Raw genomic sequence first — 72089 nt, forward strand, 5'->3', positions numbered from 1 at the left:
GAAACTCTGCACCAGGCAGGCCACGTGCAAGCCCACGATGGGTAAATGGAGGGCAAGAAAAAGCAATATTCCCCGAGCCCCAATAGCAACCTGAACCAGCGCTGTTTCCAGAGTCACGGGTTAGCTAGACAACTGTGGCTCCTTCCTGTCTGTGACAAAGCTCAGGGGGGCTGGTGTTGCCCCAGGGCTGCTGGCATCAGGTGACTGCTCTGTAGCAGCCTAGGTGCATGCTTTAAACCCAAATATGAAAATATATATATATATCAGATGACCCTAGCGGTTACTTAACAAACTATGCCTTTTTCACAGAAAGCACTTTTTGATTCTCAACCTCTGAGTAGTAGAAGATGCTGATAAAAATCACAAAGGCACTTTATTCAACAAATGTGAGGTCTCTTCCTCAAACTTTCCGCTATTTTCCCTTCCTTGCAGGGACCGTCTGTCACACGGATGAAAAGGGATCAGGGAGCGCAGGGAGTGGACCAGACGTTACCAAAAGCCCAACCCAACCACCGTCCCAAGCTTCTCCTGCGTGTTTACTGCATATGCTCAGCCCTGGAGTCCAAGCGAGCCTGGGTGGGGGCAGAGGAGGGAAAGAAACACAGCCAGATCTTTCTGAGATAGCCAGGACTTTGTCTTTCTTGACATCTGGGTTGCAAGAAGGCAGGATATCCTGCCAAATATATTACAGCTGTGAGACCCACCTTGTGACTTAAGACACTGCCAAAGCTGAGGAACACAGAAGACACAGTGTGTTGTCTGGGAAAGAAAACTCACCCACCCTTTACCTCTTTTCTAAAAGCAAACACACACATGGGCTCACACACACACACTCAGGCATGCATGCACACACACCCCCGGTTTAGGTGAGAGCTCTCCAGTCACACAAGAGAAAGCATATGAAAGTAACAAATGCAATTTAGCACACACAGTTCTCTCTTTACAAAACCAGAAGAGCAGCAGATTAAGGCACCTGGCGGTCCTGGCACGCCAAAAGAAAATGTAAGCTGTGACAAAGCAAAACAGGTGCCCAGGTATAAAACTTTTGCTTTCCAATAATGCCCCTCTCTTCGCTGGAATGCTTTGACAGGTGCAGAAGTTCAAGTTACAGCGGGGAAGCGGCAAATAAATACACAGCATTAGCGTCTGACGTGCTTGCTGAGCACGGGGATGTTAATAACTGGCAAGGTACACTAATCTCTGATTGCAACATTTGGTTTACCTTAATCTGGAGGGACAGCTGTATTAAAGAGGGAATTATACTAATCAGTTCAAGGCCCTTGCATATAAAACTTCCCATTAGGCTTAAAGTACACCAGCTTATGTTCATTCTCTAGGAGCCTTACATCTGGTTCTGAATAAGGCTGCCTCTCATTTGCAAGGTACAAACTGAAAACAAGGGGGAGTGGGGCTGACAGTTGCTGGAGGATGGGTGATAGGAGAGCAAGCTACTAATTCTTTGAAATTTATAACAGCACAGAACTAGCTTCTAGGCATCTTAATACTAAAAGAAGAAAAAAAAAAAGGCATGTATTATCAACCCTAGGCCATTTTTTCCTGTTACCGGAGGTGACCAACATAAAATAAAATTGATGATGTCAGTCAAAAACAGCTAAGCACAAAGCTTGGCTTTGTTATCTTAAGTCAGAAGGTATGATAGGCCGTGCCACATGGCTCTAATCCGCCTCTATCTCCCATCACCTAACAGGAAACCTTCATGTAGCCTGACCTTATTTGGCTGGTTCCGGGTTAGGGCTGCCCAAAGGGGATTTTTCTGTTTCTGCTATATCCAAAGGTTTATGTTGATTTTTTTCTGAGCCCTGCAAACTATAAATCCAACTGATTACTCTGCACTCTTTTGCTTGACTGAGCCTTTACAATCAGACATCCCCGTTAACAATAAGCTCCTAATGAATCAAACATCTATGGCATTAGTTTCACCTAGCTGCCTCTTTCCCATGCGCTGTGCTGCTTTGTCAGACCTGGTTTGATGAGAAAAGCTAGTGACACTTGCTGCACCTATTGATAAACAATTCAGTAATGAGGGGCATAACAAAAATTACCTAAAACAACCTGATTAAAAATGACAGGCAGGTCTTACTCCACTGCTCTATAGCGAAGGTACCTCTGGTTCTGTGTGGGGAAAATAATGAAGTAAAATAAAATTTCCCTCTTCGCCAAGGAGTCCACTTATGAATGTGTTTACGAAGAGATGAGGTGTTTTTTTTTTCAGTGCTGTTTTGTTTTAGATTGTGTGGCTATTCATGGCATTAAGAACCCTTAGAATTTGGCATGTTTGCCTTTCAACTTTCTGAGATGAATCCCCGGCTTTTCCCACTTCAACTTTCTGAGTAACCAAACTAATATGAAGATTTTCACTGTATTTCTTAAATGCGACTTTAGTCGTGGAGCAGCTCAGGAGTACAAAACCCTAATAATTAGAGAAGTATAGCGTGGGCACAAAGAGAGAAATTCTAAGAAAAAAAAGAAAGAGAATTGGAGCAAAATAGAAAAAACTTCATGGACAAAATCAGCTCCCTGAAAGGAATAACTTAACCTTCCCGCGGACACTGAAGCTCCTGTCACTGGGGTCACCCGGAGGACCTTCGCAACTTTGAAACAAGCTTATGCCCAGGGGAGCGCAGGCTCTGGTGAAAGCTCGATTCAAAGGCAGAGATGTGTGGGTTTTGCAATTCTGCGGCAGCATGTTGGGAGGGTTTCCATCAGCGCACAGATGCACTTGAAAATCAAATATGGACACAGGGAATGTTTTTTGGAGATGGAAAATGAGTGCTGATGACATGTTTATACTTCGCAGATGGATCCAGTACAGAACCACTTTTTGTAAAGAAACAATATCCACCATTTGCTTTAAAAAAAAAAAAAATTTTTTTTTTTTTTTTTTTTTGAGCAGCTACAAAATGGTGGCACAAAAAGCGAATGTTCCAACCGCACAGGCTCCACCTGTTCCTTGGTCTTACAACTGCCTTCCATCCTGATGGAAACCGTTGACTGTTGTAGTCTTATTTTTTCTCAAATGTTATCCAAAAGAATATGAAAAGAGAAACATAATACACAAAGGCAGTTGGAAGAGTAAGATGATTTTAAATTAATTTGCTTCATATGAAAAATTGGAAATGACAAATGTTATTAAGTAACAAATGCTGAATTTCATTCTGAAAAAGTGCATTTTTCTTATTGGCATATTTTCTCCTTAAATTTGATATCAAATCAATTTTTGAATGTTTTCTGTCTCAAATCTAGAATGTGTCCTTTAATCCTTCTTTGGCCCACTTTAGATATATTAGGTATTTGAATCTCTGGAAATTACAAACAGTTAGCATGGTATTAATGCGATGTGTTGCCTTATTGTCAATACATTGTAATGATAAGTAGTTTATAATTTTAAAGGCACACCAGGTATAGGGTATGTGTTTCTAAGAGGATAATCTAAAGCATTTAACTGCCAAATAACATTATTGATAACATTGTAAACTTTTCTGAATAGAGAATATAAGAATAAATAAAATCTTAATTTATTGTCACCATCAGTAATATTAACTTGCCATTTCAGGAGTGCAATATTGATAAAAGTGGCTCACTTCAAAGATATAGACATTGCAAAACAAAAAAGAAGCTATGAATGTGAAATATAAAAGTTAACAGTTTAATCATTTAAAATAAATTCCAAACACATTTTTATACTTGATGAATGGGGTGTTTTTAAAGTGTTCCAAATAATATAGGACACATTAAAATTCACTTTTTCTTAGTTTGGGTCAGACAAATTAATTTTTCCTGATCTGTACTCTTAACCTACTAGTCAATCAGGTTTTTATTCTAAGAATTGGTCTGAGGCTAAGAACTAGAAATAGAATATGAATTCCCAAAACAGTCAAACAGCCTGAGACTGGAGAACGAACTCTCGAGAATCTACATAAATCGACATGTTCTCTCGACCCGGTCGCTTCTGGCAGCCTACCAGGCACAAATCTGCGGTTCCACATTCTACGATTCTAACACCTTCTTATCATCCTGAAACTCAGAAAAGCCTGCGCACGAGTCTCTAAATAAAGCAAGTGTTCATTTTTATGGCTCGATTTTTGACACCTGAGAATAAGGCCGAATCATTTTATAAATTCCTCATTGTTTTTTGTCTACCCATCAATAAACAAAAGTTTTAGTCAAAGGCTTTATGTATTCTCAGAGTTCTGCAGAAAATGTTAGTACTCTACCTGGATGAAGCTTATTAAAATTTGAAACAGTCAAGAAAAATGAAAGCATATCCTCCCAAGTATAGCACTTAGGTAGTTACGTTTTCAATCATCATTCAGCAAATACATAGAACATAGAGCTGAGAAAAAGAAATAGAGATCATTTGTTTCAATTCCTTTATTTAAAATATTAGGGAAAGGAAGTCCAAGAAGTAATAGGACTATTCAAGTTCATGTAACTACAGTGTGTGGGGAAATCATGTTTTCTGAGGCCGTCTTTGTTCCACCAGAGCACTGTTTGCGAATTGTGTAATACTGAGTTATAGGGGACCACTTTTGTTATTAATCACTTATTCTCTAAGTACTACACTAAGTATCATATTACATAATAATGGAGTGTTTACAGGATATCACACTTAGAGAATAAGTGAATAATAAAATAAAAATTAATAATATAGATTCTACCAGTCCCTAAATTGTTGCCTGGATATAAAGTCAGGACCTCTTTATGATCACTAGCCTATTAGTCAAAGAGTTAATTATGTAATAATACAATCAGGCCCCTGGCGACAAGCAGAAGCTACGTAAGAGTGTGTTAACCAAAGGACAAATCAAATGTAGGGACCCTGTGTGCTGGTCTGACCTCTGCCTAACTCTCTAGCAGAGAGATCTGAGGACAAGACCTTCACCCAGTGATACTGACCATGCCACTTATCATTCAAATAAGGAAGAACTGGAGACCTTTTCTACATCAGAGTCAATATTGACTTGCAAGGTAGTCAAAAGGTGAGGTTTCAAAGCTTGAACTTCATGATAGTCCACTATTATCATCTCAATATGCTTCCAAACGGGGAGAATGGCCAATGTTCCCAAGTCATTCTTACTTAACAGAATAGAAGCAATTTTCCTGAGCTCAATGTTTAAAGGTAAGAAAGCACGGCTGTCTCACAAGAATGTTGGGCTACATCCCGAGAGGCTCATTGGTATCTGAATGGTAGCTGGTGGGGATCCATGGCCTGTCACCTCTGTTCCTAACTTCTGGTAGTAGTCCCAACACTGCGAACAATTATAGGCCATATACATGTAAGAAAATATGTCTCCCTTCTATAACAGGAAGAGAGTTCATCAGACTCTATCTTTTGGGACCCCAAGAATCTAAGAGTTCTGATTCAAATAGTGTTTGGCATTAGTACAGATAAGGGAATGCTTCTATTAATGAAAGTTAAAAGTCACAAATGTCTGCCTAATGACAATACTGAATACCTGTTAGTTCACATATACACCTTTATAATTTAAGATATTTATCCAATACCTTTAAGTTATAGACAGACTGAATATCTGATATGGCTTTAGGCATTTGAGGAGAAGATATCCTGGATTCTCCTAAAATTGGTCTAAAAAATATTCTGGATTGAATGTGTTCCCACTGGTAGCATTAGTTATATAAACGTGTATGTGAGTCTAATATTTCTAATTGGATCAGTTGTGTAGTTTATGTTTATTTATATATTAGCCACAGTGATTGATATATCCTAAGTCTAATTAGGATTCAGACATAGTAACTGGTTTGTAACTATACACATAATAATTACATCATTTTCTGTCATTTATATTTAAGTTATCCATTGAAATTAAGCCAATCAAAATAACTTGATCTGTAGACAAGGAGAAGTTTGGTTCTCATATACAAAAATCTTAAAAAAGTTTCCTTTAGGCATTTATACATATGTTGAGGTTCCTTTGGTTTGTATTGGATTTGAAAGCATTCCCATCCAACATGTTGAATGACAAAACACTAGATTCCCTTTTACAGTTTTGCAATCCAATAGACAAAACTTACTTTTGCTGGTAACTTAGCTCCCATTGCTGACCATGGAAAAATCGAGTTACATCTAACGTTGTTATTTTTCATTGGTGTGGCTAATGCTGCCAGTGGTGGTGGCACTAGGACTGTGGTAGTTTCTAGTTTCACTCTTGAGGGGCCACCAGCTACTATAGTTGCCACAAGAAACCAACAGTAAGCAGCAAAGCACAAATAGAAATTGCATATGTTCATCTTTTTTGTTGTTTAAAACTAACAACCTCATGAAGGTTTTAGAAACTGCCACCTAGATGGACTCTTAACTGCATGGAAATTGGCAAGGTGGGGTTTCAATAAAAAGTGGCTTTTATTGTAAAGAAGGGTTGGGGTGAGATGAATGTGCCTGAAGTACTTAATAACCAATATGACTCAGTTTTAGTGGTAGGTACAGTCACAGAATTATCTTCTGATAATAAGAAAAGTAAACCTTGATGCAAACAGAGGAAGCAAAATTTCGAGACCTAGAGCAAGGAAAGAACTGTGGTGCTGGGAGCAGTGTCTCAGCTGGGTGCCCCCCGAAAGCAGAGCCTGAGACAAGGAATTGAGTGCACGTTGGTTATCCCCACAAATAGGTGTGAGAGAATGGAGAGAATGTGGAAAGACTGAGGCAAATCCAAAGATGGGACCTCTGAGAGGCATGCCAAGTGCCTCTTAAAAATGCCAGTCCCAAAGATACGTGGCTGGAACATTGGTCCAGAGGCTGCTGTCTCCCATCAGTTGAGGGCTGCCTCCAAGGGTGTTAACACCCCCTCCCACACACACACACACACACACACATGTGCACAGTCAGCTTGAGAAAGCAAACTGAGCAGGCATCTGCCATTCTGGAAAAGGCTCTGAGACAGAAATTAGGAAGGCTCAAAAAACGTTCCAGAGGCCTGGGCTTTCAAGGAACTGTCCACTCGCTGAAGCTATGGCTGAAATTAGAAAGGGGCTCGGGGCATGGGAAACAGGACTTCCAAATTTTTGTGCTACAAATATCCTCACCAACAGCATCTGACTGATACTGACAAAAAGCATCAAGACAGTGTCAAATCAGTAGGGACTGAGTGTTTGTGTCCCCCAAAAACTCATGTGTTGAAATCCCAACACCAAACGTGACAGTATTAGGAGGCGTGCCTTTGGGAGATGATTGGGTCGTGAGTGTGGAACCCTCATGAATGAGATTAGTGCCTTATAAGGATCTAAAGGGACCAGAGCTCCCTGCTCTCCACCATGTGAGAACACAGGAGGAAGACACCGTCTGCAAACCTCAAAGGGGCCACACCAGGATCTGACCTCACTGGCACTCTGATCTCAGGCTCCCAGCCCCCAGAACTATGAGAATTTTCTGTTGTTTATAAGGCACACTGTTAATGGTACTTTGTTATAGCACCCTGAACCGACACTAAATCTGATTTTCTGTAAGGTTTAGCTTAGCTTCTTTCACGGCAACTAGATTATTGTGAACAAAAGATGAAATAAAAGACAAATGTGAGGACATAGAATCTTTCCTTTCCCAGAAGAATCTACCAGGATCAGAATTATAAGGGTTTCAAACCTATGTAGTCACAATACTGGCATGAAAGCAAAGATGTAGCTTCACAAAGATAATATATCCTCATTGCATCATTCATTTCTCTACCCCTGTAACCACCAAACACTTCAGTCAGAGCCTGATCAATGTAGGTAAGCCAGGCCCCTCTGAAGTCTCCGTTATATTAGTCAGGCAGAAATTATTATACTTGAAATGACCAGTCACAGCTTGCCCTGGGAACATTATGGGGGAAATTAAGCTCAGCATTAATGAGTTAAAAAGCCTTTGGTTTCTATTTGAAAGCAGCAAGCTGGTTGGCCTATCTATTCTGACAGTGAAAGGTAAAATGATTTATAAATGACAATTTATAATTTATAAATAACTAAATGATCCATTCAAATGCATGGTTTGCAATATCTATCCAATCAGAGTGCCACCTAGGGTTGCCGGATAAAATGCAAACATTGCATGGGACACACTTATACTAAAAAAAATTATTCTTTATTTATCAGAAATTCAAATTTAACCAGGAATCCTTTATTTTTATTGGCTAAATCTGGCAACTCCAGTGCCACCTCCAAACACATACAAAGAAAGAGCAGCTTCTTACAAAACAGTAATAAATGCTCCGGAATGTTGTACTAAAAGTTCTAGGACTTTCAGTAGCAGTAGTATTTCAATAAATTAATATGTAAATTAACTAACAATTTATATATTGTTTTCTTAGGCACATTTCTAAAAACTTTTCAAAGCATTTCAATAATTTATTTTGTCACAACATGGTAATTTGTATATTGAAAAAACACTGTGATGGTAAACAGGAAAACTCACATCAAATAATTTCAAAATGAGTTTGCAAAAGACTCCCAAGTACTTGTTAAGAGTCAAATACACATACTTTTCAATGTTTTCATACGATTCACCTAAATAATCTCCTATAAATAAAATTTAAATCAACTTCTAACTCCCAGAACAGTTCTGCAGAATTCTCCGATGAAGAGAAATATCAGAAAACCACACCAGAGTCACTTCATTTTAGTTGCAAAAGTCTTGATCCAGCTCACTTCCAAAACAATTTCAGTCAAGTAGAAATCTTCTGACAATTCCCACTCAGAATGGCAAATAATCGCAGCCTTTTCATTCATTCACTCATTACCTCTCTAAAAAGCAAATGTGCAGTTACCAGAATTTTATACCATTAGTGCTCCAAGAGTGTTTCAAATGCAAACCTATAAGAGGAAAGTAAAAACAAATCAAAGTTAATTGTGACTGGCTGGAACAAAATGCTTAAATCGATAGGAGCTTGGCTCATCTGCTCATCATTTGCCCATTACCTGGGAGGCCAATACCTCCTGCTGGGCCTGGTTTTTGATACGGATACACCGTGGCCTGCATTCCCCCGGCGCACGGTAAGGAAGCCCAGCCCTCCCTCTCTGACTCCCTCTCTCCTTTTCCTCTTTGCACCTAATAACCTATTCACTTATTCCTTCTCATTTTTTTTCTGGGTTTTATGTCCTTCTTGGTGGGGGGGCGTGCGAGACATGCACACAAGGAACACTGGAGAGTCGTAAACTTTAGTAAGCAGCTCAGAGCCTTCCTGCAGAGCAGGCAGAGGGGGCACCCATATCTGTCTTAAAGTTACTGTCTTCTCTCCCCATTGACTACTGCAATTTTCAGAAACCCCCAAAAGTAGACTGCATCTCCTTTCACAAGGCATCCCTTGAAATAAAATGCTGTTATTGCTGTTGTAAGCTATTGGACCCAAATGAAGAGAAATAAAGCCCTCCAATTTGGAAGTAGTGAGTGTCAAGGACACACAGTGTCCAGGGGAACGGCAATGGGCTTTCGAAAGCCATGTGTGCTCTTAGCTCTCACCAATAACGGCCGATGTGTTAGGATAAAGACAAACTCATTTCTAACCCTCTGCTGCCTCTCACCGTAGCAAATGCCCTTCACCGTAGCCAGCATCCCCAAAAAGGAGTGTAAAATGTACCTGCCCTTGAAAGTTCGTATGCATCTCTGAATCAGAGACACACACATCAAAGTTAAGAATGTCCAGGCAGGATGGTGGTGTGGATACATTACCTCCTATTTTTTTTTACAATTATCCAAATGAAAATCTTGCAACTATATGTTGTTGTTATTATTAATAATTTTCATGGTGAGGGGCAAGGCTCAAAAAGTTTTGAAATAACTAAGTTTTCCTATTCTATTTTACAATCAAACGGATGCTGTGTAACTGTTATCACCATATATTTACTGGCAATTATCCTCTCTTACTTTCTAGCTATTTTTGTTTACTCATGTATGTAGATTTACCTGATAGAAAAGTATAGAGATGACCACATGAGCTGAACCTACATTATTTTTAATATTTGTAGCAGCTTTATTCATAATAACTGGAAAGAATGTAGTCAACTGCACCAAAATAGGCTAGATACGTAAAGGTTAGAAATTCAGTCCCCACTTTAAAATTGTAGTATAAATAAAAATGGAAAACCCTAGAAGCACACTGATACAGTACGGGAGAAAGAGCCCAGAGCACCGGATGACTAGAGGAAAATTGTGATGATGCACAAAGGGAAGAAGAACACAATACATCTGATAGCCAGCTTTAGCCCTTTCAATTGACTGCTGGCGTGTGTTCCACCTACCGCTTCCTCAATGCACCCTTTTATTATTTTTTTTTAGGAAAGGACATTCGTGTCCAATAACAATGTTAGTGTAGGATTTAAGATACATTTTTTAAAGCACCTTTAACATCAAAAAGCCACGAAGGGGCGAAGGGGCGTTGGGGGGGGGGGGGGTAGTTACCTAGCTCAAGGTTTTATTTAGTGACAGTTCCACTTTTTCACTCAGTGCCTGCAAATCAGCATTTTTAGTGGACAAAGGGCTCAGCGGCGGCCTTATGATTGCTTCTTTTCAAATGGTAATGGCTATCCTAACTCCTCTGCCAGGTTTTTCTTACCAGAGCACAAATTGCAGTTTACAAGGCTCTGAGGGGGAAAAAAAACCTTAGCTGAATATCTTTTTTTTTTTTTTTTTTTTATTCGACAAACTGACATGTAAATTACCCTTTAAGTGCTCCACTCTAGGGCTCTGATCATCTCCTAATTGTCACAGTCAATTGTAGCCAACAGTCTCTTCAATCCCAAGCGCTTTGACAACAAGCCCAAGGATCAAAGCAGAATCAGCTCCCTTCAATATCCTTCTGTTTAGGATGCTACAAAACGCCTGAAAAAGGAAGGTGTAAGGGCATTGCTGGAGAGGAAACTGAGAGGAGCAAGTATTACAATAGTCATTTTCTCCATCTCTGAAATCAGGCCGTAGAAGCCTCCGCGATCTCTAATCACATGTGCAGAGCAAATACATAAACCTCCCGGGCAATTAATATGCTCTTAAGATTATACTAATGTGAGAGCTTTACAAACAACACTGTCTCCACGGCTTAGGAAAACTATGACACAGTTATGGAGTAGCAATCATTTCATAGCAGCTTGAGCATCAAAAACTGTTATCAAACATATTAGAGCATAAATCCCAAGGCATAGTTTTTATTACTTAGTTTGGTGGCAGGATTCACTGCTCCCCCAAAGTAAATAGCCCATTGAAAATTCCAGAGGTTTTTTTTTTAATTAACCTGGGAAATGTCCAACTGAAAATGCACCCCCAAATAAATAAGAAGCATAACATGAAAACTAATTTCAGAAGAACGCCGTTTCCCTTACTAGAGGTAACTCTGTCTTATTGCTTTACTGGGAACAAACTAATTAAAAGTCATTACATGATCTACAAACATGATTCCTAAATAAGATGTACTTACTAGGATCATTACTTAACAAAATATGACAATTCTTTCCAACTAAAGTAGTTATCATACATCACTAACTTCTTCGAAAGATTATTTATGCTTTTCTCAATAGATAAAAAATTTATTCTATCAGACACAACAATATAAATAATTTAACTTGGTGGAAAGAGAAACTTTAATAATAAATCTGTATAAAATAGCCACTTTAAAAATAACCCAAAGGTTGTCAGAAAAGAAAAAAGAAGAAAAAAAAAGACAAATGGAAAGAAATCAAAGGTGCATGTGACACTCCGTCTACAGCTTGTCTCGTTGAACCCAGGTATTACACACATGCAGCGTGTAAGGTCACACACTGACTGACAGTCTTCCTGTGCTGGAGCAAAGAACTGAAAATAAGAGGCAGCAAATACCCTGGTTCCTTTCTCAGCTAGTTTGCTCCGATTCCCCTCTGGGGGTTTCCCATCCTTCCCTCAATTTCACCTTGAATTCTCAGGTTTGATTGAAGAGCTTCACAGAAGGGTCTATTACAGACTGAGGATGATCCATTTCACATCTGAAGCTCCAAAGAGCTACTTGTGAGGAGTCTTTGAGTGCATTTATCTCACATGTGAAGCTTTCTGCAAAATCAATATGGGTATTTTTCAGTTTGACAAGTCAACATGAAATATCACATAATAATAGAAAAACAGAGTTGTACATTTAAACACACCCAATACAGTTATCTATGACAAAGCTGATAGTTATTACTCATGGCTCTCCTTGAGTATGCCTAACTTAAACGTGTCCCCATAGCTGGGCTAACGTGCACAGAGAGAGAGACTGACCGGCCACCGTATTCCTGGCTCCTCTGTCCTCACTGGCCCAGGTTTTGTGGTGCAGGGAGGGAAGGGGCAGGAATTGTTTCCAATCTGAGTGATATGGGAAGTGGGAAGAAAATAACCAGAGGTGGAAAAGAGGAAGGAAACAGACCGAAGAACTATAAAGAACTTCAAGTTTAACTAATTGGCGATGACTGAACAAAATGGTCACCCCAAGAACCACGTCTCAAGTCCCCGCAAGCACCATAGCGGGCACAGCAGGATAACAGGCACTCGCTTCAGTGTCTGACGATCTTGGACTGGATTCCAGGTCCCTTTTACCATCTGCAGAAGCTTGAGGAAGATAATTTAACTTCCCTAAATCTCTGGGGGTTTTTTAATCTCAAAATGAGGTTATCTCAAAAATGATTTACCTTATAAGACTTTGTGAAGATTAAACAAAATGATGCATATAGCACCTGGCACATGGAAAACATTCAATTATTGGTAAATATTGGTGAAGTTATTATACTTTCCTTAAACCTACCCACAGCGTCCCCAGGGTTCTAATTCAGTGCCATCTCTACTGTCCCCTGGACCCTTTCCTCGTTGTTTAATGTCCCCAAGTTGTAGATGACAGTTCTCAAAGGGTGTGCCCACCCATATTCTCTAAACAACAGTCTTCCTCCAACCAGAAAGGCCATCCCCACCAACCAAGAGGGGGAGAGAGAATCAGACGGGGTTCTGAGAAAGGAAAAAGATCCAGGTCTAGAGACCAAATCAATTGATCGGCTCAAGCAATCAATGAGGTAAGAGATGAGGCGTATGGTTTTTCTTCATGGGCCAATACGTTATCGCTGAAACTGGGGTCATCGCTGTCTGCTCTACCATAGGAAGGGCCCTAAAGACAGGAGCCCCCAGGAGTATCCTGGCAGCCTAGATGTGGTTAAATAGCTCGCTGGAACTGCTTTTTCTCTTCCATTACATTTTCCTACAGCCCATCACTAACCAAGTAGTTTTAACACCATCTGTACTTGATTATTTGTGTTCGGATCAACTAATTTGTAGATGGCTTAAAACATATTTTAAATTTTAGATTAACTCTCACCACCACTCAAGAATAAGCCCAGAGTAGGCAAAACGTGAGTTTTTAGAGACATGAAAATTCATGTTAATATCAAAATAAGAAAAGCATCATTATAAAATGCAACTGAAGTTTAAAAACTCTTACCCTATATTTCAAAGTCAAATAACTAAATATAAATGACTTTGTATTTAATTACATGCAATATTGTTCATTTTTTAGCTACCCTACTGTTCTCCATTATTAAAATTAAGCTATAGCTTTCATTCCAGAACCAAATTAAAATATTTTATTAAATGCTCATGTAGAATTACAAGAACAAATTGAAACAATTTCCTACTTAAAAAGGGTATTTCCTTGAAATTTTTAATTTATTTATTTTGGACTCAAAATACATTTTTAGCAAGGAAACAAGTTTATAAATGATAATTAAGTTCCCAGATCGACACATAAAAACCCGTTTCATGTAAAATATACCTGAAAAGCACTAGAACTAAGTCTTAAGTGACTCTAGGTAATAAGGTCTACAAATTTAACCCTGTAGAGCTTTACAGAGTATCATCAAACCTTGAGTTTTGGAATTTTGAGACGTCAGGCAGCAGATCTGACGGGAAGACGGAACCTCCAGGAGCTCAGGCGCCTCTGCTCTCACCCTCAGCCTCGCGTCGGCACCGTCATTAGCACGATTGTCATGTCATATTCTGCCCATCGTACTAGTGCATGGCCGCTGTGCAGATGGTGGCAGCCCACAAGGTGACGTCTCATCATCTTGACTTAAATAAGTGACAGAGAGCCGCACCAAAGTGTCAGACCTCACCCTCTCTGGCACTTAGACCTCCGGGTTAAACCCCTCCCACGATCTTCATTTCCCAACCAGGACCCTGAGCATTTTTAAAATGATTTCAGTTAAGCAAATGAAGGCTGCGAGATATCACTACCTAAATTTCAACATCACCTCCTTCTGGATTTTGCCTTGTACGGTGGCCACACCGGACTCCTTAGGCGCAGCTTTGAAAAGTCTAGGAAAGGGGCTGAGGACCTGTTAATATGTCCCTTGGCCTGCTGTAGTACCTCAACTAAATCACAATGTTGAAGTGAATATGTTCCCTTAATATCTCAGTGGAAAATAATTTCACAAGTTCTCTGTTATATATTTCAAAAGTTACCTTCCTTCATTATCAGGGTTTTCTGCCTTATTCCATTTCCGGTTTTGATTTTTATTGTAAACTTTCCTACTCAAAACTATGAGTGATGCCTGCCTTTCAAGGACTGCAGGTGTGCCATTAAGTAGTATCCTACAGTTCAACTGATGAAAACCTTAACTATGAACACTCATTCCCGCCAATTGCTCATACTTTCAGGTAAGTACACAGTACCCTGCAGTTTTAATTCACCTAAATGACCTCTAGCCTCATCAAATTGTAATCACAAAACATATACGTACCCCACTTTAAAACTGAATTGGGGGGGAGGAGGAAATGCAGTTATTGTTTAATAAGTATAGAGTTTTGGTTTTGCAAAATGAAAACATTCTGGAGCTCTGTTGCACAACAGTGTGAATATTCTTAACACTACAGAATCATATACTTAAAATAGTTAAGATGGCAAATTTTATGTTATTTTTTACCACAATTTAAAAATTTTTTAAATACAAAAATAATGTGGTGAAACTGCTTGGAAAAAAATTAGTGCATTAATTCAATAATAAATGAATAATTATGGAACATCTTTTAAAAACTGAATCTAGGATATTTTGATTTTTGTGTTAGGCAATCAGAATCCTAGATTTCAGTCCTAATTTCTTTTCTATGAAAATGCTGCCCACAAAATCATCTATAAAGTGTTCAAATCAAAACAGACTAACATATAACTTGACATAGAAGAAATTACACATGAAAATGCAGGTCAAAACTAAATAAATCAATGAAACTCAGATTATAGAATTTCACTTCTCTTCTGAAAGATTCAAACAGTGAAACACAAGAAAACCACCACTCCCAGGTGCTTGGTTCTGAGATCATAACTACGGCACATGGTCACCATTTAGAATCTCAAAATTTCACTGAATTTTCAGTGGAGAAAACAAAAGTTGAAGCTCATTGAGACAAAAATACTTGAGCCCAAACCAGACTAGTTTTCAGTGGTTTCTCTGTTTTCATAAGAGTAGTTCCACAGTATCTTAACACTCACTTTCTTGAGGGTTGATTTTTTTTTTAACATTTTAGTCTGGTTAATTTTTTTACCTTTTATTTTTAAGTTCTGTTACAAAATAAAGATTTTTTCAAGATTCAGGGTCATAATGCTCTTTTCAAACAAGTTGAGCAAATTTACATTTATCCCACACAAAGTTAGGAGACAGAAGTAGACAAAAACAGACCTATGAAATAATGAGGGAAGTTTATGGAAACCACTATCTTTCATTTATAATCCCACCTCATATACACAGCATAAAATCAATCAAATGCAAAAGTAGACAGGTACCTTTTTACAGTAAGATTCCAGAGATAAAATGATAGGATAAAAACTAATAAACATGGTGCACTAATTTAAAAATTTATTAGAATTTTTCTCTCATTATGCACTCTATTTCAATCATTTAATCATCTAATTGTTTGTTTTTAACATTTATTCATACATTCTCATAGTTTATTAGATTAGGGGTAGCAAATCCTTGAAATCCAGTGTGAATTTGAGGCTTGTAATAATATTAATAGTTTTAATAATAATACTTATGACAAACATATCTTGGCATTTATATTATCTCCTTAGAATAACCATATGAGGTGAGTATCAATATCCCTCTGAGATATGAGGAAACTGAGGCTTTGAGAAATTAAATAACTTGGCCAAAACCACACACTAAAAAATGCTATGCTCTTAACCGCAAAGCAACCTGCATCTTGATGAACTGTTATGAGTGTAGCTTCATTTCAGTGTGGATTATTCTTCTACATCATCTGTTGCAGACTCTTCCCTTATTTATCTTTTGATAAATGAGTTCCTTCTTGCTCTTGGGGTCTCCTATTGCCCAATAGTTCCTGAATAGAAACCATATCTGTACACAGACACTTGTTTTGATCGACTCCATGACTGAACCAAATGTGGTCATTGGCCAACATGGTCATTGACCACCGGCAGCAGGTCTCTTTGTTCCACTGCTTCCTTTCCAAGTATTCACCAAGCAACCAGGTTACAGACCACTCGCTACAGAAAGCAGCATCATAATGACATGTATTTTGAAACCCACTTGAGTTCAGGACTAGTCACTAGCAATTCAGACACTGCTCCCCTTGCAAATACCATAGTCAACACCAGTGAAGAACATAAAGACCATCCATTTCCCTGCCTCAGATCTGAGTCCTTTCCCCAAGAACTCTCTGTGCCCAGGTGAATATGTTCATGCCTTTCCTAGTGAGAATAGAGTGGGAGCACACTCGCACATATCACTCAGGGCCAGCCTTAGAATCCAAGAATAGTAAAGTTAGAATCCTAAGGACTCTATGGCCATGGCATAAAATTACATATGCCAAAAAATGTGGTCCAAAGAAATAAAATGATTTGTTCAAGGTAATAAGCTAATGAGAACAGAGACTTTAAACTCCAAGTTCAGTGCATTTTCCACTTATGAGACTATTTTAAAATGAAAGGCCTACTATGTGTCAGAGAAGATACTAGATACTTTACATATAATATTTCATATAATCGTCACAATCTTCACAAAAAGTAAATATCATTATACTTCTTATAAATGAAAATGGTTAAGTAATTTAGCTAAATTCACATTTCTAGAAAGTAGCAGCTGCAGGGAACAGTCAAATTTTTATCAAAAAAAAAATAGATCTGAAAGGGATTATGACACTAGACAGTGGTGGACTGATGTTTACATTAGAGTAGAAAAAGGTGCAAAATTAAGGCCTGGGGGTAAAAAATCTAAAATGAAGGTGTTCCATGAAAACACTGGTCTTCATTTTTATTTCTTTATCCCCTGCTTTTTTCCTAAAAGATTTAAGTTGGTTTATTTGGAAAAGAAAATGCACCCCATACAATAAGATGAACTAAATTTAAAATAGGTGAATAAAATGAGTCTTAAGGGAAAATATAATGAAATTAAGAGAGACAAAATTCTTGCAAGGAAGTTTTATATGCTTACCAGGGATAATCTCTAAATTCAAATCTGAGCTTCCAGACAGGCTACATGAAGAGAGAAACATGATCCATTACATAGATTTCAGTGTCCTCAAAACAAAGAACAATCCATTTTCTCAGGAGAAATACAATTATTCCTGGCTATGAGACCACAGAGAAACTTGTCCCCGTGGCCCTTCTTGAGAAAACAAGGTATAGAGCAAGGAACAGTAACCTGAGCAATATCTCCCAGCACGCAGAGCAGTGCATTGCAGCACTGTTCACTGCACCACCATCGTTTGTGCCAGGCACCAGCTTTGCACTAAGCAGAATCCAGGCATGGCGATTCTTTGGAAACAGCATGCTGAGAAAGGACAGAAGGAAGGAGAGGATTGTGCTGAATGAGAGGGATGCTGAACCAGTGTGCAAGTCCTGCACAAACACAACACTAATGCTAACTCCTTTGCTACAACACCCAGCCATCTCCAACTGGGAGTCATTTAGCCCCTTCCACTTTCTTCATCTGATCCTAACAGGTTTCAAGTTTTCTAACCTCTTGTGATGCAGAGAAACAGATCAAAACTGGTGGCCTCTGCACCAGACCCTCATCTAGGTTGTCCAGAGGAGAGTGAAGCGGGCAGAACAGGCAGAGCCAGGCCCAGAGAGGCATTCGACAGTGGTGTGCTCCCAGGTTGTGTCAGTTCTTTGGTCAGGTTCCCGAGCTTTGCAGAGAGCCCCAGTTGCCATTGGCAAACCTTTGTTAGGAACCATTACTCCCATTAATTTAGTCACTCATTCGTTGAGCTAACAAATACTTATTAGTAATTAATATGTCTTCATGCCTGGGGAAACACAGGGGACAAGACACCCAAAGCCCCTTCTTAATGAAGTTGTGGGTCAGCTTCTACCTGAAGATGCTCTTAACTGGGACAACTCAAGGAAAGAGCATGGAGCTGGAAAACTAATGACACGAGCTCTATATCCTGCCTTTTTCATTAAAGGCTGTGGGAGAGTTCATCTGGAAATCTGCAGAGCAGCCCTTCTTTGGGGGTTAACGAAAAACCGTGGCCTTGCAATTCATTTCATTAGTCCGGGCCTTCAGTTGTCCCATCTATCAAGAATGAAATTAATACCTGCAACAAATGCTTCATAATGTTGTGTGGGGGAAAAAAGAGTAAAGTGTGAAAGGTAAAAACACTACAGAATTCTTACCTTCAAAATGTGTGCACGTTGATAAAATGGACCTTAAAGCTATTATTACATAAGTATGCCTGAAAGTCTGTCATAGAAACTTGTGTTAAGAGTACAAGATAATGAAATAAAAAACTGAGAAATTCTATCTGAACACTAGACAACTAGGTTAATTAAAAGCGTTCCATTGTCGCCTGACAGGCATGTCTCAGCAGTTGAGCATAGACCTAGGATCCAGGAGCTAGAGGTTTGATTCCCGGTCAGGGCACAGTGATGACTGTCTCATCATTGATATTTCTATCTCTATCTCTCTCTCTCTCCCTACCTCTCTCTCTGAAATCAGTAAAAACATATTTAAAAAAAAAAAAAAAAAAAAGCATTCCATTGTTTATGCACTGAAGGACTCACTGAATTTAAAAACATAATTAGGAGTAGCCTGAAATGGAAGCACCTGTGCACTCTTATCTGTTGATGTGCAGTGTGGTCATGTAAGAAAGAAAACATACTTTAAAATCGTCATTTCACATTATGTAGCAAAGTTCAGCGCATGCTAAGAAATAACTCTATTCCAGAGAGAGCTGTGCATTCACTTACAGCTCCTCTAACTGAAACTGGAGTTGTCGTCTCCCTTCCCAACTCACGAGTTACACCAAAGGAGTGTACTCAACCAGAAAACAATGAGCACTTGTCCTGACTGTACAGATTAAACCAATTTTAAGCGTTTAACATGAAAGCACACATCACAAGATGCACTGCACGGCATTATTTACACGAGGTCAAAGTCCCACCTTTTCGTCATTCAGATTGGCTACCAAGTACTAAGGACTGGATCTGTCTCTTCCAAAGTTATCTGTCTGCACACCATAAAAGATTTCCCTGAAAGTAAGGGGCTCGTTGGATGCTTCACTTTATAAGGAAATATTGCTAGGCATCTGTAAGTAATGTTCTCTTAGCACCCTTCAAAATACACCTAACCTCTTACTTTTTCCCAGTCTGTCTCCCAGCTCTGAGGCCATTTAAATGCTCTGCAGACTCCAAGCACCATTACTTCCAGAGACCAATTATATGAAACAGCTTAAAATGTACCTATATCCCACATCAATCATTTTGCTGTAAAAACTTTGAAAGGATTTTTATAATTTTGTTTCTGAAATATTAGGCCTCAAGTAATACGCTGAATTTGTGATTGACTATGATTTCTAAGTGATCAACAAACATATAGAGGAATGCTTGGCAGAGTGAAAATATTGAACTTAAAAACTGTTTTCAAATGCAACAACATTGTTATGATACTCTTCTTGACAATGAATGAAGCTGACATAATGTATTTTGCTTATATTTACTAATCTGGATTTTATACTACTAATAGTTTGCAACCAATATAATTGTAATCAGGCCTTACGTGTTTTCCTAGGCCCATGAAACGTGTAACCTCTGAAGTGCCCTCCCTTCCTAAGAGGTGGCCCTGCCTACCCCAGCCCCACAGATCATCTTCCAGAGACCTGGCACAGAAGTCCCTGGAGATGTAGCCACCAAAAACCCAACCCAAGGGTTGGGCTCTGCTCAACCCTGACATTGTTTCTGGTTAGAATCTGACACTGGCTGGTCTTGTAGTAAGCAGTCCACATGAAGACGGAAGAGTTACCTTCTCTGAGCACTCAGCCCCACAATGTCTGGTGGCTACCCTTGGCTCCCTGTTTAAAGCCTTTTTTTACATATTCAAATAAAATCCTCTTTTGAGGTCCAGCTGTTAGAAGGAATAATATATGACTGACCACATTCCCTCTCGCCCACCTGAAAAACTACTCAGTGGAAAAACCCTGCAGAAATCAATGGACACAATGCATTCCTCTTATTATCTCACATTCAGTCTTGGGAGGCTTCTTGGAGGCAACCACTGCAGCTCATCTCCCAGGCTCCTCCCGCACCACCCTCAGTAGTGAATTGTCTTGGGGCCAAGAGTCTCCCAGCCCACCACTCCCGATGCCATAGCCCCACATGCTTTATGCTGTACAACTTAAAACATGTATATTCTGAGGAAAGCTTGGAAACTGTGTAGGTAAATATGGCATATTGTTTTAATTTAAAATTCTAGGGAGATTTTTCAATATTTTCAATTCTGATTTTCTTGTAGATGTTCCATTAAACCTCAAAATGAATACCTTACATTGGGACCAAATGCTTTGCCATTTGTAAGCATCTCCCTAATCTGTTCTTTCTCGCTACTTGACGATGGTTGAGCACCCTCTCTGTGCCCTAAGCCCCACGAGGGCCCTGTGCCGGGGCCTGGTGAGGAAAGCATATGACAGTCCCTGGGAATAAAGAAGGCAACAGTCACAACCCATTGTGGTGGCTCAGGCAAGTGCCTCTGCGTGGCTAATTTAAACCTGTTTTACTAAATTCAATCCCATTTCTCCTTGTTCTCCACGGAATAGGTAAACAACAGCCAGTCACTACTGTCCCCACATAGCCTTCCTGATACTTGAAACTCAAATTTCTTTTTTGCTGTTTTTGTTGTTCAAAATGAACATTTCTCTGCAAAGAAAAGATTACACTTGATGTGTGCAACAAGCCAATATAACTCCTTTGCTGTGTCATCACGTTGACGTTGATATGAAAATACAGAATGCGACTTTTCGGTCACATTGAAAGAATAAAGGAAAAGACAGTCCCCTGCGATCAGCCAGTTTCTTGGGCATCTATACACTGATCCTGATAATGCCGTTCTAAGAAAATGCACTATAATGGAGCAAAAATTTTGCGTCATTGCACCAGATGAGAAAAAAATAAGTAATAGGTCTCTTTCCCTTATGACTCATATCAGAGTACTTAGCCCCCCCCCAAATCAAGACACACTGTCACTGAACCACATTAGTATCCCTTCAGAAGACTATAAAATGTGTGCATCACTCATTCGTTGACATTGAACTTGTGCCAAAACTATTAAGAGCGCATATTAATAGATATCCCAAACGTGTAGGAATGACTCCATAATAAAACACAAAATGCAATTGGCATCCCCTATTAATTTGTCTTTTATAAATGATTAAGTAAAGCATATGAAGGAAATAAAAGGGTAATAAATACCCTTTTATCACAAACGGAGGGATTTCTCTTACTCTGGGCTTGCACACAACCAGTTTAGAAATATACATAATTGCCAATGGTCAGCATCATATCGCCGCCAGATCACACACTAAACAGATAACCACTATTATTATAAAAGCGACTTCCTTGACCTCACATTTTGGTCTGGCTAGGAATTCCTGTATTTTCCCAGATCGGCTGTTAGACGGTGCCAATCTTGTGCTGTGCATGTCAATTTGTAGCAGTGTAAGTGACTGGTGCCTTACAGAGCTTACTCTACACACACTTATATGCATATGAATAGCTTAAGTTCAAGAAATCTGATCATAGTTGTTCTTGCAGTGCTTTCTAAAATCTGAAGTCTATGTGTGCTTTTCTATTATAGCTAAGGTACAGTGTGTGTTATTTGGCAGCTGAATTTGACATGAAAATATAAAAGGCTTGGGCAACCACATATTTGGAAATAGAAATCTTTCCTGAAAACATGGCTTTGGTTTTTAAACACAGCTAAATTTCTGGAAACTTCAATTTGTTCAAGACAGCCAAGACTTCAATCATATTTAACATATTCCTGGGGTTTACATATAGTGTTTCAAAGTAATAAACAACATCTTGTTTGGAGTAGCACGAAGAAAATGAGGCAAGCACTTCTTTAGAGTAAAAGCTCCACTTTTAAAAATAGTTTGGAGACTCATTCTTATGTTGGTAAAATCACAAAACACTATTCAGCAAACAAAACATGATGAGCTCAATTCAAGTTGGTAAACATTTTTAGCTGGCTTCATTTGTAGTAAGAATTTTAATGTAACCATAACTTCAAGAATGCATCCCTTATAATGGAAACTTGAGGGGCAAAACTTTCTTTTAATTGCTAATAAGAGCAGTGGTGTCAAATTTGCACTTGAAAATCAGAAGAGACGTGATGACAACAGTAAATTGATTGTTTGAACGATTTAAAAAATCACATTACAGTGCACTAAAGTGCATCTGCATTTACTCACCGGCACTCTCACTGCAGTGACCAAAACGCCCGCAGGCCTGGTTCAGTAGCAGAAAACAGACTCCGTCCATAAGGCAGGGTCTATATATACCTTACCTCCCAGCATATAAAACTTGCAATAAAGCTGTAAATCTTTCACATGCTTTCTCCTCATTGATCTAAACATAATGGTGATGGCTAAAATCCCTTAAGTCACTTAGTAAGAATAACAGGCACTTTTCAAAAGGCAAAACATGATGAGTCAAAATAATGCCATTCAAGAAAAGGAAGGTGTGGGGAGCTTTCCCTATACTCTTTATAAAAATTCAGGTCAAATTTCATTTAACCACATTTTTTTCTCTATACTCAGTGAGCAGAAGAAACTCAGGAACCCAGTAAAAGGAACATTTGTTATAAGAACAAATAAGGAAACATACAAACATCTTACTTTGTGGTCAATTTGCCTTTACTTTGTCTGCATGTTATTTCTCATTTTTTTAGATAATAAATATTTTATTTCTAGTGGTTGATAGGTAAAACATGAAATTCGTCTAAAAGTTGGTGACATGGTATGCCCCATTCCAACCGCCTATAAGCAAAACCACTATTGGAATGGACCTCAAAAGTACAAAGATTTTAGATCTGAGCTTGCCTGGTACAGTGTTGATTTCAATCTCTTTACCTGGAGTAGTGTGCCCTTTCAGTCTCAAAGGTGCCCCTGTTTAGATGATAAACTATATGACCACCCTCCTTATAAGATAATAGATGGCATCTACTTGATATGATTTCCAGGGCACCAAGCACGTTTGCCTGGAGTATTTCTCCCCAGGCAGCACAGAGTTTGAATTCTCACAACTACAATACAAGTTCCTTGAGTACCAAGATTGGGTTTTTATTTTAACTGTGTGCAACTGGCACAGTGTCTGGCATATAGCAAATGCTAAATAAATGCTAATTTGGATGAATGAAAACTCATTCCAACTGCTCAGGGCATCTTCATTTAAAAATATTAGTATTCCTGGAAGGAGAAGCACATACATCAAATTGATAATGACCTTCAAAATCAGACCACTTCTTACCACCTCTACTGCTACTACTCTGGTCCAAGCTACTATCATCTCTTGCTTGGATTAGTCAAAAGCCTCCTCTCTGGTCTCTCTGTTTCCACCATTGCTTCCCTAGGGTATATTCTCAACACAACAGCAAGTGACCTTGTTAAAACTAGATGAGATGGTGTCACGCCATCTAACCCTGAGTCATTACAATGGCCTACAAGGACCATTGTCAGATTTAGCTAATAAAAATATAAAAGCCCAGTGAAATGAATAATTTTTAGTACAAGTAGGTTTTACACATATTGGGACATACTTAAACTTTTGAAAAAATATTCGTTGTTTATCTGAAATTAAAACTTAACTGGGCATCTATATTTTATCTGGCAACCTTACCTACAAGGCTTTACCTGACCAGGCACACGCGCACTCGTGCACACAAGCACATGCTCACACACACGCCTACCTGAGTCTTCCTCTCCTAGTGTCCTTCCTTTCACTGGGCTCTGGTCCAATAGCATTGACACTGATCCTCAAGTACATCAGGCATATTTCTGCCTTGGGGCTTTGTGCTGGTTGTTTCCTCTGTCTGGAAAGTTCTTCTCTCTAATATGGCTACGACTCGCTCCCTCACTTTCTCCAGGACTGTTCAAACCTTCCTAATGAGGCTTTTCCTAGCCACCCTGTCTAAAATGTCAATCCCTTCCCACTTCTAATCCTCCTTCCCTAGTTTAGTTTTTTTCCAGCATGCTTATCATTAATTAACATATTCTACATTTTACTCATTTATTTTGTATGTCTTCTCAAATGTACTCCTTGAAAGGAGAAATTTTTGTCTATTTTGCCCTCGGTTGTATCACTGACTCCTAAAGTGGGATCTGGCACAGATGAGGCACCATAAATAATTATCAAATTAGTGAATGATCATTAATCACAGTAGTAGTCATATTACTATTGCTATTAATTTAAAGTTGGTGTAGTATGCAAAAGACTAGCATAGACATTTCTCAAAGGAGATATACAAATGTACAAAAGGCACATAGAAACATACTCAAGATAACTAATATCAGGAGAATGCAAATCGAAACCACAAGGAGGTATCACTGCACACTCATTAGGATAGATACTATCAAAAAAAGAGAAAATAGCAAGTGTTGAGAAGGATGCGGAGAAATCGGAACTTGTACACTGCTGGTAGGAATGTAAAATGGTGCAGACTCTATCAAAAACAATATGTCAGTTCCTCAAAATATTAAAAATAGAATTACCATATGATCCAGCAATTACACTTCTGGGTATTTACCCAAAAGAATTGAAAGTAGAGTCTCGAAGAGATATTTGTACAACCATGATCATAGCAGCCTTATTCATAATAGTCAAATGATGGAAGCAACCCAAGTGTAAAGGAATGATAAACAAAATGTGGTATATACTTATAATGGAATATTATTCAGCCTTAAAAAGGGAAGAAATTCTGACACATGCTACAATGTGGATGAACCTTGAGGATATTATGCTAAGTGAAACAGGCCAGTCACAAAAGGACAAATACTGTGAGATCCCACTTATATGAGGTGCTTTGACTAGTCAAGTTCATAGAGACAGAAAGAAGAATGGTGCTTCCCAGGGCCGGGGGTAGGAGAGAATGGGAAGTTGTAGTTTAATGAGTATAGAGTTTCAGTTTCACAAGAAAAAGGAGTTCCGCAGATTAGTTGCACAACAATGTGAATATACTTAACATTACTGAACTCTATACTTTAAAATGTTGAAGGTGGTAAATTTTATGTTATTCACGTTTTACCAGAAGGGAACATTTTTAAAAGTTAAAATAAATAAAGTCTGTGTCATCTGAAGACCAGGGTAGGCATGTCACTTCGTTTTATCATTAAATTTCGACAGCAGCACAGGCCATGCGTGATATTATGCCCATGTCACAGATGGGACAGCTGAGCCCAATAACCTGAGAACTCAGCCAAGATCACACTGCTAGTAAGTGGAGGGTTTGGGAGACAAATGACTCCAGCCCTGTGCTCTGTCCAGTGGAACACTCTGCCTCTCACACTAAGGTAATCCCTTATTACAAATTCCTATGCCATTTACTCTAGGGACCCCAAAGCCATTGGTCATCATTCAATCGCTCACACACGTGTTTGCCTTGACCGTACATCCATTTGTGCAGCACTGACTAGGCACTGCGACACTAAGACAAAGTCCCAGGCTTCACCGTTGACAGGCCAGCAGAGAGAAACAAACATTTAACAAAGGCACAAGCCCATAACTGGAAATGTAATAGATGTAGAGCTGTCAGTTGGAGCCCAAAAGAAGAAAAGAGAAAGCCCTGCTTAAGGAAAGGGTGAAGACAAGCTCTGCCTTCTACGCAGTTTTATTGAAGATCGACTCTGATGGATTCATAGGAGCCGAGGTGCTTCTAGAACTTCGGCGATGATGACTGCCTTTCCTTCAGTCTTTTCACCCTCGCCTCCCCCACTTGTTCATTATGAAAACACCCCCAGTTTTTTGTAGAGGGCGGAAGCCTGAACCAGCCTATGTTAAATGTTTTTAAAAGAAGTTTCTGACCTAAAAGAGGAAAGGATCTCTAAGAATCTCCAACCATCCACTTAGACAAAAATTAGTATGAAATATTAAGCATTTGACTATATCTCTCTTCTTACCACTTAAGGATGGATAAATATCAGGAGACAAGGGGAAAGTCAATATTCTCAAACTATTTGCCTGATCGATTCACTGATTTCAGACTCTGACTTTCAAAATCCTTATTTTTAAAAAGGGGGGGAAACATGAAACTACTTTACAGAATTTTGCAGAGGAATAAATTTTTATATGTTCCCTATGCACGCAGAAGGTGATAAGATGTAGTAATTTTGGTGATAAACCTCAAGATAAGACTTTAAAAATTAAAAAGGAAATGTCTATAGAGTAACATAGGCCTGGGAGGTCTTGGAAAGTACACACATCAGGGAGTGTAAGGCCTTGGAGGGACAGGGGAGTTTTTCACTTTTTATTTTATATGATGTACTTTTTGGACATTTTTCAAATAAAAAAGAAAACCAACAAGTAAATATTAAATGCTTTTATACAAGCATATTGAAGTATAAAAGAAGGAAGTCCATTGTAAATGATTATGTTGATTCACATAACAGACAGCTTTATCCATGGTTAACAGGAAGTACTATACACAGTGGTTAGAAGTGGGGGTTTTTATGTCAGACAGACTTTGGTTTGGATTTAAGCTTCATTCTCACTGGTTGTGAGACTGAAAAGATATGATTAACCCACTCAAAACCTATGTTCCCATCTGTAAAATGGGGATAACAATACCAGTCTCTCAGATTTGTTGTTAAGATTTTAGAGGTTAGTATGTCTGGTATGTACTAAGCCCTCAGTTAAATACAACTCTTAGAAGATTACAGTTAACAAAAGAGACCTGGTGACTCTACAATGCGAGCATTACATTAGCTGAATACAGACATAAAAGATCAAGAAAAACAAACTGATAATAGACTGTAAGGAAAGCATGGATTTGATAATAAGGCAGCTTAATTCCTCAGATATTGATTAGGATAATAACTATGCTAAATTTGTATCCTGTTTCTAAAGACACCAGGTGCTTGTTTGCTCTTCTAGTTTCCTAAATAGTCAACAGTCTCAAGAGATTGTTCTTGAGACTTAACCAGGTATGATCCAAAATAATAGATGATATTGAAAGCATCTTGTTCAGCAAATGTTCTCTGGACCAAAAAGACAAGGTACAGTGTTGCTTTTTAAGGTAACACAAACCCCCAAAAGGAGCACTGGTTGCATTTCTAAAAGGTAAACTGCTTAACAGAGGAATGAGAAGTTATTTTTTAAAGAATTAGAGGAGATTCCATTGAAATTTATCACAGTTAAGTACTAAACCAAGACAAGAAAAAAAAAAAAAAGTGATACAAATAAAAGTGTTTAAGCAGGGATTTTAAAAGCAAGCTGCTTGGACAGTTAGTGGGAATCTTTATATGTTTACATAATAAAATCACATAAAGTAAATAAAAATAACAAGATTAGGCTAAAAGGGAAATGGCAGGCAATGAACTTGAAATCTACAAAATATTTCAAATAATCCTAAATATCATCCCTCAAATGTTAAACTTAGCCTCCTCATTAAAAAATACATTTCCTTTTAAAGTCGGAGCTGGGAATGGAGAGGCATAGATTTGTCTTGCTGTCTCAGCAAATATTGTCATAGAAACAATTTTGCTTTCCAACTTTGTAAAAAGAGCATTTGAGCAGTGTACACATACCAGAAGAAATAATTGTGGGCAGAGAAATAAAGTTGGCACACTGGCCTTTTATTCCTCTCCTACTGTTACGGGAACCTAACCATATCTGGGACACGTATGCAAAGCTGACCCAAGATGTGGACAGAGTAGGAAGTTATCTTTGCAATGAAATGTGGAGGCCTCCTAAGAAATCTGCCCCCACCAACCAACCGTAGAATGACTTTGTCTCGGAGATAAATGAAACCACGGCACTATTTGCAGAGTGCCACTTAGGCTGCCCGGGAGGAGACAGAACACTGTGGCTATGTGGGTTCTCCTGACCCTGATTTTCTCCTGCTTGCCCATTAGCACAGATTAGTTTACTGTTCACATTGCCCCCTAGACACTAGGCAGAGAGAGCAAGTGGACTGAAACAGAAACAAGCTTTTGATGAGAATGGGAAGTGGGCTAGGGGCAGGGCACGGTAGAGCAATAGCACGAGGCATCGGGCCAGAAAAAACAGGCTCTGATGGACATACGGAGTCCATATTTTCCAAACCAAAACTCATGACACATAGCTTGACAAGTCTGATCGTACTTATGGGAACAACAGGACAGAATATTTACAATCCAGGATTGCCCTGGAAAATCTAGGATATATAAACACCACATCCATAAAGGCACTGAAAGTGGAAAGGCTAACATAACCTACTTTAGAGTTCTGCAAGTGCTGGCCAGCACATGTGAAAACAAGTTTGCTAAGTCACCCTGGTCTCTATTTATTCCAATCGCAAATACATTACATATTTTTGACACATTTAGGATCTCCATTCCAAAGACTTGCCAGAAGAATAGCAGGTGATATCGGAATGAAATAGGTTTTACAGTTGAGTAGAAAAGCATGCATCGTATCAGATTAGATTGTTTGCCAAACTTTGCCTGCCCAGGCCTTGCAGGAGGACTATGCTCACCCAAAACTTCAATGAAACGTAAGAGAGCAAATATTCCCAGAAAGCCTGAGCGCTCTTGGACACAACTTTCAGATTAGGCTCCACAAGCTTTCAGAAAGAAAGAAAATTAAGCAACTCAGATCGGTGCCACTTTTTTCTTGCCTTACATCCGTTTAATTACTTGCATGTGAGAGTCATTGTTTCTTATATGACCCCCCCCCCAGAAAAAATACTTTAGTGAAAGCTTCTTGTAGAAAGAAAAACAAAGATCAGTAACCTAATATCCCCAAGCAACCCTACAACAACAAACCAGGGAGGGGAAAAAGTGAAGAAATGCTCTGAACTGAATGGGAAAAAGATCTCCATTTGTTTATTCTCTCAATAGTGAATAAAAGTGATGAATTTGCCAATAACTATAAATTGATAGTGTGCCCGACTTTTAGAGAATATGTAAGGAGACTGGTAAGAGATTAGAGGAACCTTATGTGTGATGTTGGAAGCTTTTTAAGGACTAGAAATGTATCAAATACAATATATCGAATTTGTCGTGGCACCATAGAAACTCGAAGTGGGAGAACGCTTGGAGGATTATCTAAGAAAGGGAAAGTTCCTCTCGTTCACATGAGGAAACGAAGACACAGCAGCACACCAAGGTTACCTGACCAGCTGTAACTGAGTCAAGAAAAAACCCCATCTCCTGCGGAGTTTACAGATGAGCTTACTCATCTGTAAAATGAGGGTGCCGAACTCCGAGGTCAATGCCAACCATAACATCCTGCAACGCTGTATTGATTGATTGCTTTGTAATCTACTTATTTGTATTTTGGCTCTTAAATAAAGGTAAGGCTGCCAGGTTTGACATATTTCTAGCCCTTAGAAAGTTGACCTGACAGTAAAGCCCTTCCAAAACATTTACAGAGACAATGTTCAGAACAATTTGCAGGATTTAATAAGGTGACACATTTTGAAGCATGGTGCAGTCACGGGCAGCCAACCTGTATGGATGCATGCGAGGGAGGTATTATTTTTTTTTAATTTTCAAGATGTCACTGACAAGGAAGACATATGCCAAATGGTAACATAGGCCTTTATTTTCAAAAAGGAAAAGAAAAAGAAACCTTAAAAAAGGCATGAAGAGCATGACAAAAGAAGAGTAAGTGAAACATCAAAACAAGATATTGAGAATGAGAAAATACACTGATTAAAATTATTTGAAGTTTAAAGTCATCTGATGCCTCTCCTTTCCCACTTTCACCTGTTCCCAAAACATGGCCTTGCCGAGGTTTCCCAGTACTTAATAGCCTAATATAAATCTTGGGAAGATATTCTGAAATCAGAATATATAAATCAGTATAAAATTAAAGTATATTTTTAAAATACTCTAAGCTAGTTATAATGTTTCTTGTTTATCTTTACTATAGATTCTTACCAGTATTTTATATCGCTCTAAGGTAGTATTTATATGGCAAAAGAAAAAAATGACTATGTGGCATAAATATTGAATGAATGTGTGAATGAATGACCAAATTCTTAAAAACAGGAGTAGCCAGTTTATTACTATGTAACCAATGCTTCAATCAGATGTAGCATACTTTAGATATACTATAGGTAAGATGCTTTAAAACGCAATAAACCAGTGAACAGAACCTTTTTTTAGGGTTACAGACTGTTTTTTCAAAATACATACAGTTAGCGGAATGTCTACACCACCAAAATTACAATTGGAGGCAGTTAAAAAAACAAGAGTACTTGGAAAAATTGGTTGGGCTGTCCGGTTGCCTGGTGCCTGACTAACTTCCCATACTCTCAGGTACTAAGGTAAGCTTTCGGGCCTCTAACGCACATCCCCCACCTTGACAGAAGTGCATACATTTTGCAGCTAAGCAGACCTGGTATGGATGGAGCTCATCGCTTACTAGCTATTTGTTCTTGGGTAAATTACTTAACTTCAGAGTGACTGTTTCATTGTCTGAAATAATAATAATAACTTACGAGGTTCTTAAAATGATTAAATTAGATAGTACCTGTCTATCTAATTAGATAATATCTGTCTATTAAATTAGATAGTAGGTGTCATGGTGTATGGGGCACACAGGGAGCATCCAATAAGTGGAGGCAGTTCATGATAGTGGCAATAAGAGTAGTAATGTTGTTGTGAATTTAACACAGGTTTTGGATAGAGAGAGTTGGCTCTGAAGCCAGGCTCTATGCTCAGTGGTTGGGTGATAATAGATTGTCTCTGGTTCCAGTTTCTTCTGTGAAATGAAGACCATAACACCTTATTCTTCCTATTCTTAGGAAAATTAAGTGAGATAATATATGTTAGTGATACACAGTGCCTGGCATGATGGAGGTGATCATAAAGAAATGTTAGTTCTCAATACTCCCTGCTCCCACAACTTTCCTATGCCTTTATTCATTCATTCAAAAGCCTGGCCTGGCCAGCTGTGGCTCAGCTGTTGAGTATTGGCCTAGGATCCCGGTCAGGGCAAGTGCCTGGGTTGCGGGTTCGAGCCCCAGTTGGGGCGTGCAGGAGGCGGCCGATCAATGACTCTCTCATCACTGATGTTTCTTCTCTCTCTCTCCCTCTCCCTTCCTCTCTCTAAAATCAATAAAGATATATATTTTTTTAAAAAACAAACCTGTCCTGAGCTCAGGACACTGTGCCCTGGGAATACAAAGGCATCCTGATGTCAAGAGGGAGCTAAGGAGGCAGAGAAAGAGAACAGGAGATCACAGGACATGGTGGCAAATAATTTAAAGGAGGTGTAATCCAGTGCTTGGGAACACAGGAGAGGAAAAAATAAAGTTTTCTTGAAAAGTCTTTAAATGATCTTAAAAATTAGCTAGGCCATTTAACACCCACAAGGATGGCTACAACCAAAAAAAAAAAAAAAAACAAACCCAGAAAAACACACACAACAAGAACAACAACAGAAAATAACAAGTGTTGGCAAGGATGTGGAGAAATCAGAATCATGCATTTTTCGTGGGAATATAAAATGGTACCCTGCTGTGGAAAAGTTTGACAGTTCCCCAAAAAGTGAAATGTAGAATAGAGGCCCAGCAGTTACACTCCCAGGTGTATATCCAAAAGAATGGAAAACGGGTCTTCAAACAAAAATTTGTACACAAGTGTTCATAGCAGCACTATTCCCAGTCACCAAAAGTGGAAACAACCTAAGTTTCCATCCGTAGATGAATGAGTAAGCCAAAGATGGTATATCCATACAGTGGAATACTCTTCAGCCACGGTAAGGAACGAAGCACTGACACAGGCTACAATGTGGATGGACTATGAATACGTTATGTTAAGCGAAAGAAGCCAGTTACAAAAGACCAAGGATTATGTGATTCCATGTATATAAAATGTCCAGAATAGGCGAATCCACAAAGATAGAAAATAGATTAATGGCCGATTAGGGCTGAGGGAGATGGACAGATGGGAGGAGGGGGCAATACCTAAAGGGTATGGGGCTTCTCTTTGTGGTAATGAAAATATTCTAACAGACTCGTGATGGCGGCACATATCTGTAAATATACTACAAACCATTGAATTGTAGGCTCTGAATGGGTCAAGTATGTGGCATGTGGATTATATCTCAATAAAGATGTTTTAAAAACAAAGAGAAGTTAAAAATAAAAATATTAAAGACGAATACACGATGTCTCAGGAGTTTGGTTGGACTTCTGCTAGATCCAGTATGACTGTTGGTGACCACTCCAGGGGTGGAGATGCAAAAAGAACAAAAAAGAAGCAAAGAGCAAAACTAAGAGTGTGTCAGACACAGAAGGTAAGGGTGGGACACTATGTCCAAGCCCATGGCAGTGAATGGTATTAACATCTTCTGAAACACTGAGACATTGGAGTGGTAGCTGGACCTGGGGGCAGTGGCAGAAGGACATTGCTGTGGAGTTTGGAATAGTTGGCCCAGAACATAGCAGAGGCCTGGAAAGCAGGAGTGGCTCTGTCACTCACTGGGTATGTGTGCAGGCCAGTTTGTGATCTTTGTTAAGCATTCCTTCCTGTAAAATGGAAATAAACGTAATGCCCACCTCACAAGATGCTTTTTGAGGACTGAATAAAGCAAGACGGGTAAAGCATATAGTCAGAGCCTCGCAAACAGGACACAGTCAATAAGCACTGGTTTCTTGAGCCTGTGGGAAGCCGGGAGAGTTTAAAATGAGAAATTTCCAGTTATCAACAAAATGTTATAGCAGATGATAAACGTTTCAAGCTTTTTGAACTTTTGAGTAATTTATACATATTACCACTAATTTAACTTCCTCTGATCCATCAAGAAATACACACATATATATATTTTAATATGTTTTTGTTGATTTCAGAGAGAGGAAGGGAGAGGGAGAGAGAAATAGAAACATCAGTGATGAGAGAGTCATTGATCGGCTGCCTCCTGCACATCCCTGACTGGCGATCAAGCCTTCAACCGGGGCATGTGCCCTGACGGGGACTCGAACCCCAGTCGCCGGGATCCTAGGCCAATCCTCAACCGCTGAGCCATGCCCAGCTGGGCCACATACATATTTTTAAAACCTCTAGAGAATTATGGTAAATGTCTCCTAGACTAATGATACTGATTTGGCTTCAGTAGCTCAAGCTTAGCCATAAAAATAAAAAAAGTTCTTATTATGATGCTATTCCAATTAAATATCCCAAATCTATTCCAGGTATACACAATCTAATATTGGCAGAGCTAATTCAACCAAGAACACTCTAGCCAGTAAATAATAAATTCTCAGAAGCCAAAATTTCCATTTACACCTGTAAATAGAAAATTCAATTTAATGCAAATTGTTAAATAATAAGACCAGTGGGCAATGAACCATACTAAACACATTCTATGAAATGGATCAGTCATGCAGCATGGTGACCAGGAAAGAAATGTGTGACATGTTCTGTAGCTAAATGCTACGTGTTTACATAGACACGCACGCACACATGCACAGAGCAATGTGCTATTACAGAGACACAGGGCACGTATGAAAAATGTAGAAATTCTAAGTGGCTGGGTATGTTCCTCTGGGTTTAACATCTTTGGGTCACCTTCCATGAGATCATCTAACCATGAAGAATGCTAGTTTACACAATGCCTGGCAGAGCGGTTGTTAGGAAGAGGAATCCTATAAAGGGTTTTGTTGAAACCAAAAATCATTAAGGAGTGGACTCAGGCATGTTCTTTATTGAGACCGCCTCCTTGACAATGTTCACAAGTCACACTCCACAAATTTAAAATTAGCAAACTACTACAGAATTCCTCTAATTGTGAGGCACACAAGGTTAAAATAACTCAATGTAGATCATTTTTTCCTACAATTATCTGGACAATAGGATATTGCTTAGGCTTCTGGGATTCTGGAGATCATTCAAGGTGCTAGATTCAGGATGTATCTTACAATGTGTCTGGAGAGCAAGTGACTTGGGGAAGAAAAGTTTAGAAGAAAATAGGTTTGATTTTCCAACTCTTTTTTTTTTTTTTTTAAAGTAAACCATCATCTGTCCAAACTTGGAAACAATTTAAAAGAAAAAATCACATGGATCATCTTTCACCATATCACCAAGGTGCTGACACCAAAACATAGGCTGTTAGAGCAAGAGAGCAGAATCCTTAATGCTAACGTAACTCTTTACTTTTTGAGCTCCCAGAGCCTGAGGAGTAGGCAGAACAAAAAGCCCAGCAAATATCAGGGGCAAATTATTTTAAGGTTTGTTTGGTTGTTTTTTTTAAATTTTTAAATATATCTTTATTGATTTCAGAGAGAGGAAAGGAGAGGGAGAGAGAGAGAGAGAGAGAGAAACATCAATGATGAGAGAGTCATTGATCGAGCCCGCAACCCGGGCATGTGCCCTGACCGGGAATCGAACCCTGATCACCTGGACCCCAGGTCGACGCTCAACCGCTGAGCCACACCCGGCTGGGCAAGTTTTTTTAAATATGTGTTTGTGAAGTGTCTGTTTGCACGTAGCTGAGGGATTTCACAGCAAGTGGGACTTTCAGGGCTAAAACCAGGAAATGCCAGGGTGAGTTGTTCATCTTACATATTTGTCAATAAAAAACTAAAATTGATGTATAATCTCTACATAAGTACATCAAATAAACATACATATATTGAAATCATTTTTAAATAATGGCATTCAAAAATGAAAATGTAAAATATTCAACTAAAGTATATACTAATTCTTTATTAGTTCTCCTCAGCACCCCAGTTATTTCCACTTCCTTGAGCTCCAATTGAATCTCAAAGGAAGTTTCAGGTGTATTTTCCAACTAGAATTCCCACAGTCAACCTAAAAGTTCACCCCACGGCCGTTGGTCTTCAGTCATTTGAAAAGTTTCTGGGAAAAGTGTTTAGTGGAAAATCATCTCTACACTGGTTCAGCAAACCAATTTAATTTTTTTAATAATGCAAGTCAAATTTATGTTAGCCTGAAATGCTGATATAATTAGGGAAATAAAAATATTACCTAGAATATGGCTTTAACCCAACCAAAATAAAACATCAAATCCCTTTTTTATTACATCAATCGAGCTTAGCATGTTCTTCTTGCAAAGAATTTTGTCAATGGGACTAATATAGAAAAAGAAAGTTTTTATACTTACCCACTTTAATCACTCTCCATCTACATCTTCACATCAAAAAGATTAAAACATAGGTTAGCAAAAGGATAGTTATTTTCTTTCTAAATTTATTACAGGTTTGTTTGTTTTCTCAGTTGATTTCTTCCAAACTTCCATTGCTGTCTGCCGTAAACATTTTATTATTGAACATTTCATGTAATTAGTTAAGAAGTAGTGATAATGTAGGACGACTTCATCCAAAGATCCACCAGCATATGGAAAACACTGCAAATTACCAAATAAGTCCATTGAGTGAAACATAAAGTAAAAATGAGTTTAAGAGACAGCTGGACATGTTTATGTAGGCAGAAGGGGTGGAAGATATGCTGACAACACTGAGAGGTGTGTTGCAATAAACTTGAAGGAGACAGGCCATTGGGCCAACCATCCCTTTTCTATCCAGGAATTCCTTATGTTCTCATTAGTGTCTCACATCTGGACAGCTGTGTTATTAAAATTTGGCCCTAAATGTGAGTCCATGAAAGAGTTTGGTGTCTCGCTTTCGTTCTTCCTTTACATGTTAAATACACAGTCACACACACGTGCACACACACAAGTTTCAACTTTTGTTCAAGGAAGCATTTCATGCGCAGACATCAGCCCCATGGCCAAGCGGAGGGCAGGGCTTTGTGAACAAGCTTGTTCTGCTCATGTCCACCTCTGTCTGATAGGAGTACATGTTCATGGCACCTCACTTGCATAAATACAACATTCTAGACAGTGCTTTGAATGGCCACCTTCAAGACGGAGTCAGGCCTCCAGTTTCTATAGCTGAGCTCTTTGGGAAGAAAAAATGTTTTAACGGTCAGAGAAAAAAAGCTGTTCTCTTCCTTATTTTATCTTTCCCCATCTTTTAAAATACTGTATGCACTGAGGAAAGATTTTGTAGAGGGTTGGTGAGAGGCCAAGAGTTTCGCTGAGGCTTTGCCTTGTTGCCATTTCTTGCCTCAGGAACTGGTTGAGCGTTTGAATGCGCTCACATTTTGGCTTGCTTGAGGAGGGCATAACCTGCGTCTGAGCATAAATACCGAACACCTGCGTTTGCTCTTGACAGTTAACAGGCACTTGGATCCCCACTGTCTCATTTGCTCTACATCATGATCCCATTAGGTTGGTGCTATTATCTTATATTTATTTACAGATGTAGAAACCAAGGCCCAAAAAGGTTAAGTGACTTGGCCAAAATCACTTGCCCAGTTGGTAAGTGGTCGAGTTAAAACCTGTGCTGCCTAGCTCAGCTTTTAAAAAAAATACGCCTGGGCACCTAGGTTTAAGAATGAACTTCCTTTGCCCCAGTCAGGTGGCTCAGTTGGTTGGAGTGTAGTCCCATACACCAAAAAAAGGTTGCAGGTTTGATTCCTGGTCCTGGCACATACCTAGGTTGTGGGTTCAGTCCCCTATCAGGGCACAACTGGAGGCAACTGATCAGTGTTTCTCTGTCTCTCTCTCACTCTCTGTCTCCGTCTCTCTCTCCCTCGCTCTCTAAAATCAATAAACATATCCTTGGGTGAGGATTTTTAAAAAAGAAATAAAGTGAACTTAAATTCAAACAGAAAATAAAGTTCTATGTGATTTTTTAAAAAATAAAGTTGAGCAAAAAACATAAACAATGATGAGCTTATATTTATTGGGTTCATTTTAAAAGACCTAACCCACTGCATGGTAACAACAGGTGCACATGTGCTTTTACTTATCTCAAGAGTAAAGAGTAAAGATACTTAAGGAAACAAAATTCATACATTCACTAATTAAAGACTTCTGTATACTTTTGTTACAGAAGATTACCACCAGTAATCAATAAATAAATCAAACTCTTAAAGTTATTTGTTTTTATTTGTTTTAATGTCAAGCATCACATCTTTTGCAGCAATAAATCCTAAGCCTTAGGTATATTTTAATCAACTGACAATTACTGAAAATATTATTTCCCAATAAAAAAGCCAAATTCACATTCAAAACTCTTATTTGTTCTTGTTGCAAGCAGAAGCCTCGTTCAGTATTTGGGCATAAGAGACAGTATTGTAATATCAACAAACGAACCCTGGCGAGGCGGGCACTGGTGGCAGGAAGAGGGTATCGGGAGAGAGAGACACTGCTGCGCTGAGCCCGTCACCTGGAGGACTCGGGCACCTGAAAAGCCCCTGAGGAGCGGCCCCCAGGCCCCGAACCCCTCTGGTCACTCGCTGTATCTGCTATGGTGCCCATTGTGCACTTTGGTTCTCCGCTGGAACAAATGCCCTGGCCTGAACCCCAGTTGCTCCCCTGATAATCTGTCTAGCCCTTGCCAATGTCTCCCTGTCTGGGGGCTAGAGCTGTCCATGAGACCCAGCTGCCAATTGGGGCCCTATAACAGCCAAGGCAGAACCCCCAGAAAGTAAGAGACATTGCCTCATAGCTGGCAAGAACATTCACCAGAATGAACCCTGGATCCTGACGTCAGCCACTTGAGAGCTTTGTGCACCAAAGCCCTTTAGCTATGGTACTGTGGTTGGATTGTTGGCCTCCCGCTCTGAAGCTCTCACACTGGGCCTTCCCCCCTCTCCCTTCCAGCCTACTCTGAGGTCCAACGGGCCTTCAGCCCAGCCTGGAAGGGGAATAGCCCGTCGCAGGTGATTTAAACTAATTTCAGTGCTGTTTGATGGATTTCAGAGACCTGACCTTTTGTGCATTAGGAAGATCTACTCTCGCCTTCACTTTATTTTGTAGCTATCATTTGGCTAGATGGGCCTGCCTTCTCTACTCCCAATAGCATTCATCACACACCGTCTGTCTTCCCAGCCAGCCCGCAAGGATTAGGTCTGTCCTGATCACTGCTGTATTCTTATTCCCAGCATGGTGCCCAGCACACAGTAGGGAATTAATAAGCCTTCTTTAAGAGAATGAATATGTGATACATGTGTATAATTGTCAAGCAATCCATTAGCTTAGGAAATGAAATGCCCTCGCAGATTTGAATGTATTAATTGGCTGATAACACCGATGCATTAGCCAGCACATTTTAACTTTAACATATTCATGCACAGAAGCATATTTTGAAAAAAAACTGCTTAACCAATTTCTAAGGGTAAGTAGGGAAGAGATTATAAGTATCTTTGCATTCAGGTGTTGCTTCATAGTATATGCAAAATTTATTTTGTAGCACTGGCCTCTCAACAGTGAATTAAAGCACAAATATATTAAATAATATGTTTTATGTATCATTTTAATTTTTGTGAAATTTTTCTCCCTTCAAGAGTATCTGCTAAATTTGCTTCATAAAATTCTGAGTAAAGAAAAGTAAAAACCAGCCTCTTAGTGGAAGTAGCATTTCATTCAACAACAGAAACATAAAAAATTTTCATTTTCTTGGGACTTATATTTATCAGAAAATAATTCTGGAAAATTGGTGGTGACATATATTTACACAGTCTTACTATATAAAGTTAAAACTAAGAATTTTATGACTTCATGGCAAAAGAAAGAAAATCTTAAATGTTCAGTCTTTGTATGATCCCTGTGGCCCCTACACTTTTATCCAAAATAAACCAAATTAACTTTCCTATTTAGCTCCCAAACTGCTCTTGTGGACAAGTGTGTTTATGGTTTTGTATCTTTGTGTAGTTAATAAGTGACAAACCAGTTATGGAAAAGAAGAGAAAACACAATTCCTTCCAGTTTCATCTTTTCTAACATGTATTCATGTGGGATTTCTCTGAACGAGTGGCTATATCAGGACTAAACTGAGTCGCAGGGCACTGAGTTCAATTTCTGCTTCCATGGTGGTCTCTGTGACTCTCAACCAGTTCTTTCAACACCCTATTTCTCCATCTGTCACATAAGAATAACAAAATTTGTCCTTTACCAGCTTCACAAATATATTTCCACATCTTAAACATCAGACCTCGCAAATTGGTGGGATTGTTTTATATTACTCCATCAGAATTTTAATTTCCTGCTTTTCCGAATTGGACATAATAATATCTACCAACCTTGAGAGTTTATTGTGAGGATTAAGGAAGAAAATGCATGTGTGAAAGCTTTGAAATGTGAAAATGTTTTGCATGTGAAAGGTATTTTTATTTTAATATATTTGCAGATGCACATCTAAACTAAATGCAAGTGATTCAAAAATTTCAATGAGACATTTCCAACTTTGGTGTACCCTCTTCCTATGCAGCGTGGGAGGGCTGTAGCCTCCCCGAGGCTGACTGTGTTCTCAGTGGAGTGTGCATGTACTTGGAGTTTGTTGTCAGTGATGGAAATTAGTTTGCACCATGACATTTATATTCAGCTCTAAAATGATCCTTAAGTGTCCACTATGTGCCAGGTACTTATTGGGATCCATATTAGTGCTTTGTCTTAGTGCTCAGGCTGCTATAACAAAATGCCATAAACTGGGTGCCTTAAACAACATTTATTTCTCATAGCTCTGAAAGCTGGGAAGTCTGAGATCATGGTACTGGTGGATTTGGTTCCTGATGAGAACTGGCTTCCTGGCTTGTAGACAGTCACCATCTTGTTGTGGTCTCACGTGGCCTTTCCATGGTGCAGGCATGTAGCAAGAGCAAGATCCCTCTGTGTCACTCTTTATTAGGACACTAATGTCATCATGGGTGTCCCATGCTCATGATCTCATCTGAACATAATTACCTCCCAAAGGTCCCACCTCCAAATAGCATCACATTGGGGGTTAGGGATACAACACTCAGCTCACGTAGAGTATAAAGATGTAAATGCTAGTAGTGTCCCTGGCCTCGTGGAGGCTTGATTCTAGCTGAGAGAATACCTATAGAGGAGTGACTCCAGGCAGAGTGTTAAGTGCTATGAGGACACAGAAGAGCCAACTTCAAACTCCCAGAAGGAAATGACATGTGAGCTGAGTTAAAGAATGAACAGAGAAGTCGGCCAATAAAGGAAATAGGAAAGAATATTCCTGATAGAGTAAATAGCATAAGCAAACACCCTAACATTGGAAACAGCATGGTTTGTTCAAGGGGAAATACAAATAACAGTACAAAAGTGTAATATGCCATTTGAAGAGCAGTGGGAGAGGAGAATGAAGAGATGTAGGCCTTAAGTGGGCCTCAGGTGTTTTGCTGAAGAACCTATGGTTTGTCACATTGGCACTGTGCCCCTCACACTGGGGTAACTCAAACCAAGGGACAGGCAAGATTAACACAGCCCAGCTTCTTCATTTTCAATTTTACCCAAAACTAAGGGAAATGAAAAAAGTTTAAGTTGAAGTATCATTATTTCAAAACAGTATTTATGAGTATTTAACATCCATCCTTAGGGTTACCTGAATTTGAGAAACAGCAGGTATGTAATGGGGAACTGCTGATGGCTTCTGTGCTCAGCAGTGACACAGGCAGACTTCAGTTTTAGATCACTCACACACTCTGGCGATGGTGTGGAGAATAGATATGAGGGAGGAGAGACTGGAAACAGGAACGTCAGTTAGGAGGTGGTATGGGTCTTCCAGGAAAGAGATGAAATAGGGTAGTTGAAATAGGGTTAGGGTGTGTGGAGGATTTGAGGAACTGGAGCACATTTTTTGAGGGACTTGTGGAGGTAAGATCATTAGCACTTGCTGAGTGTTGGAATATGAAGGCTAAAAAGAGAGAGGGAGGAATCCAAGGTCAACCCAGGGTTTGGGCTTAGAAGGCTGGATGGACAATGGTGCCCTTCAGCAAGCTGGAGAATATGGGAGACAGTGAGAAGTTGGAAGAAGATTATGACTTCAGCTTTGAATATGTACATATCTACACACCCACTGACCTTCAGGTAAAGATGCTGAGAAGTTATCCCAATAGTCTACTCTGATTCTTTTGTAAAAAACCACAAGCATCTGCAAGGTGATCAGAATTAGTGGAACATTTTACTTTACCTCCTTTCCAACTTTAGTGGCCTTCTCTAGATTTCACACATGACCTTGATTCCTTCATTGGTTTCTCTGATACCTGCCCACACCTGTGACAGAGTAGTAACTGCCCAGGCATGGTTTTCTTAAAGAAGCCTAAACTTTTTTAAAGTGTTGGATATTTCTGTAGTTTTCTAACCTTTTTAATAGCAACAGCATGTGTCACTGACATGACGGACTGCTTTTGTTATCAGTGGGGAGCTCTCTGTGTCCCTACCTGTTGCCTGTGGAAGTGGGGTTCTTGCAATGTCACAAGAAAAGGAATTTCCTGAGATTTGCACAGGAGAATGAGGTATTGTAGGAAGCTTTATTTCTGTGGAATCAAACCCCTGGGTTTCCAAGGTCCCATTTCTCTCCATTTCACCAAGAAAAAAGTCCCATTTTGCCTTTAGCAGAGCTAGGAGCAAAGCCGTTGCCGGTGTTTCCGTTACACATTTTTACATTCCAGTCCAGCATCAGCGTAGCTTAGTTTGTGTTCCCAGCTCTAGGGCCACATGGCTATGGAGGGAACACGGGCAAATGCAAGAGAGCTGCAAGAGCCAAAAGAGCCAACTCCTTTGTCTGGGGGGTTATGTATTTCCAAATTTTCACCAGCTTCCATTGGCTCTACCCTCTCTAGCCAATGAACTTTGTTCCAGGTTAGACTGACAGGCACCTTCCCTAGATCACTCCCCATGTGTCCATCTTCCCCTTTGTTGGACCCCTTCCCCCAGTGATTTGCAGGAAATGCACCAGTGGTTCCCTGGGGAGTGAAAAGTTGCAGCTTCCTCCTGAAGCTGCCCAAATGGCCATGCTTGTAATGTCTGGCCTTCCCTTTGCTCCTTCCTATTATTAATAACTAAGCTAATTACACTGGTATCTCTTGTAAGTAAGTAACCTGGAAGAAAATGTATTATCATATCATCCACCAATCCCTTAGCCTCCCAAGTCCCTTCTTCTGAACTTTATTTCACTTCCAACAACTTCTTAATCATTTCCAATCTAGCTCCTGGCCTCCCAGTTGTAATAAAATAGATACTGGTCTCAGGTGGGGAATAAGCATCAGAAACAGATGAACTCATAAGGCAAAAATCTTATGTCCCTATCCTCCTGTTTTCATGCAAATGTCCCTAGTAATTAAATCAGGCAGAGAAAATGTAGCAAAAACATATCAGCCAAATGGTTTCAAAATTTCAAAAGAAGCTGTAAATATGGTCCTTTTTAGAAGATCAGGTTCTAGTTAAGAGTATGAGAAAGGGTAACAGTTGTTCTGATGAAGCAGTTTTTAAGTTCTTGTCAGTGATTTGAAGAGAGATAACTGATGTATGTTGAAGAAGCTGGGAAGATTTTTTAAATAGTTCGGACGCTATGGGGAGCATTTTTTTCCCCTTAATGTACTCAGAAGTGTTGGCAAGATTTTATTTCAACGTAGCTGTGCTTATGTGAGGAAGTTATTTTGAATTACCCTAGTATAAATATGTATGACTTTATTTGTATTGAAAATTTCCTTTGCAAGTGAGTGACTGAGGGACTGTTACAACTCTACTGCTTTGTAAGTGGTTTAGGTATTTCATTTTGGAAATAAAATATCATACGCAGAATTCAAAAATAGTATGAGAATCCTGTTTGTGACTACAGGTGATTTTTACACCTACATTAATGCCTTTTTCCTTTTTTTCCCCCCCATGCGGAACAAATGACATCTGTTGCCTTTAGTCTGGCAGCATTATTCATGCATGCATGCTTTCATTCATTCAAGACACGTTATTCAGCACCTTTCGTGCACCAGACTCCATGCTAGGCACTGGGTGTGCAGCAATAGTTTTGAACTGTCCAACTTCATCACATATTTCAGGTAAACAGTCTGTTTCCTTCAGGCAATCTTCTGCAGCCCAGTGGACATTTCAAATCCTAGGGTCACATCTTATTATTTCAAAGCTAAGCCTGTTGAAGGCTGTGGACAGGCTATCTTTGAAAGATAGTTCTTTCCTCTAAATAAAGAGTGTCAAAAGAAAAGTAAAAAGAGGTGAGGGCCTCACAGAGCCTAAAGCAGAGGGAAGAAGAGAGACGGAAAGGTGTTGGAGAAAGCATTGTAAGCAGGGCTCACACTTTTCGTATACCTTTGGGCAATCAGTTAGAATACTTCTCCACATGAAAATGAAGCTGCTGGCAGGAAAATCTAGCCTGTTGAAAGAGAAATGGAACAAAATTCCCCATCTTTGTTTTCTTTCTTTGGCTATTTTGGGGTTTTAGGAAGGTGAGGGCACCATTGATCCTAAGTTACAACTTCACACTTGCCTTCAGAAGCAAATACTTCTCCTAGTCCACTCCGTTTTCTCAAGATTTCTTTTTTCAGAGAAAACCTCTTATTACATTTTAATATAGTTACTTAAAAATAAACCATGAAAAGATTCATTAGAGCCATTGAAAGGTAAAGACAAATATATACGCAAAATTCTGCATCGCTCCTTCTTTTTAAGGCCATGTGTAAGCTGACACAGAAGAGGCAGAGCAACTTGTGCTACGTAATTGGAAATATAACATGATAAAAAGAGGTTGTGTGGGTCTGAGTGTCCATGGTCCCTCCTGCGACCCTCATCTATCATCATTCTTATCTCAAGCCATTACGAGTGTGAAATAGATCAGTTTCCTTACCTTTAAAACTTTTTAATGAATGGCAGGTTCCACAAACAACAACAAATATTTACTATATAATAGGCACTATTCCAGAGGATTAAGAAAGACATATCAGTGGGGATTGCTTTTCTTTGTCAAATACATTACTGTTTCGAGACTCTAAATGAAGCAATGGTTAAAAACTTCCAAAATATGGTGTATTTTTCTTCGATCTCATAACAAGCATTACTTTGCCCCAAATTCAGAGTCCAATGTGATCCCAAATGACATTCACAAGCATATTTCTTCTAACCCTGAACATTTCCTTCAACTGCACAAAAATCTTCCCCAATAGAAGCAAATCTTCAATTTAGATCATTCTTACAGAAAAACTACAGCAAACTGGTGGAAATATTTTTGCAGCATCCCTTATAAATTGCTAAATGATAATAGGTAATGATATAGCTCAGGATCATGCTGATTTCTCAAAACTAAAATTCCAAATACTTAGTAGATAGATAAATTAAGCTTTGAAAGAATGGGGTTTTAATTTTTTCCTTCTTGGTTTAGAAGGCCAAGTATTTTCTGTGAACTTTCAGCTTTGTTCTGTCCGTCTTGTCTAGAAGGGTGCTAGCCATGTGCCAAGAACAATAGGTAAGCCAGCTTCCCTCAACCCAGAAAAATTACCCCTTTGCCACAGGAGCCATACTTATGGTTCCACAATGGCCAAGGAAAAACCTAATAGGAACAGATTTTTTTGCATGTGTAGCAAAGTTAGTTCCAGAGAGAGAAAGAGAAGCCTGGTTTGCACTGTAGCAGAACCATTGCAACAATATGCTCCCTGTGTCCACAGCCCAGTCCTCCCCTGACACCCTCCTTTCTAGGGCATAGGGTAGAAAAGTCACATACACAGTAATCATGCCAGGGCCCTGCTGACTCAACCTGACTCCCAATTTTGCAGGCAGGAGTGTGAAGCAATGTCTTCACTACATACATATTCTTACCTTTTTTTTCCTGGGTTCATTCTTCAGCATTCAACTGGGGTGGGTGGGTGGGGAGAAGACAATGCAGACAAACTTTCTAAGTGCTATGCCATCCTGTCTACTCCAACTCCAATTCCTTCAGGCCTCTTAAGTTTTTGTAAGAGTACGTAAAGAGCTTTGAACAGTATTAAGACACTCTCTCTCTCTCTCTTTTTTTTTTTTTTTACCTTGAACAAATAGGATCTTTAGCACTTCTTGACCACTCTCAGCTGGCTACAAGAGTGCTTCCTCCTGTGCCAACTCAGAGAGAGAGAATTATGTGGGGAAATATTTTTTCCTCACAATTGTAAATGGAAGTGTAAAATATATAATCAAATTGTAACGTACATCTATTCATCTCAGAGGTTAGTATCATGGTGCTTAATATCATGAACACCCTACCTTTTCTACTACAAACTGAGAAATTCTATATTACTTTTCCAACTTTGTTATCAGCATTAATTTCTGTATAATGCAAGAACCAGTTAAACAGTTCCTAATAAAATCATACCATAATTAAATAAATAATGAGAAAATAATTTAAAATAAAGATCACCTAGAACACATGTTACATCTACACTGGTTTTCCTTAAGTTAACTTCATATATTTTTAGGCTAATTCGTGGGAAGGAATTCCTATTTATTGATATGCCTAATTTGTACCAGATTTTACACGTATATTGCCATATTTTTTCACCACAACCAGCTTAAATCTAAATACTTTTGCTCATTTTAAAAATGGGGTTCACAGGGGTTTAATATTTTGACCTCAAAACACAATTAGTATTCACAAAACAGGGAGTCAAATCCAGTTTATCTAATGCCAAAACCTCTATCTTTGCCACCATAATATGCTATCATCGAGAAGAACATACAGAAGCTAGGTTCAAATATACTGATGTCCCGTTCCCAGTCAGCAAGTGATCAAAGAAATTACATAGAAAATAAAAATCATCCCCAGATATACCTGTGTCGTGATATCTCCATCATCACTAGCTTGTCCTATGCTTGGGCCCAACACAGGGCGAGGGAAAATTAGCAGGAACCTGCTTATGAGAGCTTTTCCCTAGTCTAGGGTTCCGGAGAGAAGACTGAACTAGGAAACCCACTTTATCTGCAAAGCCAGAGGCAACAAAGCCAGAGAAAGCATTCAACCTGAGCATTTGACCTGAGCCAATATTGTAACTAAAAAAATAAGCCTAAGTGTTAGGTCCAAGTGGCAAACCAAGCGACAAGTACTAACTAAATTATCCAGGACGATGTCTGGGTGTGGATCGCAGTGAGTGTGCGGAATGCGTGGGCACGAGAGGTTCAGTAGGATGTCTGTGAAAAGTGAGGGGATGTTGGATGTCACATGTACATGGTGTTGGCCACGAGGGTGGACCTGGCAGATTAAAGGCCACAGAAGAATCAGACACTTGAATACAAGGAAAAGTCATTGATTCCCTCTAGGGCACATCTAAAACTGCCAGGCCTAGAGGAGCAGTTTGGGTTTGCAGGGGAGGGTGGTTTTTCTTAGCTATTATTATTTCATAGTTGTGTTTATCATGGAGAGGATAATTTCTGAGAGTGAAGTTTTTATATTGAAGTGCCTGAAACAACTCTGGGGGGAAAAAATCTCCCCAGTGCAAAATTAGAACTGAGTAGAGTACAAAGTTTCTAATTTGGACCTTTTAACAGGATAAGGACTCTCAAAGATCACAAGGTAGCATGAAGTTTTTCCCAGGTCACGAGACAATTTGTCGGTGCAAACAATTTCTAGTTCCATTTCCCTTTAAAATGGAAAAAAGAAAAAAGCACGGGGCACTCCAAGCCCCATAGGCTGATGTCCAAATGGCCCTTTTGGTAGTTTTGACCTGCAAAAAGCATGGATCTTTTGAGAAAGGAAACAAGTTAGACACCTTTAAATGCTTTTGAGGAATCTTAAAAAACAACAACAAAAATTCATCTGTATTGGGATTAAATATCTCAACAGTTTTTCCCTTTAGCATTTGCATTGATTGTTCAGCTTTTGTGTAAAAAAAAAAAATCTGGCCTTGTAGATGTTTAAGAGACTCAAAAATATCATTTTCCATTTAATAAACTGATTCTCTTCCCCAGTGTAGGTACTTAAAGTTAGCACAGACCCCTGGATAGCTACAGTTCCAAAGGGGAATGCTCAGTTCATTATGAATGGTCTTACAGCAAACAGTGCTTTGACAGCCAAATTCCTGGTCTCCAAATTTGTAAGTTTGGCCCGTTTTTCTCACAAGTCTTACTCAAGACCACTTCTGAGCTTTTGCACATTTAACCCTTACACTTAAAGACAATGCGTTACTAAAGAACATGAGAAACTTCAAGTTCATACACTTGGACTAAGAGAAGTCTGGTATTTGTAACCAAACTATGACCATATCCAATACAATAAATTAACTGCTGAACAGAAGAAAAAAATACTGTACTTATTTTCACAACTGTGGCTATGCATCTTTTGAACAAGTCTAAAGAATTGTAAACCAGCTATAAATCCTATGATGCTTTTCATTTTATTTCTTCACTTGATGACACAGCTCTCATTTCTCAATAGAAAAATTATGAATAATACCAAAAGGTAAATAGTCTTTTTTGGAAGTCATAAAGAATTTATATTGTTTTTAATCGATCTGTATATTCCACGTTATTTTTTCAACTTGTCATTATAATAATAAAGCTACACTACAATGAAGTTTCATGTATTACTTCATTTAATTTTCTGTAAAACCCTAAGGAATGGCCACTATTAGTACACCCACATTGTAGGTAAGGAAACAAACTTAGAGAAAATCACCTAATCATAAAAGTGGGGATCTGCAGGATTGCTATTCAAAATAGCTACTTTGGGCTTCAACTGACACAAGGCATAAAAATATCAGGGATATGCTTGCTTAATAATTTTAAAATAACTTTAAACCTGCCCACATATTAATACTTTAAAAATGAAAAAAAAATTATCTTTAAATACCAGGTCTGAAATTTGTCAGTTGTCTCAATATTTTACTTTTGGTCATGTATACACAGACATAACCAAAAAGTTCTATGACCAAATTCTAGTAAGAAAATATGGTGTATAATTCACACACACCTCTGCACTTAGGGAAGAGAGTGACTCGATTTTATACAGGGTATTGCCTTTCCTAATTAACTGCAGTTCTATCACATGTTTGTATGTGATTGCTATGTGTAAATGCTTTAAAAATTGTTAAGTTTTATGGATATACAGAAGGAATAGTTCGAATCAATAAATGAACTTTTACAAGTGCTGAAGAGAAAGCTTACATTTAAATGTTACTTTGTTTCTTCATCCTAAGAGAATGAACATTTTTTTTTTCAAAAACACAGTTAAAAATCAAATATTAGATATGCAAATATGTGTTCAGATCAGAGATACCAAAATTATTCAAATGATTAATTATTCATCATAAAATGTCAATTAATAATTATGAAGCATAAAAGGCATCTTTCAAATGCATCTTTATTTTTCTTGGCCTAAAAAAAGCTTCATATACGTGTTCGATTGACTTCTAACAAATTTTAAAAATTCAACAAGGTAAACAAAGTGTAAACAAGTGCGAACTCTGAATTTTAAGAAGAGAATAAATGAATGCCCAAAATGAATGAAAGACAGACAAAAAGGGAAAACAAAACAAAACAAAGCCACATTCGTGACACAAGCAGCCCTATCTATGTTCACTAACTTGTTAGGTAATGAGGCAACCTAGCCAAGGAAACAACCCAACAACTCAAGCTGTGCCTTTGCTTAGCATGTACAGAAAGCATGAGGTGATGTTTCTCTCCAATAGACTGATCTTGAGTAGGGGGTGGGGAGGTACTTTGGGAGATTTTCTACACTTTCCAGAGAGTCATGAAAGGAAAAAGCCCAGTTTAAGTTTCCTTAAATTACCTATTGTAATTCTAAAGTCTGTTAAACACTGTTAAAACATCACTAATAATGAGAAAGTGTTTCACATTGCCTTAATTCTAAAGAAGTTCCCTATTCCAAGTATTAATCATTTTTAGGAAGATTCTGTATTTTTGAAAGTCAATTTGAGCTGATATGATAATTCAGAATAAGAAGGAATTATGATTCCTGAGATGACTGATTTATACCTTTATTATTATTATTATTATTTTTTTTCTTTTCACTGACACCTGGTGAACTTGTTCTCTGATGAGCCAGGGAGTTATTTTAGTCAGGGTGTCCCTGACCTCCTGCTGGTAGATTAATTACATATTTAACATTGTGTTTGCAAAACGAAATGATAAATCTGGACACAGAAAGGAGGCAGAAAAGCGACCGAGGGAGAAGAGAGGTTGTTAAGAAACAAAACAAGAGATTGCAAAAGGCAGAGATCAAACAGAAAGAAAGGAGAATGCAGGAAATGCAACTGGGAAAGAATTTCAAGAAAATAAGGGGAAAGGGCAAGAAGGGTTGAAAAGGCGCGCGGGAGGGAGGGAGGGGGGGAGAGGGGGAGAGGGTTTGGGGTTCCAGTCCCCGCGAGGCGGCGGCGGCCGCGCCCCGAGCCCGCCGCCTCCCAACTTCGGGCGAAAGCCACCTCCTCGGGCCTGCGTCGCGTCCAACTCGCTCCAAGTTTTCTGGTGACTCCTCCAGGGCCCCTTTCCGTCACCACCCCCTCTCCTCCTTAGCGAGATTGACAGTCGCGTGGAGGCGGCTTTTCCAGGCACAGCCTTTCTCATGGTAATCAGCCCCCAGCATCACCTCCCGGCCGCGGCGCTCCCGCGACGCGCGCGGCTCGCGGACCCCGGGCCGGAAACGGGGCGGCGGGCGGGGGCCGGCGCGCGAGCCGGGTCAGCTGACCGCGCGGCGGGGCGGGGGGCGCGGGGCGCGGGGCGCGGACAGGTCTGCGGGACGGCGGGGGGGCGCGCGGGGGCCTCCCCCCCACACCCCCCCGCGCTCCTCCGCCGGGCGGCGGGGCCTTACCCGGAGATCAAACGCGGGACCGAAGCTGGGGCGCGGGGCGCGCAGCGCGCGGAGAACTGGGGGCAACGAGCAGAGCGGCTCTGCGTCAATAAATTAAGACGCTCATTTGAGTCTTGAAGTTTGCTGGTTCCTGTCAGTGGAGGAGACGTCGGCAAAAGCCCTGAAGCCGAGATTTCAGCCTTAACTTCAAAAAAAATAATAAAATAAAATAAAATAAACCGTTCAGCTGGCTGCGCCGCTGGGGCCAGGTGACGTGCGAGATTCCACAGCCCGCGGGCCTCCCAGCAGGGATGTTAGGGACTGTCTGAGATTCTCTAGTCCTGTTTTGATTTTGTTTGAAAGGGCTTCTCAGAGATGCTCCGGATTCCCCCCCCCCCCCATCCTAGGCTCAACTCCGAAAGGATTGGATTGTGAGTTTTGCACGTGAGAAAACCGTTTGGCTTGGCTTGGACCCCTGCCGCCCCCAACCCCCTCCGCACACTCCCAATCCAGGGGACCCCTTATCACCCTTTGCTTGCACTAAGAAGTTGCCCACCTCCTGTGTGACAACACGGGCTCCAAATAATTCCTCCAGAGGAAAGATCAATTCTGTTTCAAAACGAGAATAAGTTCCTTTCTAAAAAATTTTCTCCACATTGTACAAAATAAACAGAATTTGCTTGAAAAAAAAAAAATTTAGCTGTGGCCAAATTCGAATTCCTTTTACAGCCTGTGTGTTCAAGAGCAGAAACTTTGTATCTCTTCGGGCATCTGGGCCCGGGAGCGGAGCTGGGGGCAGAGGCGGGGGGGGGGGGGGGGGGCTGTGCAAGTTGAGGAAATTGACAGACTGAGAGGTGAATGGGGGGACAGGCCCCAGGTCCCGGCTGGAGGTAATAGGAAAACAAAAGTGCATCTTCTCACCCTGCCTGGGTGGAGGGAATCCTGAGGGAGGCAGTTTGTTTTACTCAAAGGAACCCTAAAGAATTATTTTTCTCCCTCCAATATCGATTGCAATATTATTTCACATTTGCATGTATCTGTTGTTTTAATCCCCTTGGTCTGTGCTAATCTCGAAATGGATTATTAATGGAGAAGAAAGACGGGGAAGGAGCGATTCATTTGCAGGAGTTGCTTTGCTGTGCGAGGAACCTAAAGATAGCAGCCCCCAGTTCTCTCTCTCTCTCTCTCTCTCTCTCTCTCTCTCTCAGTCTCGACTTTTCCCTGCGTCCTGAGCTTCTGCAACCCGCTGATCCCACTATCCCCATTGTCCCCGACCTGGCCTTCGGACTAAGGGAGTGTTCGGGACAAATTTATATTCCGGCTTTCTCCGATCCCACCGCCTCTGCGTCGGTGGGAACCCTGCGGGGCAGATGGGGAGGGGAGTGCCAGGGGCTTGCCGCGCATGGGCTGGGGGGGCAACCTACCGGGGTGCGCACCCCTCGCAGGGACCCTAACCTTGCCTCCTCCAAATAGCCACCTTGAAGGGAATCTGGAAGGTTGCTGTTCTACCCCATGTTAAATACTTGCATGTCGGAACTCCCAGTGCTAAGTGTTGGGGCTGCCTGCTGCCACTTGAATAAGTACTGAGCCCAGAGTAATCAAATGATTTGGTGTTTTTAGTGGAAATACTTGAGAGTCTTTTTGGCCTTTTTTGTAAGTCAGATCCTAGGTGACCTGACATTAATATAGATGATAAAGACAAGTGACTTGTTAGCCATTCCACTGGGTCCTTGGACCTGAAGTTTTGCCTGTGAGTGTGTGTGTGTCCCCAGTGGCTACCTGGGCTCCCGGAGGGGGTTCTTGCCAAGATCACTCGGTGCAATGGGCTTCTACTTCCTCTGGAATGGGAGGGGGGAGGCTGAAAGGCAAACTTCTAGAGAAAGCTGAATTCCAATTTTTTTTAAATGGGGGGGGGGAGTGGGAAGAAGAAGAAAGGATATTAATAGAGACAAATCTCAGAGAAAGGACTTGATAAGTCATACACATATGTAATATATGTATATATATATAAAATATTGAAAGAAATGTAAAACAGTAAATTGAAAATGTGTCTGACCCATGTTGGAAATCTTTAATTTTCTTTTTTATTATTAGTTTTTAGACTGACGAGCTTGACTGCTCCTCTTCTAAGATAATTTATCTGTAATGGGGTGGGCAGAAGATTAATTTATCCAGCTATTCTCATTGTAATAAATATTCAAGTTAGGAAAAGAGGTGAGTCTGAAACCAACTGTGAGAACTGACATTCTTGCACCCTAAAGTAAGAATTGGCTGTGGTCTTGCTGGTGACTATCCCACCCCTCTTCCCCCCCCCCAAAAAAAATAAAAATAAACACACAAAATACAAAGCCGTTCACCTCTGGGAGTGTGGATGTGGCAACCCATGTGGTGGCTTTTCCCTCCTCTGAGTGCAATTGCCAGTGACTCTTACATTCAAAGTCTTGCTTTAGGCACACATTCAAAGCACAGTTCAAAGCAGTTTATCTTAATATAAGTAAAAGTCTAGTGTTGGATCAGGGTATTATTTGTTTCAGATTTCATCAGACTGAAAACAGGGGGCTGTAATATGTTAACAATATTAAAGCAGAAAAAAAAAAATGGCATGAGGCTACTCTTCAGTCCTCTTGACACCTCTACCTTTACCTTTGCTTGGAAGCCCTAAGGTTGTGGGACTGGAAGTTTATTTGTTCTCTGAGGTTCACAAGCACTTTCACTCTTAAAGAAAAAAAAAACAACAAAAAAAACCCCTCAGTTCTTTAAGAAATTGAGCCTGAACCATTGGAGGCTAAGAGATTTCTTCCTTTCCCGATAAATGCCTGTGCTCAGCATCCTCGAATTTGGCTGTCTTTATTTACTTCTATATTAGTTCCAATTATGTGCAGTGTAAACCAGCTTTTTGATTAACAAAACAGCAGAGCATTGGTTAAGAACACTTAAACTTCAAAAAAAAATTCCCCTGGGAAGTGGGCTCTGAATTGGTTAATAATGTGCAGTACTTGCTAAATTGCTGACTTCCAGATGTGGAAAATATCTTTCTTGTTTAGGACCTATGTAACCTGATTGGATTACGACAGAAGCGTCACATTGGAAGCTTTTGAGCGATTATTTCATTAACCATACAGTAGAAAGCTGTATTCTCCAGGAAATCCCTTCCATATTTACATAACCAATCCCTCCAGAGCAAAGGTGGAGTCTTTTCTTTTTAATTTTACTTTAATTGCAATATCAAAAAATATAGACTCCAAAACTTAGACCCCATGCTGTTTAATGCCAGGCTCTTCCTTCCCCGCTAAGTTCCTCTATGGCCTTTCTCTCTCTCCTCCTGGCTCGCTGCACACACTCACTCACTTTATAGCAAGGTCTCGGTGAGATGTAGGATTCAGAGATCCGCCAGCCCAGCGCTCTCTGCTCCTTACTTAGAGACCCCCATTTTTAAAATGCCAAAGTACTTTCCAGTTTGAAGATCCAATCCAGAAATTCATCTCACACACACACACACACACACCCTAAGATGCAGTTCACATGCAGCCTTTTTTTTTTTTTTTTTTTCATGACTCTGGCATCTAAAAATAAAAAAATAATAATAATAAAAGAAAAGGCAAAGAATTTAGTTCCAGAAGCTGTGTTGAGAAATCTACACAACTTCATGTGCATCTCCAATCTGGTCATTGAAAGAGATCTGCGTAAGACGAGGCAGCCTGGATTGAGGACCCGGGATCTTCCCCTTTAACTTTCACCCCTCAGAATCCCCCAGTTCAGTGAGTGGTGTGCACCGCTTTTCGCCCTGCGCTCCGTAGGACTCAGTGATGGGGCTAATGATGCCAAAGGCTCGACCGGGGGGGGGGGGGGGGGGGCGTGGAGAAGGGAGGGAGGGAGCGAGGGAGGGAGCGAGGGAGGGAGCGAGAGGGAGGGAGAGAGGAAGGGAGGGAGGTGGAATTTCATTTCTTCCACTAAAGCGTTTGCGGAGACTTCAAGGTATAATCTATCCCAGATCCTTTCCCAGAGAGAAACTTGGCGATCACGTTTTCACATGATGCTCACGCTCAGGGCGCTTCAATTATCCCTCCCCACAAAGATAGGTGGCGCGTGTTTCAGGGTCTCTCCTACAGAAAAGAAAAAGAAAAAATTGTCATTAGAAGAGGCGTAACACGTCAGTCCGTCCCCAGGTTTGTGTTTCCTGGAGTGGCTAAGCGAGATCAGTGCTAACCTGCTCCGCAGGAATAACGGTCCTGCGCCCCGCACTCTGGGCGAGGCTCGCGCACTTCGCTCCGGGAGCCGTTCCTTCGCTTCCACCTTTTTTCTCCCCCACACTTCGCGGCTTCTTCATGCTTTTTCTTCTCACCATTTCTGGCCAAAACTACAAACAAGACTTCGCAGGTAGGTTTTTTTTTTTTTTTAAACTTCTTCTTTTCCCTCTTTTTATTTCTTTTTGGTGCGATCACCGCCCACTCTCCCTTTCGTGATTTTTCTCCTTTTAAGTGGGGATGTGAGTCTGAACTGAGGAGTGTCTGTGGGCAGGAATTTCAGGTGGGTTTAGCTCTTTTATGGCAAAAGCTTCTCCCAAGAGTGACTTCTCCGATGTCTCTCTCGCTCCTGCTCCCTCCGCTCCCTTTTCTCTTACTCCCCTCTCCCCAAATAATTTGCCCTGTACCTGTCCAGTCAGGTAACCAAAGGTGCCTTTCGCCACCCGAGCTAGGAAAAGTTTTATTGAGAACTATACGGTTGGAATAAAAACTCTTCAAGGGGAGAGATTCTGTTCCATTTTCGCACCTAGTTCCAAGCCATTGTATTCAGCAATTAAAACTTGGCAAATACCTGTTAATAATTACAAAACTTGATGGATACAAACCTACTAAATTCTGGGGGGGGGGGGGGGGGGAGGCCAGGTCTTTCTCTTAGATATGGGAGTCCATTCTCCTCTCCCACCGGAGAAGGCTGTTTTCTAAGCAGAAAGTGTCTCTGTTTTCTGTCTGCTTAGCGAGTTTCATTTCTTTATTTCATTCTTTGTGTGTGTGTGTATGTGAAGTAACACCTCACTTCTGTGATGATAAATAAAGAAGTGAAAGTCCTCATGGAACTTGAGTCGTTTACCAGAGGGGGGGGGGGACGGTCACTACAGCTGGGATGAAAACTGCTGTCAGGATATCAGGGTTTTAAATGAAAGATAACTTTTGAAATTGTATTTTAAATGGCATAGTAGTATAGATGGATTTAGTAGGAGCACACACACACACACACACACAGACACACACACACACTTATCCCATTCCATACTTTGGCACTGAAAAGTCGAGAGAGAGGTAGCAGGAGTTTCCCAGGAACACTGGTGAGCCTCACTGGCATGAATGTGTTTCTCTCCCACCTACTTATACATATATTTTTTTACATGCTCCCCCTATAATGATGAAAGCAATCACTAACTCCAGAGTTAGAAAGAGCAGGCAAAGATAAAGTTTACAGCACAAATGCCCTGTGTCTCCCTCACACACACATGCTCATAAAACTAGCAGCTTACTTTATTAAACATGTATTTATAAGCAATCGTGTGTAAGTCTCAGCAGGAATACAGACAGGCCAGCTGTTTCATCCCAGACACTTGTGTGACCATTTCTGTATTTCAGGATTTTTTCCCCCCCCCAACAATTTCAAATCAAGAGGAGAGCCAAGAAATGACAAAAATGTGTCAAACTTAAATTAAAACTCTCCCACTATGCCTAGGTTAAATTCAAGGTGCTTTCTAAATAACTCACTTCCCCTTCTCTCCGCTTCCCCCCCCCCACCCCCACCCCCACCCCTCTCAGCAAACGTGTGGAAACTGATACTCACTTTCCAGGTTTTCCGCAAAGCTTCCAGCGCGGAGACAATAGGTGCGGGGCGTGGGGACTGAGTGTGCTCGGCGGAGAAGGGGTTAATGGCCCTGTGTTACAGTTTGCATCTGTTACATCTTTTATAGCCCCCTGTTTAAACTAATCCTCGAGGCACAGCATCTTCCCAACCCCACGGAGTTTCGGGATTCTCCTCTCCTGCCTGCCTCCGAGGTTCCCCTTCTCCAAGTTTTGACAGTTTCAGCTGAAAAAATGCAGCGCCTCTCTCGATTTTTAGGTACAAAAGTTTCGAAGCCAGAAAGGATACGATCATTTAGTAGAGCTTAAAAGTATTGCCGTAGCGGTTGGACTTTCTCTTTCCTTTCTTGAGGGGGAAAAAAAAAACAAAAAAAAAAAACAAAAAAAAAAAATTTTTTTTCTACTGGAACTATTCAAGGGAACCAGTGTGGGGGAGCATGTGTGTGAGTGAGGTGGGGGGAAATACTTAAGTAAATATTGTCAAAGTGGCGGAGGTGGTGGGGGGGGGAGGGACAGTGTCCAAAGAGGCTTATAATTATATTTCTTATTCTGGCGTGAAACGGGAAATCTTAATTTGGGGGCGGGGGGGTGGAGGGAGGAAGAGACGGCGGCTCGATCGGCTCCGGGAGGGGAGGGGAGGGGTCGCGGGGCGAGGGGGCTTTCCTATAATTACTATTATCAATTTGCCCGAGTGTGCTTCCTCCGGGGGCTGTTTCGCGTTGTTTTTGTTTGTTTGTTTGTTTGTTGTTTCCTCTGGGGAATGGGGCGGTGGGTGAGGCGAGGTGGGAGCGAAGGGAAGCGCCGGCTCGCCCCAAGTTGCCGAGGCTGGCGGCGGACTTTTCGGAGGACGGGGTCCGCCCGCCCGAGTCAGGCGGCCGCGCTCGGCAGCGTGTGCATTCCCTCATACGGTCAGGAGTTATGACTCACGGTGAAGATGTAATTCTTGTCTCTGATCCCCTCGCGGGTGCGACACAGCAAACAGTAACAAACACAAAGCGCCTTGGGGCCGAGGCCGGGGCGGGGGGCGGGGAGGGGGCGCCGAAGTTTCGCTTTGGCGGCGGGGGGCGCGGATGGGTGCTCGCCGGGGCCCTGGCCCGGCTCCCCGGGGCGGCCCGCGCGCGTCTCAATGGGCGCGGGCGATGCCCACATTGTCGCTGTGTTTGGTTGCTAGATCGAGCCTGCGTGCTGCCGGAGCAGGGCGCCGAGTCCATGCGAACTGCCATCTGATCCGCTCTTATCAATGAAGCAGCCGATCATGGCGGATGGCCCCCGGTGCAAGAGGCGCAAACAAGCCAATCCCAGGAGGAAAAACGGTAAGAACCGGCCCGAACCAAACTTTTCCGGGCCACTCCGCGGCTCGAGACCCGGGGAGAAGGGGGGAAAGGGGAAAGGAACCGGGGCGGCGGCGCCGGCGGCGCCCGGGGCTCGCGGGCGAGCCTCCCTCCGCGGCCGGCGCCCGAGCCCCGCGCGCGCGGCGGCTGGACCGGGGGGAGTTGGGGAAGTGCGGGGCAAAGTGAGCGCCGGGGTCCGGACGGGGCCCCGCGCCCCCGGCCCGCCGCCCCCCGCGCCCGCGCCCCCGCCCTCCCTCCACCTCCGCCGCCCGCCCCGCGAGCTCCTGGCCCGCCGGGTCCCCGGCCGCGCCGCGCGAGCGTCCGGCTGGGGCAGGGCGGGGGCCGGGGGGCCGGGGCGTGCAGGACCCCGGGGCAGGGGCGGGGGTGGCACAGGGACGGCGCGGGAGAGAGAGGGGGCCCCGGGCTGTGCCTCTGCGAGGCGTAAAGTTTCTTCCCGGAGTCGCCGGCAGCCTCTCCTTACGCCAAGTAACGGTCCGCGGGCAGCGGGGCCCGGCTGGGCGCGCCCGGACCGCGGGGTGGGAGGGACTCGGCCGGCCCGGCGCGGGGTCCGGCGGGGTCCGGGCGGGCTGGGGGCGGGTGGCTCCTCTCCAGCGGGCTCCGGCCCCTCGCCGGGGGGCTGGCGAGTCGAAGGGCACAGGGAGACTTTTCTGGACAGTTTCTACGTGGTCAGGAGGAGCCCGCTATCCAGGCTGAGTCAGGAAGGAAGAAGATGGGGGTGCGAGGGGGAGACACAGGAGGTGGGAGACAGTTTAGTAGTCCTTCTTGGGGAGAAGCAGAGAAGGGAGAGGGCGAAAGAGTAGGGGGGAGAGAGAGAGGGGAGAGGGAGAGAGAGACCCCCTAGGCATTACCCCCAACAAAATCGTGGGAATAAAAGAGAAAAGTGATTGGCAAGAGCGCAGAAGGCGTCTGGGGGAGGGGAGAGAGCCGGGGACCGGAGAGGGTGCCGGGGGAGCTGACGGAGGATACTGAGTTTAAAAAGAAAAACCGGCCCCCCAAAACAAACAAGCGAACTAGCGCCAGCCGGACCGGGATAGGAAACTTCTCGCTGCCCTCGCTCTCCGCCGGCTCAGGCGGCGCGGGGCCGCGCTCACGCTCCGGAGCAGGACGCGGGGCCGCGGCGCCGGCCGGGCCTCCGGCCTCCCGCGAGCCCAGCCCGCGCCTCGCGGGGCCGCGGGGCCCACTCGGAGCAACTTTCCTCCCGCGGGGACCATTGTGCGCGCGCCCGCCCGCCGGCCCGGGGTGCGCGGCGCGGAGGGGGCGGCGGGGCGCGGTGCGGGGCGCCGGGGGAAAAGCACAAAGACAGAGAATTGCGATGAGAGACGAACGGTGCTTCTCCCCGTCTCCCCCGGCCCCTCGGTCTCTGTGTCTCTCTGGGTTTGGGGTGTGTGTCTGTGTGCGTGTGTCCTTTGCTTGTGGTGGTGGAGGTGTGGGCCATACGGGGGAGTGATAGAGGAATTTTAGTCAGAAACTGTTCGTTATGTTATCCTGCCTTTTCCCTTTGTGCTGCCTTTGATCTGTTTGCTTGGCTTAGTATTACAAAAAACAAGTACAATAATATATTCCGAGCTGCTTCCCCAAGATCCAGTTCAGGCTGCCTCTTTTTAAGTCTCTCTCTCTGTCTCTCTCTCCCTCTCCCCCTCTCCCTCCCTCCCTCCCTCTCTCTCTCAATTTAATTTTTTCTTCACTCTAGTGTCTGGCATTATTTAAGGTGGTCCTTACACAGGAGACCTCCCCTTCCCCATCACTGGGTAATTTAGTAGAGACTAAAATTACACCTAGTGTCCCCTCTTTCCTCTCCTGTGTTCCCTCCTTCCTTTTATTAAATGTTGGTTATTGATTTTCTAAAATCAATGTCTGTTGTGGACCCCCCCCCCCCCCCCCAAGTATCTAAAGCCACGTTGCTGATCAACTGGATAACAAAAGCTTTGTGTCAAGGAGGCTTTTTTTTCCCCTTATGGTAAACAGTCATTTTTTGAGAGAAAAGAGAATGAGATTTGAAGCAAGGTTCCCAGAAGTGTTCTTTTGCAGAAGAGACTGTTTAAAATGTTTGTTTCTTCTTGCCTGCCTCCTCCCACCCCCTTCGGGATTTTGCCACCGTTGACCAGCCTGGCCCCAGCAGTGAGGTCAGGCCAGAGCCCAGGCCTGGGGAGAGCCAGGGCTCCGGGCGTCCCGGGCACGCTGGGCAGCAGGAGGGTGGTGGCCCTCGGAGGGGAGGCCTGCTGGGGGCTTCACAGGTGGACCGCGCCAGGGAGGGGCTCAGCCCCGGGCACCGCTGCCGCGGGTCCTCTGCCCAGCCCCTAACTTGGGAAAAGCCTCACACTCTGAAATGGAAAGTTGAATTGCGCATTTTAAGGCGTTTAGCCCAGTCTCTGCACACTTCACAGCGAGCCTGTCTGTCCATCTCTTAGAGCTTCTCGAACTTTGACTGTTACCTGTCTCTTTCCCAAATAATCTGTGGGAAAACATGCTGTGGATTGGTTACGTGTACGTGTTTTTTCTTTGGGTTTAATCTGACTGGGCAGGGTCCTGGTTTTGAGAAGCAGGTAGAAGAGTGTCTCCCCCCCCCCTTTTTTTTTCCTTCATTTTCTTTCTCATCAAGCATGTATCCAATGCCTTTTCCTTTGGGAATTGCCAGGATTTATCTGAACTGAGTGGATTTTTCTTCTTTCCTGGATTCATGGAAAAGATGTCACTTTTGAGCTTGTGTCTTTGCCGATAACACTAAATATGATGATGCTTATCAAAATCATATAGAAATTCCTGGAGAGGAATAATGGCAGTACTAATCATAGAAGTAAAAGCTGCAAGGGGAAAAAGAAAAAAGATGGCCATCCAGAAACTGGAATGGCACTTTATATAATTTTAATGAAGTCAACAGTGTATATATAGACTGAGGCGACAGGGAGATAAAACGAGTAAAGCTGTGTGTGTGTGTGTGTGTGTGTGTGTGTGTGTGTGCGTGTGTGTGTGTGTGAGTGAGTGTGAGAAAGGCCGGTCGAGGAACGTGCGTTAGATGGAACACGAGGTTGTATACGATTATTAAAAAGCAAAGGGGAAGGGAGGCAGCTCAAGGAAAATAAATTTGCAAAGAGAGAAACAAGAAACTAACATCTAGCCTTTCCTGTTCTCAGGCTAGAAAGATGCCTGGCAGAGACAGTGCCAGGGCCAAGTTAATCCATAGTGGACGGTCTCCTTTGCCCCACATAGAAGAGATGAAATCTCTTCCCAGAAAATAAGATGTGCAGGAAGAAAGGGGGAGAGGGGTGAGGGGAAAGGAGGCAAAAAGCAAGTTGCCGCACACAAGAATGTGTGTCGGTTTCAAGAAAGTTCAGTCAGATGATCTTCAGTCGCCTGACTCACTTTGTAACACTTTCACTGAAGCTGGAGAGGAGGGGAAAACCCACCCCCCCCTTCAATTCCCCTGATTATACCCCACTATCTCCACACAGCCTTGGAGTCAGAAATGAGCCCTGGGAGCCGGAGATGCCCGGCTGCTGCTGCCAGTGGCACAGCCCGGTTGTAACTTGCAAAGTTTGTTGCTTTAGCCCCTGACGCGGGCATCGGCTCCTGGGGATGCCCGGGCTTCCCTCCTGCCTCCTGCTCCCTCCTGCCTCCTGCGGAGCCTGGGAAGACGGGCCTGCCTCCCCTACCCACCGCCTTCCAGCAACAGCCTCTGAAAAACTGCACTTTGCAGCACATGCACAGTGTAACAAAAATCAGATCAAGGAACTGCTTGTTTCAGAAAAGGGAGTGAAGTTGTCTTTTACAGGAAAGCTGAATTCGGAGTGGAGGGAACAGGGACATGGAAGGAAGAAAAGTTAAATGGAATTGTTCTTTAAAGTTTCAGCTAAAGGTTTGGGGGATTGGATGGGGACTGGGAGAGATTTTTACAAAAGCCTTTGGTCTCTGGCTCTCAGTGGTAAAGAAAAGGGCTAAAGATGGATGTTTTCAGGGCTTTGGATTCTAGAGGAAAAACAATCAGATGAGCAGAAATGACTGTCCTTGTTTAAGATAAGTCCTCACTTTTGACCACTTCCTTAAAGGGTGTTGAGGTGCTAGTGGTGATGCTCAGGGGCAATGGAAGGCACAGAAGTTGCTCCGGTTTCAGGGGTGCTTACATGAAAAGAGATGCAGGCAGGCCCTCCTTCAGGATGTGGCTCCTGTCTGAGAGGTGAAGTTGGGATGGGGCAGCCTCCCGTCAGAGCCTCCCGGTGCTCACGGAGGCAGGGGAGCTTCCTCCGGATCACAGCCGCTTCAGGCTTGGGTTGTCTTTGCAAGTGTGAAAATCTTTTGCCACCAGCTTTCTTCATAAAGTTGATGAGCTGCTTAGGAAGCCCTGTGTGGCACTCAGAGCGCTCAGAGGCAGTTTGTGTGGCAGGTACCCACCAGTTCTAAGGGTGCTCCAAAGATATCCATCTCCATCCTTTTATCTCTCTGGAGACCTTCTGCAAGTTTTGTCACGCTGCACACACACACACACACGCACACACACACGCACACGGGGCTGGGGGCTGTGTATCTAGACGGATCTATTTGTTTTATTTGGGTTTGGAAAAACTAAGTGAGTTGGGGTAGAAACATGACTTCCTTCATAGCAGAGCCACTCGCCTGCTTGGCGTCCATGGCGTGACGCTCCACCAGGGGTAAGGGTCGGCTGAGGATTTTAAACTTTGCATTGTTTCTGTTGCCAAATAAAAATAAACCCACGTCTTTAAGCCGTTCATTTACAGATACGAATAAAGCCAAGATGAAAAGTTCCCCACTAAGCTGCTGTGTCATATGTTTCAGATGCTTCCTTTCTTGCTTGCTTAATTTGCTCAAAGTAAAGGAAATTCCAAGAGGTTATCAAAGACCCTAATACTGTATTAAGAATATTTCCTGGGAAAAATGTGTGTGCCCTGAAGGTAGGAAAGGAGGGTGTTGCTAGCTCCCTGGCAGAGCCGCGTTTATTCCAAGATGCGGGAGATTCTTTTCCTCACAACAGTTTTTGTCATCTGCATTCTCCCAAGGCTTCTAAGGTGCATTCTCCTCTGTGTGAAAGGGAACTCTTTGTCCATTTGCTCCCCAGCACCGTGGCTTCCCAAGGTAGACACTGTTTTGTGCCTGTCACAGAGAGAGGGGGTGCAGGTTTGCAATGCTCACAGACAATTGATGGTCTGCCCTAATGTGTTTCATTTACATGTTTATAACGTCAATGGTGCCGGGGTGTCCACTGTACCATTCATTCCCGCATTCCCACAAGGGGGCAATTGTCTGAATGGCCAAGTCAGACACCTTTTTGATTGCTCTTTGGTTGTCTTTTTAGAGCAAAGAGATAAAGGAGGAAAATCTGTGATGCAGAAACACTAGTTGAAAATATACAGAATTAAATGTCATCACAAAAGCAGATGTTAACATAAGCCCAAATATGTTTTTTAGCCAAGATGTGAAGGTTGAAAAAAATAATTCAGAGCAGAGGGAAGGATGATTTAAAAACCAATAAATATAGCTCTACTCCCCCCTCCCTATTTATTTTCTTTCTTTAGCAATCAGAAGATGAAATGTGATTTTCCTTTTCATTTTTAAGCCTTGAAACATCTAGGCACCTCCTCATTATTTGTGTGTTTCCTGTGATTTGTGAATTTGGTATATATTTACATAGCTCTGTTTATGCCAATAGCATCAGCTTACCACTTGGAAAATCTATTGAATGACTATTTGGGCTGTGGGGAGTGTAAACTTTTAAAAAGTAAGAGCCAAGTATTTCTTCATCAAGCTTTTTTTTTTTTTTTTTTTTTAAGGAAAGCAATAATAATCAGTAGACTCCATGGAAGTCTTTGCCTTAATAGCTATGTGCCAAATACTTTTATCTTGGGTGACAGTTGTGTCAGAGTGAAAGCTCTCAGGAAAAGTGTAACTAGTAGTTACAAAGTAAATAAAGAATTTTGTTTTAAGGTGTTCGGTACTGTTTTTATACTGTGTGTGTGTGTGTTGTCTTGTATTTCCTCTGAGGGAGGTGAGAAGAAAAAAAGCCATCCATGCCTGTGCTTTCTGGCTTCCCTCTTCAATCAGTTCTCCGTTCCATATTATGCATGTATGTAGTACATATGAATACACCTGCTTTGGGGAAAAAAAAAAAAAAAAAGATTTCACAGTTCAGATGGTGCCTTGCTGGTTCCTTTAGGAAATACAGTTATTAGAAGTTGGTCTGATTTCGCGTGTGGTCCATAAAGAGAGAAACTACTAACTCTTGTGTCATCTGGTGGGAGGCAGCCAGGAGGGGTAAAACTTGTATAATTTCTTAGTAAATTAGGGAGAGAACAGTGGCCGGTGTGTGCAAAGATTCCTGCCTCTCCGGGAAGACGCGCACGGTAGCTGCCCCGCTAGCTGAACCCCTGACACGGCGGTCCTTTGAATGCCTTAGGTATGATTTCACTTTCGCTCACATCAATGCTGACCTGAATGCCTTTCATATCTGATCCGCCGCGTCTCTCCCAGTAAACATCCCCTGAGGGCAGAACAAAGAAAGGAGCTCTTCTTCCTCTTAATCACAATTCAGCCCTTTCACCGCCGGCAGGCTCCATTTGCATTCTGCCACAGAAAGCCAAGATGAAAAGAAAGAGAGAGAGAGAGGGAGAGAGAGAGGGAGAGAGGCGCAGGATAGTGGCTGAGTAAAATAACTTAGGTGTTTGTGGCTGTTTGTTGGGCTTTCCCTAGTTACCAGCCTTATATAGTTGATGCTCAACCAGGCCCTGTCCCTCCTGACAGGCATATAGTGTTACAAGATGGCATGTCTGTACTATTCATGGCCACCCGCTCAACACTTGAGGCAGAAAGTGTCAGGGAGGGATCAGGTTCTGCCCCAGAAGCCCGTTAGATGGGGAATAGGTGTGCGGGCTTCCCACTCCTGAGTGCTGCCTACTGTTTGGCTCCGCTCGGATTGTTTACCACCGGGCGGGAGGTGAGGGCAGGGGGTGGGGGGTGGACACCGCTCAGGGGAAGGGATGGAGGCTCCCCAGGCCCTGGTCTGGTTTCAGCAGTGGGTGTCTGGCCCAGAGAAAAAGGGAGACGTGCCTCAACACACTGATAAATCTTCAGGAAAACTGGAAAAGACTTTCCCATTTTTCCCCCTGACTTTTTATGATAATTCATATTTTCAAATGAAAGGGGAAAAAAGCCAAGAAAGAAACTCTCAAATGAGCCAAAAAGGAGGAAAAAAAATTCTCTGAAAAGAATTTTAGGGGGAAAAGTTGTTCTATTTTAAAAAGCTTTGAGGGCTGTAAAGTGCCACGTTTTTCACACCTTCTCCATACTTTTTTTTCAGATTTTTTTAGTATGTTTAACATTTGTGAGATGACAGCCTTTTCGTATCTCAAACTGGATGCTGCAAGATTTCTAGGGAGGGGTTGGTGGTATTCACGTTCTCTTGAGAGAGAAAGTTTATGCCTAAAGGGCTCCTTCTTACTGGGAACTGTTTAAACCCTCGCAGGCGGACCTGTCAGGTTTTACTGTGTTATTTGCCTCCATTTTCAACATGCAGAAGTAACATGCAGTTAATGGCATTGGAATGAGACCACAGCAAGAGCAGAAACCTCTCGTGACAACTTTTCAGCTACATTATCTTGCTCTTAAACTGTCTTGTCTTTTTTTCCCCTCTTTCTGAAACCGCGTTTAAGATACCAACAGTTTTTCTTCAACAATTAGATTAAGCATGCAACACACACACACACACACACACACACACACACACAACTTTGGGAGGGCAATGGCTTCAAACAGTAGAGTGAAGGATTGGAAACGTGGCTTTTTGGATAACCATTGTGGCAGATTTCACTTGTAAGAGCAGAACTAGCAGAGGCAGATATTAGAAGTTGTATAGAGCATGTGATACAGATTCCTGATTTATTTTTTTATTTTTCCCAGAAGATTTACAGAATTTACCAAAAGAGATTATCCCCACACCTTCCACCCCTCCTATCCACCCCCCTGACCCAAGCAATGAAGGATTTAGGCAGATTTACTTCAGTAAACACCTTTGGACACTTGGGGGGAAAGTGGGAGTCTGTTTGCAAAAGGAGGCTTTTGTTAAGTGAGGTACCGGGATAATGCTTTACCAGGCAGCTGTGATATTAACCTACCCAGTAATGCGGGAACACTCTTTAACTCTTTGAGTGCCTGGCCCTTTGCGCCCAGCAGATAAAAATCCCAGCTCTCTAAAGACACTTAGAATTCTGGCTCTAACAGTTTATTATTCAGACAAGTCCTGTAGACATGAAAACTGTTCAAGCTTTTAAAACAATGTGGTTTAATTAGATGAGGTGGACTTACATTGCTCATAAGCCCTCCAAATGGTGGTTTATAATTGGCAAGGAAAAAAAAAAAAAAGAAAGGAATCAGGCAGCACATTAAAAATTCCAGGAAATATCTTTAGAAAAGCTATTTTCATTTCCAGCTTTTAAAATATTAGACCATGGTAGCTAGAGGGAATGAAGCAGCTGGGGCGTCTCTCCTTACTATAAAGGACACCAGAAGTTTGTGATGGAGAAAGGGTTTCAACTGGAGAAGCTGCAAGAGGCCGATTCGGACAGTGGCATTGTCACAGCCCTCACCCCTTTTCAAGGGGGAAGTGTTGCCTGTCTTCCAGAGCTTGGGAAGTCATGTGAACCTCAGAATCAGGGCCTCAGGCCGGCTCTTCCCAACTTGAGACTTTTCAAAGCAAGCAGAGAGGCGTTTCTAAGAGGAAGGAGTTAATAGTTATTTTTCGCTGGGCACAAGAATAACTTTACAGGTGTTGCATTTGGGCTCAAATAAGATTGCCTTATTTAGTTTCGAAAAGGAGTGTAGGTGTCAATGTTGGAGCAGCCACAAATGTGTGAGAAAGTAAAGGGTATGAGACATGACAGAATTAAAGGTGTTTGCTATGTTGTTACACCGTGTGTCAGGCTGCAAGCTCCCTTTGTCACAGCCTCCTGGTGATTTGACAGCGCAGATCTACTTCCCTTCTAGGTGAGACAGCATTTTTTAACTGGAGTTATAAATATGGTGCATCCTTCGCGTGCACCCTGCCTCCCAGATCCATGAATCCTATTTGAAAGCATCTCGCCCTGAGACACAATGAACAAACGCTGTGTACAGGGGGCTGTGCGTGCGGGGGCCCGGGCCCCGCCAGCATCACAGTAGCTGGCATTGACTGTTGTTTGGCAAGAAGGTCCTCTGCCAAATCATCCAATAATTAAGTTTTATGTTATTTGTATGAACGACCAAGCATGCAGTATTCCTTTTCAAATCAAAGGGAGGCTTAAAATTACTTTTTGAACACTTTCAGACCATGGTCAGGTCACAGTTTGGGGGCTGAATTAAAATGATCTCATTCATGATCTAATTGAGGTTGGCAAAACCTTAGCAGTAGCAGGAGTACATAAATATAAATCAAAGACCAAAATTTAGCAAATCATATCATTTGCTAGAAATCTGCTCATGAATTATTCTCCGATTGCCAACCCAGAAGTTAAACTTTGTCTCCCCTCAGCAACAGTAACTGCGCATATTTTTTCAGGCTCCTGACAGGAAAGTTAGAGGAGCCGAAAAGAGAAAAGAGAAGGAAGGGGATCAGTTTCTCATCAGATATTGTGTGTTTGTGGCCCAAGAACTTAACGATGGCTACTAACGCCCCCGGTACATTACAGTGGATGCTGCAGGCTTGGTTAGAAATTAATACCGGCTTCTGAAAAAACAGACTTTGGAAGAGCAAGCAGCTGGGACACATAAGGGATGGAAGGGGAGCAAACATTTCAAGAAGGATCTCATTGGACTTTGCTTTCATTTTTCAATTGAATGTAATCATCATAATGATTCATGATTTAAAAAAATTTTTTTTTTTTTACAAATTTAGCTCAACTACTGAGCTGAGGGGACATTTGAAGCAGTCGTTAGAATTAAAAGACAATACAGAAATGTTAGTGTACGCATTTAAGTTACCTTTCTTTTTTTGAAAAATTAGTTCTATAAAATTAAAACTCCAGACCCTATAATCTGTGGGATTAAACGTTATGTTCTATTGTATGTAATCCATTTCTGGTTCTTCATTTTTCTTGATTGCTGTGTGTTATTTCAACTTAACCCCCCCCCCCCCCACACACACACACTACTTTAAAATGGAGACCTAATTCTGAACTTGAATGTTTTGAAGTTAGAATTTTAAATCCCACTTAAATGAATGTATTCTTTCAAGCCAACAATAAGTGCAGAACTGGTCAGTTTAGCTAACTTTATTTATCACAAGAGCAAATATGGGAAGGTGTGTTTTTGAATTACCATGATAAGGTGGAAACATTTTAAAATACTCTCAGGTAACAGAGGTAAATGACTGCATTATTTTGGGAACAGGTGATTGTCACTAATGATTTCCCATGACAAAAGGCAAACTTGTTCTACATAAAAATCTGTAATGGAATCCTCTAATAGTTACACTGCTGCTATGACAATATAGTGATGTTTGTTATTTATATACGGTTTCCTATTTCTTTTTATAATCAACTCTAAGAAAGAAAGGTACTCCTGACAAGGTGATAGACACTACCTCCAAAAATAAGTGATCAATATAGATCAACAGATGAAGATATCATGCTATTTATGAGATGAGATTTTTTTCCTCTCTCTTAAACAGATGAGTAAATTTCAAGGATTCTGTGCCCAAGTGATCTATAAATGTAGTAGATTGCTTTCACTGTTTCCTAGTTCAAATTGTGTTTATATTATCTTATATATCTAAGTTAACTGTAATCAAAGAAACTTTGCAATGTGCCTATTCTTGGAAGGACCTAAGTTTCTGTTTTAGACACAAAGCACATCAATGGAAGTGTTTCACATCATGAGATTTCTCAGTTTTAAGAGGTGAGGTTTATATATAAAGACCTCAGTAAGCTGTGTTTTCATAATAAATAGACCCACTAAGAGGGGGAAATCTCTAAGCAAAATGGTTGCACTCCAAAGGTTTTCTATCACCTTTGCTCTGCTGATTAGAATGTGAAAACTAAATTCAGGCCATATGCACACACACACAAACGCACCCTAGGACCCCAACTCTGCTACTTTTTCTCTTAAACTTTCACTACAATCATACAGCTTGTGAATGAAATACATTTCAACAAACATAGTAGAGGTGAAGAATTAATGTAGACTCCTGTTTCGTAGGATTTATTGTCGGGGAAAAAAGTGTTCCCTATGCCACATGACTCTTACAAAGCTTACTTACACCTATTAATCTACTCCTTAAGTGTATCATTTAGGATAAAGGACAAGTTTTATGCTTTGAAACCGTTTCCTCCTATTTTCCCTCAATATTACCAGCCTTAACACAGATGATGCCAAATCGATTGCAAATTATTATGGTTTTTCAAACAGCATTTGGGAGTCCTGAACAAAAGTGGTGTTTCAAGGTAGTGTTTACAGTATTTAAAAGAAAAAAAGGAGGGGAGAGGATTGAACTATACTGAACACTTAGACATGTGTGGAGTTTTATACTTGTGCAGATAAAGGGTGAGGGAGCCTTGCCCTGTGAAACCAAGACCACAAATGATATGTGTCAGTAGGTTCTTTGATAGGGCTTCTGGCCCCCGTGTTTTTCTGCTGTCAAACTGCTATGTTGAACAAACACCTCCTCTGGGACAAAGTGATAAATGCAGAGACAGGCTGGCTTCAACCAGTCTCCGCAGCCTCCTCAACCACACCCCCGCTCCCAGGCCCACCTCCCTCTCTCTCCAGCCACCTCCCCGGCCCGCTTTGCCCCCGTACCTGAATTTGACATTTATAGAGAGATGCCGGGGCTTTTCAAGGTGTCAGCGGTGAGCAATTATTGTTACTCCCCAGATCTTATGAATCAGTACTCTGAAACTGCAGGCAGAGCCCTTTTCCTGGCAGGCTTCATCTAGTCTTTTTTAAATGGAGCTGGACCGAGCTTCTCAACTTTTGCCAACTTGAACTTTTTCCACCTTTGCTTAATCATTTGAAAACCACTTGCTCTCCTCTTGTCTTTCCCCTAGTCACTGAAGTTTTATTTTCTAATGTTCAAGCCATCACGTTGTGCAACACAAAACAAAATTTTGCCTTAAAAAGTCCAAACACTGTTACCTCCTACTTTTCCCTTTCCTGCATTCTTTTAGGGCTAACACTTCAAATGTATAGCCAGCTGATTTTTTTTTACCCTTCTCGCTCAGAGCCATTATTCTCTGACTAAAACCTGTTTACTGGTGCCTTTGTGTGTGCTTTTTTTCCCCCTGACATTAAATGAATTTCCATCTCCTACTTCTGCAATCTCTAAGAAATAGATAAACCATTATATTTTTTTCCCGGCTCGTATTTTAAAGCGGTGATCCTGACAGCGGGACGATTATTGCACTTTATATTTTAGTGGATGTTTGCTGTTGCTAGTTACAGCAACACTTATCATAAGACAGCAAGAAAAGAGTAGTCCCTGGTAATTAAAGTAATGAAATATTCATTTACTCTACCTTTTCTGTAGTCTCACAAATTAGGCTGCTACATTTAATGCCTGCACTGCCTCTGTTTTTATTATAATGGCAGCTTTCGCATCTGCAATTAGGACTAATTCTGACAGTTACAATTTCTGAGGGATGGTAAACAGTGAACGAGATGTGCAGCAGAGGTATTACACGTGAAAAGCCCTTGTCTCTTTAACCTTGTTGTTTTTTTTTCTCGCAGAGGTTACCTTTTCCCGATGGTGCAAAATCGACTTGACATAACTGTTCATCAGTTTCAGGGTTTTCCCTGGAGGTATTTGCATCAAATCAGCCCAGTCAAGCTTCAAGTTGAAATTGGCAGGCCAGAAACTGACAGAGTAGAGACTGGAAAAGAGACAGCTAAACTGACAGTAACAGAGTGAAAGACGGGAGGGAGGGAGAGAGGTGGAGAGCGCGAGCTTTTCAACTTCAGTGGAAGGGAAATTTCAACTCCTTGTACACATTTCAGTAGCAGCGTATCCTGGGGAGCTTGAAAGGTGCGGAGGTTCAGAACACCTCCAGCTGATTCTGAAGGCTGGGGCTCAGCCACCCAGCCTGCCGGTGGGGGGGCAAGGGGGGGCCCTCGTTTAATCTGATTGGCTGCCTAAGAGGAGTGGGCACACTTAATTAAACAGGAGGAAAGTTCTGAGGCACCTCCTCAGCACGAATTAAAGCTTGAAAGCCAAATCTCATGATCAGTGTTATAGGAGGAAAATCAGGCGGTTTGGATTTTTTTTTTTTTTTTCTAGTTGTTAACTTGCAGGAAAGTTAACAATTCCTTCACTTTAACCAGGTGTGCTCTCGCTGGGTTCTCTTGTGGGGCAGATTCAATGTTCACAGAGACCAGAGCGCAGAAGACTGTAAAGTCAGAAGTTAGTGCATTTTGGTCCACAAAAACAAGTACTAGGAAAAAATTGTATTCAGAGAGGTACTGCTTTGAATAACAGAGGGTTACAAGTTCCCTTTGTCGAATAGCATCCTCCTATCCTGACAATTAAGAACAGTTATTCAATTGTTTTAAGGCCAAAAAACGTGGCAAAAAAATCTTAAAATAGCAATGACATTCAACTTTTATTTTACTATCGGGAACATCACTTTAAGAAAAATTCTGATTGCAAAACATTTATAATTGCTCTTACAGAGAAAACAAAGATGCACATCGCTGCTTTTGCCCAAGTACATTTTTTTGGTCTTTCGTGTCTATTTGTTTAACCAATTTTCTTTTTGTGTCATTCTTTCCCATCTTTTCTAACTTTAGAGGGGGAGGGTTCTGTTGTCGTTACCAGATGATTTAAAATCCTCACCATTTTCCAACTAGACCTGGGGGTCGAATAAGTCCTTGCTTTCAAACCGTCTTCAGGCTCTGTGTATGACAGGCATTGGCTGATCTGCTGATGCCCATTCGACAGGCACTGTTGAACTAAAGTGGTGTGACGGCACAGTTTTGTTAAGCTGTGAACAAAGGGCTGGAGATGCCTCCCTGGCATCGTCCATGTGCATATTGGCCTTGTCACAGTTTTGCTTGATTTAATGCTCTGTTTATTCCTAGATATTAAAACTTAAATTCCGAACAATATGTTTTCAAATACTACATACCAACTTAATTGTGAAAGCTTGAACTTTGAAGACCCTAGGGCTCGTGTGCTCCTCCAGTTTCTATGTAGCCAATGTTCAAAATGCAGCTTTGGAAATAAATAGATTGCCAGTAGCCTCTTAACTGTTATCCATTTAAGAATGAGATTCCCTTCTTAAAAAGTCTTATTAGGGTAAAAGATTTATTTTTCTTTGATCACTGGTTGAAAATCACTCTTTATTTCCAACAGTGGATTCTCCCATAAATTCCTAAGCAAAGTTACCTTGTGTGTACACAATCTGGGTAGACTTTTAAAAAGACATAGTTTTAAAAGACATATTATTTAAAAGATATTCAGTTATAAAATAAGCCATTTATAAATACCTGTAAGGGTAGGCACATTGCTACCTGCAAGGGGGGGAAAAATCAAAGGAGTTTATGTTAAAGTAAGCCTTATTTAAGAGACAGTAGAAGTATTAGTATTGAGGTTCAAAAATAAAATAATTGTTATAAGCATCCCTGTTCCACAGGCAACAGCTAGTTCTTGAAGTTTAGTACTAAATTTAGATCCCAGTGTCCGGCTGAATGTGTCTTGAGCTTTATCTATGCCGGGGGCGGGGGGGTGGTTCCCCCCTCTGCTTCTTTTTCTTTCCTTCAGGTTTGCTTCAAGTGTTTGCTAAGAGATTAGTTAGCAAGTTTATATTGAGGAGGTAGCCATGGGAAGCGGCTCTCCCCTCGAAGGAACGCACAGTGGGTCAGAGTGTGAAGATACTGGGAGCTAAGCCTGACTAAGGCCCAGGATCAGGTACTT

At 41.4% G+C, this 72089-nt stretch overlaps 1 protein-coding gene and 2 long non-coding RNA genes across 7 annotated transcripts in view; 1 reads left to right on the top strand and 2 right to left on the bottom strand.

Moving 5' to 3' along the window:
• Positions 1 to 8074: 8074 nt before the first annotated feature.
• On the bottom strand, positions 8075 to 50339 carry LOC308559506. The gene is made up of 4 exons (XR_013999140.1): positions 50035 to 50339; positions 11883 to 12019; positions 10666 to 10825; positions 8075 to 8820 (listed from the first exon to the last, which is right to left on the bottom strand). It is a non-coding gene; the product is annotated as an uncharacterized lncRNA (long non-coding RNA).
• A 3223-nt stretch (positions 50340 to 53562) lies between these two features.
• LOC308560001 lies at positions 53563 to 56140 on the bottom strand. The gene is made up of 3 exons (XR_013999238.1): positions 55840 to 56140; positions 54221 to 54370; positions 53563 to 54116 (listed from the first exon to the last, which is right to left on the bottom strand). It is a non-coding gene; the product is annotated as an uncharacterized lncRNA (long non-coding RNA).
• The window catches only part of ZEB2 (zinc finger E-box binding homeobox 2), a 130508-nt gene continuing 112563 nt past the window's right edge, over positions 54145 to 72089 (top strand). For 2 of the 5 annotated variants that reach the window (XM_081143435.1, XM_081143436.1), the window contains exons 1-2: positions 54313 to 54390; positions 57028 to 57169. In XM_081143435.1, the coding sequence (XP_080999561.1) occupies positions 57097 to 57169 (73 nt within the window). In that variant the 5' untranslated portion in view covers positions 54313 to 54390; positions 57028 to 57096. Of the gene's footprint in view, positions 54391 to 55988; positions 56116 to 57027; positions 57170 to 72089 lie in introns of those variants that run through there. The other 3 variants (XM_081143432.1, XM_081143433.1, XM_081143434.1) reach the window with 3 other exon arrangements.

Source organism: Miniopterus schreibersii (assembly GCF_964146895.1).
Source record: "Miniopterus schreibersii genome assembly, chromosome: 7".
Taxonomy (NCBI): domain Eukaryota; kingdom Metazoa; phylum Chordata; class Mammalia; order Chiroptera; family Miniopteridae; genus Miniopterus; species Miniopterus schreibersii.